General features: G+C 34.4%; 4 protein-coding genes and 3 pseudogenes across 4 annotated transcripts; all 7 read left to right on the top strand.

Annotated features, from left to right (window-relative positions):
• Positions 1 to 3,413: 3,413 nt before the first annotated feature.
• LOC122105111 lies at positions 3,414 to 4,339 on the top strand (annotated as a pseudogene).
• A 7,454-nt stretch (positions 4,340 to 11,793) lies between these two features.
• Positions 11,794 to 12,714, top strand: LOC122105112 (olfactory receptor 4C11-like). The gene has a single exon (XM_042676229.1). It carries the CDS (start codon positions 11,794 to 11,796, stop codon positions 12,712 to 12,714), a length of 921 nt encoding a protein of 306 aa, XP_042532163.1.
• A 6,040-nt stretch (positions 12,715 to 18,754) lies between these two features.
• On the top strand, positions 18,755 to 19,677 carry LOC122105207 (annotated as a pseudogene).
• Positions 19,678 to 29,414: 9,737 nt separating this feature from the next.
• Positions 29,415 to 30,338, top strand: LOC122105206 (olfactory receptor 4C11-like). Its single transcript, XM_042676355.1, has one exon. It carries the CDS (start codon positions 29,415 to 29,417, stop codon positions 30,336 to 30,338), a length of 924 nt encoding a protein of 307 aa, XP_042532289.1.
• Positions 30,339 to 38,726: 8,388 nt separating this feature from the next.
• On the top strand, positions 38,727 to 39,645 carry LOC122105228 (annotated as a pseudogene).
• A 14,620-nt stretch (positions 39,646 to 54,265) lies between these two features.
• Positions 54,266 to 55,204, top strand: LOC122105284 (olfactory receptor 4S2-like). The gene has a single exon (XM_042676466.1). It carries the CDS (start codon positions 54,269 to 54,271, stop codon positions 55,202 to 55,204), a length of 936 nt encoding a protein of 311 aa, XP_042532400.1. The 5' UTR covers positions 54,266 to 54,268.
• A 13,017-nt stretch (positions 55,205 to 68,221) lies between these two features.
• On the top strand, positions 68,222 to 69,160 carry LOC122105333 (olfactory receptor 4S2-like). Its single transcript, XM_042676548.1, has one exon. The coding sequence runs from the start codon at positions 68,225 to 68,227 to the stop codon at positions 69,158 to 69,160; it is 936 nt and encodes a 311-aa protein (XP_042532482.1). The 5' UTR covers positions 68,222 to 68,224.
• Positions 69,161 to 72,089: the final 2,929 nt, after the last annotated feature.

The raw sequence follows: 72,089 nt of genomic DNA, 5'->3' as shown, positions 1-72,089 counted from the left end.
TCAATTGGGAGGAAAGAGACACTTTAGGGAATGAGTTTCTCAGATGCTTATGTTTTACATCATTCTTATTAAATATATCACCAGGGAATAAAGAAGAAAGAATATGCAAGTTAAAATACTGTGCAAGGAGTGGTTTGAGAAAATATTGAATGATTCTGGAACCAAGTGGAAACATAAATTTCTCAGGGAGATTCAAAAGATCCTGATCTAAGAATAATCAGACATTAATCGGAAGCACTTTTAAAATTCTTGCGTTAGTAAGTTGACTCCCAAGTTATTTATGAAGAAAGGAAGGATACAGAACATATTAAACTCCCTCCATTTCTTACCAAAGCTGGTAAGATATATATTAATGTCACCATATCTCATACGTGCAGAATAGTAATAGCACAGCCAGTTCCTACAGTATGTCAGGCATGTATAGAAGAATAGGAACTTTCCAAAAACAGTTTACAACCCAGAAAGAGAAGATGACAATCAAGACATGCATAGTATTTCCTAATTCTAACGACATTGCAAGGTAAGCACTTTTGACATTTTATTTAAGCTACGCTAGCTCCGTTGGATTTTATAGTTAATTCAATAGAAATGTCACCACTCTGAAATTGTCCAGGAATTTCTCTTCAGCAATGGTAATGCTATCATGAATATAACAGGACTCAGACATCCCTCTTCCTTAGTGGCAGCCAGATCCACAATACTATGGCACAAGATTAATCTGAGTCAATCTGCAGTCTCTTAATGCTCTCATGTTGCCTTAAAACAATAAATACTAGAAACAATGACTGTTCTCTACAAACATGTCAGGTTTTTTACCTGCTTATATCTATCTGTTCATAGTAATATACATATATAAATACATGTAAAAACTGGCATAGATTATGTTTCTATTATTTAATCATGAAACCTAAGATGTTTTTTACATTGTGGGCTGAAAGAATCCATTTTGGGAATATTTAATAAAGCCAATGTATCTGTATTTCCTGTTAGTATGGTGAGTAATGTATTCAAGATCATGGAGTTCTACTACTTACTCAACAGTGTCCTCAACATCTTATTCTGAAATAATGGTCTAACAGAGCCAGCATACTGCTGTCTACACAGAAGGGAGTTTGGGATGGCTGAGTGATAGGAAAATGTGAGTCCCAGTCTTCTAAGGTAGGACGTTTTAAATCTTCATTTTTAATTTAGTGTAACACACCCAAATGTTTACAAATTGAGTGATATTAAAGGAAATGTATTTTCCACATAGAACTCCAAGAATACCCTCTCAGATGCTACAAGTACTATGCGTGAATAAAAAGCTTTCAAAGGGAATTCTGTATAAAATTATTATATAGCACTTACTTCATTTTTAGTGAAAGTTTCATCCTAAACATAAAGTATAGAAATTTGAATTTCAAATGTCAAATGTATTTAGAGATAATGGCATAGAACTCATTTGTTACACTATTGCACATGAACATTTTCAAAAACATACCACAGTTTCATACCTTATTTTTATTTTGTTTTTACTGTGATGGAAATTGAACTTCCTGCCTGCCTTTTGCTACCATTGAAAGGGTTGCAGGGATCTATGAGAAGTTCAATCTCTGAACCTACATCTTATGTGCTGTGTCTTTTACAATCACTCCCTTAGAGACGGCAGGCCCCTGAACATCCACCTAAACACTGTGCAACTGACGTTCTCTCATATTCCCCAGTGTCTTTGTTTAAAAACATTTGCTAGAAAAATTGTGCTATGAATATCAAAGGTGAAAACTTTATACAACTCCAATATTAATTTTATGTAACTATAAGTGAAAGGAAGCAAATCTGTAAATGCTGGATCTTTTCAATAAGGAGATGCAGGCCTATGAAACTCAATTGCTTGCCCATCTTTCTGGTGATATTTGGCTTGTTTATGAAATATATTTCAAGAAATAATGTTTTCATCTGAAGTGTGTTTATAAAATGTATTGTGAAAATTTTACTGTGCATTTATATAAGCTCAGTATATGAATACATATAAGTGTATAATATAGCATATAGCATATGACCTATACTTGCATGTGTATTAATGTATTTAAAAATGCAAATACATTTACTAAATATAATATAATTTTCAATAAAATATTAATATTGAACATTACTTAAGATATTTATACCCAATACGTAAAAATATAGTAATTATTTATATTAAAATTAGAGTCATGAATACTTGGTTTAAAATATGTTGCTAGTGTATAATAAATATTTTCATGTAAATACTTTCATAAATGTAATTTTATTTATTTATAGTTATATTTACATAATATGATATTTTATAAATATAATAACTTGGTTTATTGTGTTCTTTGTTAATAAATATGGGTGGATATGTTAATTATATTAATGCATGCATTAATACATCAATGTTTATTTAATCTATTTTTATCTATATTTATAAGCTATAAAATATATGTAAAATATATGTAAACATAAAAAATATGAATATATAAGAAGTTTCTTGTGCAGTAAATAAAACATTTTATTGACTAAATAAATGAAGTTAATATCAGGTCTCTTTTTATATCTCTCTTCAAGTGATATCTGATCACAGTTATTTACAAATAGACACTGAGAATTATGCTAAAAGTGTCACTCATGACTAAAGAAGCAGATATTATTTTTTAAGCCCTTGATGTTTCATTGTAAATCTTTCTTATAAAGATATTTTTTGCTTTATAATAGTTATTCTCCACTTTCCTTTCATGTTGTCATCACTGTATGAAAATTTTTTAAAGAATATAGAACTAAAGAAATGGAAAGGCAAATTCAAAAATAACATAAATTTAGCCATATAACAATTTGCCTTAATTCTGGATTGGACAGACTAGGTTGTTCTTCATTTTTGAAATAAAGAATATTCACTATTTTTGTCACAATCTGCCACTTTTACTTACTTTGTGTCTGTATACCTGAGAGTGCACACCTAGATTTTATTCAGGACAGTTATTTCTGATGTTTAAGCACTTGCAATATAGTGTTCAAAGTATGCATCTCATTTCTTACTTATAGCGTAATAGCCAAATAATATCAAATATGCTTAGGTATATTAACTTTTGCAGAAGATTTCTCAGTGTATTTATCATGAATCCAGTTATTGATAATAGCTCCTTTCTTGAAACTAAAAGACTTATTACCTCCTAGGAAATCATCTAAAATAATAGTTTGCTCTGTTATTAACTTTGCAACAGGGAAATTGCATTTCATGATATTAGATGGATGAATTTGAAAAAATGTCACTGTCATACTAACCTACAAGAAAGTTAATTTCATGATTGAGAACTTGGGTTCAACGGACACAATTCAGTAATGATTTTATATTCTTCCTTTACTCCTTTACAGATTGTTTTTTTGTAGGCTGAGGTTTCCCCACATCAACGGAAACAATGCCTAATAACAGCAGTGTAACTATATTTATACTGTTAGGGTTGACACAGGATCCCCAAAAACAAAGACTGGTGTTTTTCATCTTCTTAATTTTCTATGGAAGCACCGTGGTGGGGAACACGCTCATCATGGTGACCATCAAGTTCAGCAGGACGCTCGGCAGCCCCATGTACTTCTTCCTGTTTTATTTGTCCCTTGTTGATTTCTGCTTCTCCACATCCATAGCTCCCAAGCTCATTGTGGATTCCCTCTCCACAAAGAAAATCATCTCCTACAACGAGTGCATGACCCAGGTCTTTGCCCTGCATCTATTTGGTTGCATGAAGGTCTTGATCCTCATCGTCATGGCCGCTGATCGCTATGTGGCCATATGTAAGCCCTTGCGCTACCCAACCATCATGAGAAGGCAGGTGTGTCTCATCTTGACTGTGTTTGCCTGGATCGGGTCCTTCATACATGCCTCCTCTCAGATTGTCTTGCTGGTAAAATTGCCCTTCTGTGGACCCAATTTAATTGACCATATTATTGCTGTGATTTGCAGCCTTTGTTGAAACTTGCTTGCATGGAGACTTACATGGTCAACCTGTTGATGGTGTTCAACAGTGGGGCAATTTGTTCAACCAGTTTCTTGATTTTGTTGATCTCATATGTTGTCATCTTGTATTCACTGCGAAACCACAGTGCAGAAGGGAGGAAGAAAGCTCTCTCCACTTGCACATCTCACATCATTGTAGTTGTACTAATGTTTGTTCCTTGTATATTCATGTATACACGTCCTCCTACCACATACCCAGCAGACAAGATGGTGACAGTATTTTACACCATCGGAACACCCTTTCTCAACCCACTGATTTACACACTGAGGAATGCAGAAGTGAAAAATGCCATGAGAAAGTTATGGAGTGATAAAATCATGACTAAGTGAGAATATCAAATGTGTTTTTCTGTAAATATTGTGATACAACATAGAAAGTATCTGAGTGCTTAACATTTCATGAGGAAGCAAGATTAATTCAGAAAAGTTTGTACCAATAATAGTTCTCCTCTGAATCTTTTCCCAACTATGCAGTTTCAAAGGTATAATCTTGCCTACATGTTTTCAATCTCATCTAATGTAATTTGATTTTCTTTTCCTTTTTATGTGTTTCTGGCTTTAAAGTAGTAGTTTCCCTGAACTCTTAAGTGTGTCATTTTACCTGAGAGCTTATTTCTGTCACAGTTACCAACATTGTACATCATTTTTATTCTATATACCTCTTTGATAAGGAGAGAGATATATTCACAGTCACATTTATTCAAAACTGTAAGTATACTTTAAATACAATGTAGTTCTCTCTATTTCTTCATATAACATATTTCCAATAAATTATCTAATGTTCATTTCTGCTATAAATATTAAATCTGTGGGTTAAAGCTGCAGGATTCTTTCTGATGGAATCATAAAATTCCTTTGTGTATATATGCCACATTTTCTTGATCTGTTCATCTACAGAGGGTCATCTGGGTTGAATCTATATCTTAGCTATGATAAATAATGTTGCAATCAACAAAGTTGTGTTGGTAGCTTTAGTGTGGCCTTGTTTGTGGTCATTTGGGTAAATGACCAGGAGTGGGATTGCTGGGTCATAGGGGAGCTCTATGGTTAGACTTTTGAAGAACCTCCATACTGCTAGCCAGAGTTGTTGAACAAGTTTTTATTCCCACCAACAGTGTAGTAGTGTTCTCTTATGGCCACATCCCCACATGCATCTGTTATTAGTTCTCTTGGTAATGGCCATTCTAACTAGGGTGAGGTAGAATCACAATGTTGTTTTGAGTTCCCTGCCTAAGACATACTATCATTGTTTTGAAAAAGATGAACAAAATTCCATTGTATGTATTTGTCACATTTCTTGATCCATTCTTTCATTGTAGAGTATTTGGGCAGTTTCTATATCTTGGCTATTGTGAATAGTACAATAATGAACATCGAGGTGAAAGTGTCTTAAGTATATACTGATTTATACTATTTAATATTCGGTATGTAGAAACTGAACTGAGGGGAAAAATGGACTCATCACCTTACTCTGGTAATTGAAAGCCCTCTGTATATTTAATACAATAAATATTTTAAAAATTCACAAACCTAGTTTTATGCATGTGTATGCAGAGAAATATCACAGAATATTGCTAGCCCAATCATAAATTGTGAGGCAAAAGAAAGTATGGATTATTATTTTAGAAATGATGCCAGTTGCTAGAAAGAAAAAATTAGTTGAGAAATGTAACAGATAAGGAGATAGTGTCAAGTTACATCTGAAATGACTGGCGGTATTGAAGACTGAATGACATTTGTGACAATCAATCTGATTGGAATCACTAATTTATCATAGTGCTCTTGTTCAGACCTTCACATGAGGGCGAAGACATGAGAAATAACTCTGATGCAAGCATTTAGCTCTTCTCTCTTTCAAATGGATATATGAATAGATATATTATTGGATCTATGAATGAATATATGATTTTGGATATAATAGCAGATAGATAAAAGAATATATGAAGAGATATATGATTTCAGATATATGAATGGATGTATGATTTTGGCTGCTTACCATTGGAAGCATTTAGCTCAAACTGCAGTGCCAGCAGTACTGTTAGCCTGAGACTCTTTCAAGATATACCATGATACAAATAAAATTGAAGTATTAAATTCACTACTAAAACTCAATATAAAATTTGGTCAGTGGTAACATAAATCCTAGGTACTCAGGAGTCTGAGGTCTGAGCATCACTGTTTGATTCAGCCCAGGCAGGGAAGCCAATAAGTCCTTTATCTTCAATTAAATACCAAAAAGCCAAAAATAGAGCTGTGGCTCAAGTAGTAGAGTGCTAGCCTTGAGAAAAAAAAAAAACAAGCATCCAGGCCCTGAATTCAATCACCAGGCATCCTTCCCCACAAAAAAGCCACATTAAAATTCTAAAATATTATAGTACTATATCAGGTGGTGTTCATTTAAAACCTATCATAGGAGCTAGAAGACAAAAATATTTTTTAAAAAATAATTACTACAAAAGGATCCTAATGACAATGAAATGTATTACATATAATGTATGCTTTTATTCATAAAGGTAGATATACTCATCCACAATTTGAGTTAGGTTTCTATGAAATTAAAACAGGTTGTCTCTAGGTGCAAACGTTTTGTAAATTGTAGATATTACAGCAGGAGTAATGTGACATTTTATTGTGAATCTGCATCACAATTATTATGAATGGCAACCTCTTTTAATCACATAGAAACTTATGCTCATTAGGAGGTATGCAAGCAACTCCAAATGAATTAAAGGAATTATAACCAATGCTATGGAAAGCTCAAATAGTACAAATGTTTAGAAAGACTAAATCAATATTGAATCAAATAATGGGGCTTGGGCAAGGAGAGAGGGATAAACATGGTGGTGGGGAGGGGGTAACAATGCAGTGAAGAATGCATTGCATATACCACAAAATTTAGAACTAACTGTAAAGTAACGTGTGGGTCTAAGGGGTGAAACAGACCAAGATGCACTGTTTATATACTCTTTTATTAAATGACACTTTACTGCTCCAATTACTTAAAGACAATAATAAAATAAATACATAAAAATATTTCAAATCAAAACTAGTGATGATGAAGAAGGCTCATGGTACATATAAATGGTTCAGTTTCTAAAAACAATGGCATCACCTGCTTCAACAATGCAATATGCAATCACCATATAAAAGAGATCATTCCTAACATACACTCAAAATGCATGACAATTTGTATTTGAACAGGCATTTCTACCCTCTTGGCTATTCAAACCAAACATTCATCAACAAATGAATTTATAAACCAAATGTAGAATATGAATTACCTAGAATATTATTCAGTGTCAAAACTCAGGCAATAGGGACATGCTGGTGAACTTTGAGGCCATGAAGTGACACAAAACTGGAGTGCACACATGCTGAGTGGCTCAGCTTATCTGAGATACCTTGACTACTCAACGTCATAGACAATTGCAAAATAACATGGTTATAGGACTAGAGTGAGTTGTTGTATAATGGATGAAGATTTTCTGAATTTGAAAATATAGGATTCCTGCAAATGGGAAAGGTCAATGTTTGTTAAACAGTGTGACGGAGACAGGCAATGTACGACACCCATAAAAACAGGAAGAGTAACAAATTTTGTCCCTACAAATTGGTCCACAACTGAAATTCAACAAAAGTGGCCATAATGGACAGTGGCAATTGCTAGTTAGTTTCCCATCTTGAATGACTCAGGCAGCTTCCTGGACTTCAAGTTACAGACTTCTCTGAAGTCTTCAGTTGTGCTTTTTCTCTTACTATTTTTCTCCAGAGTAGCAGGAAACTCTGTAAATGTTCAAGGGCTGAGATATCCTGATCATCCTTTCATGCCAATGGGCACACGGTAATCTCACATCAACAGGCTGGCTGGAGTCTTTGGTCACTTGATTGAAGTAGTGTTTGTCACATTTCCCTCGTACTATTCACTCCTGCATGTCATACTGTGTCAAACACACTTATCAACAAGAAACACAAATTATAATTCTCTGAGATTACATAAAAAATACATAAAAATAATTACATAAAAAAAATTTTGAAGTTTATCCCGAGCAACTTGTTTTATTTTGTTTTTTTCTTTAGCCATACATTTTTTTTAAATTATTGATGACCATTTATTCTTTGGTATGCATATACACACATTGATATATCAATATGTATATGTGTGTGTTATAAAAATACTGTGCTTTTGGGTATCTTTACTGTTATGTTGTTTACTCAAATGATACATTTTTCATATATTTGGCCATCTTATATTCTTTCAACTGCCCCATGTCTATAGTAAATAAACACATCACTGTCTGCGTGCTGTGTGAATTCTGTCACTCACTTTCTGGTGTATTCTCAGCCTAGATCTACTGGGAAATAAACATTGCTTCTATGTTCATTTTATTAGACAGTAGTATTAAAGACAAAGGTGTGGGTGATAAATTGTTTTTATTTATTCTAGACAAAAATGGCATTTCAATGCCATTTATCCTAAATGACATTTCAATGCAAATACTATTCCACTTTTATGTATAATAGAACACAAATTTCAGATTAAGTCCTTTACCTCATCTGGCTCCTGTTTCTCAACTGGGAGAGAAGAGACACTTTAAGGAATGAGCTTCCCAGACACCTATGTATTACATAATTCTTGTTAAATATATCACCAGGGAATAAAGAATGGAGAAAATGCAAGCTAAAATCCTGTGCAAGCAGTGGTTTGAGAAAATATCAAATGACTTTAGAACCATGTGAAAACATAAATTTCTCAGGGATATCCAAGAAATCCTAATTTCAGAATAATGAGATATTAATAGGAAGCACTTTTAAAATTTTAGAAGCACTTTTAAAATTCTCGTGTCAGTAAGTTGGCTCCTAAGTTATTATGAATAAAGGAAGGAGACAGAACACATTAAACTCCTTCCATTTCTTACCAAAGCTAGTAAGATTTCTACTAGTGTTAACATGTCTTATAGTTGCAGAATAGAAATAGCACAACCAATTCCTGCAGTGATGTAGGAATTGATCAGGCATATGTAGAAGAATAGGGACTTTCCTCAAATGGTTTACAATCCAGAAAGAGAAGATGGCAATCAAGATATGCATGGTCTTTCCTAATGCTCACGACATCACAAGGTAAGCACTGTTAGATATTTTATGTAAGCATCATTAGTTCATTTTAAAGTTAAATCAATAGAAATGTCACCACTCTGAAATTGTCCAGGAATTTCTCTTCAGCAATAGTGATGCAGCCATGAATATTATTGGACTCAGACATCCCTTTCCTCAGTGCTAGCCAGATCCACAATACTATGAAACAGGGTTAATCTGAGCTGATCTGCACTGTGAATGCTGTCATGGTACCTTATGTCAGTAACACGTTCGTAAAGAGTCAGTATTTTTACCTTCCTATATCTTCCTGTCCATAGTAATTTATGCATATAAATACATATAGATACTAGAATAGATTATTTTTCTAATACTTATTTGTGAAACTTATTTTTAAAACATTTGTATGTGGAGAGAATTCATTCTGGAAATATTCAGTTGAGCCAGTGTACCTGTACTTTCTGTTAGTGTAGTGCATTCTGTATTCAAAGATTACTGAGTCCTACCACTTGATCTACAGTGTCTCTCCAAATTACTCAATACTCTGCATCTGAAATAATGGCTCAACTGTGTCAGCATACTACCGTCTACACAGGTGACAGTAGTGATGGTTCAGTGATATGACAATGTGAAGCTTACTCTTCTACGGTAAGATGTTTTAAATCTTTGTAATTTAATGCAACACACACAAATTTTGACAAATGTCATGCTAACCATAAAAATTCAAATTTGTATTTCAATGGCTAATATATTTAGAGATAATTGCATAAAGCACATGCAACAGACCACTGCATAGTTTTTGTTTGTTTCTTTGTTTTTACAGTATTGAAAGTTGAACTTCCTTCATGTCTTTTGATACTACTGAAAGGGCTGCAGCAATGGTCTGATTGAATTTAATTCAATCTCTGAACCGATGTCTTTTTACACTCACTCCCTTAGAGATTGCAGGCACCTGAGCATCCATGTAAACTAAATGTGTAACTGACATTCTGTCACATTCCTAAGTGACTTTGTTAAAGATGTTTACTAGAAAAATTGTGTTACAACTATCAAAGGTAAAAAACTTACACAACTCCAATATTAATTCTATGTAACTATAAGTGAAGTCAAATCTGTGTATTCTTGGTCTTTTCAATAAGGAGAGGCATACCTTTCAAAATTAATTATCATTTGTTCATCTTTCTGGAAATACTTAGCTTGTCTGTGAAACATGCTTGTATTTCAAAAAGGAATACTTTCATCTGCAGTGTAATATTCTGAAAATTTGACTATGTATATACATTAACTTGTATATAAATTGATTGTATAATATAGAAGATAGAATATATATCATATATGTATGAATATATTTAACATATAAAGTTACTTATTAACTATAAATATAATATTAAAATACAAGATTATTATTGAACAATATTTATATGTACATTCAATAAAATAAATATAGTAATAATATTAAAGTTATACTAATAAATGGTTTGAAATATATGTTTGTATTTAATAAATATATTTGTGTGGATATTTTAATAAATTTTTATCTACTTTTATATTTATTAGTATTTTATAAGTATGATTATTATTTTATTTATTAATAAATACAAGTAAATATGTTAATTATACTAGTGTGTATTAATTAATGCATAAATTTTTATTAAATATGTCTATAAATATTTAAGATGAATAATAAATTATATGTAAAATATATGGAAATACATAAAATTGAATATAATATGCATATTGTGTAGTAAAAACATTTCATAGACTTAACAAAGAAAGTTAGTATCAATTGTCATTTTATGTATCTATTTAATTGATATCTATACACATATTTACAAATACACACAGTGACAATTAGACTGAAAGTGTCTGACGTTACTGAATGTAGAGATTATTTTCTAAGGTCTTGGTGTTTCATAGTAAATATTTTTTATGAAAGTTTTTTCTGGTTTATTTTCCTTATTCGCCACTTTCCTTTCATGTTGTCATCACTGCCTGCTTGATTTACACGAAAATTTGTAGAGGATTATAGAACTAATGAAATGGAGAGGCAAATTCAAAAAATATAAATTTGCCAACTTAGAAATTTCCCTTAATTCTGGACTGGACAGACTAGGTTTTACTTCATTTTTGAAATGATGAATATTCTTTATTTTTGTCACAATCTGCCACTTTTACTCACTCTGTGTTTATCTGAGAGTGCACATCTAAATTTTATTAACTATAGTAATCTCTGTTGTGTAAGCAATTGCAATACAGTATTCAAAATATGCATCTCATTTCTTGCTTATAGCATAATTGCCAAACTGTTCAAATGTTGTCAGAGCATATTAAATTAAATTATACACAAGATTTCTCAGTGTATTCATAATGCTATCCTATCACTAATGATAGATCCTTGCTTAAAACTAAGAATCTTTATTACCTCCAAGGAAACCAACTAAAATAATACTTAGTTTAAAGATCTGTTTACTCTGTCATTACTTTTAACCACAGTCATCAAATTGTATTGCTTGATATTAAATGGATGAATTTGGAAAAATAAAACAGTCATGCTAACTTGCAGGAAGCTTAATTTCATGACTGAGAACATAGGTTCAACTGACACAATTCAGTAGTCATTTTATATTTTTCCTTTGCTCCTTTGCAGATTGTTATTTTTTAAAAGCTGTGATTTCTCCACATCAACCGAAACGATGCCTAATAATTGCAGTGTATCTATATTTATACTGCTAGGGCTGACACAGGATCCTCGGAAACAAAAACTTGTGTTTTTCATCTTCTTAATTTTCTTTGGAGGCACCGTCGTGGGGAACACGCTCATCATGGTGACCATCAAGTTCAGCAGGACGCTCTGCAGCCCCATGTACTTCTTCTTGTTTTATTTGTCCCTTGTTGATTTCTGCTTCTCCACATCCATAGCTCCCAGGCTCATTGTGGATTCCCTCTCCACAAAGAAAATCATCTCCTACGAGTGCATGACCCAGGTCTTTGCCCTGCATCTATTTGGTTGCATGGAGATCTTGATCCTCATCATCATGGCTGTTAATCGCTATGTGGCCATCTGTAAGCCCTTGCGCTACCCAACCATCATGAGAAGGCAGGTCTGTGTCATCTTGATTGTGTTTGCCTGGATAGGGTCTTTTATACATGCCACTGCCCAGATTGTCTTGCTGGTAAAATTGCCCTTCTGTGGACCCAATTTAATTGACCATTATTGCTGTGATTTGCAGCCTTTGTTGAAACTTGCTTGCATGGACACTTATATGACCAACCTGTTGTTGGTGTCCAACAGTGGGGTAATTTGTTCAACCAGTTTCTTGATTTTGTTGATCTCATATGTTGTCATCTTGTATTCACTGCGAAACCACAGTGCAGAAGGGAGGAAGAAAGCTCTCTCCACTTGCACATCTCACATCATTGTTGTTGTACTAATGCTTGTTCCTTGTATATTCATGTATACACGTCCTCCTACCACATACCCAGCAGACAAGATGGTGACAGTATTTTATACCATCGGAACACCCTTTCTCAACCCACTGATTTACACACTGAGGAATGCAGAAGTGAAAAATGCCATGAGAAAGTTATGGAGTGATAAAATCATGACTAAGTGAGAATATCAAATGTGTTTTTCTGTGATACAACACAGAAAGTAACTGAGTGCTTAACATTTCATGAGGAAGCAAGATTAATTCAGAAAAGTTTGTACCAATAATAGTTCTCCTCTGAATCTTTTCCCAACTATGCAGTTTCAAAGTTATAATCTTGCCTCCACTTTTTATTCTGATCTAATGTAATTTGATTGTCTTTCCTTTTCTCTTTGCTCTTGACTTTAAAATACTAGTTTCCTGAATTGTTAAATGTGTCCGTTTCCAGAGCTTATTTCCCGCATAGCTACTTGTATTATATAACCACAGCTTATTCCCTATATCTGTTTTATAAGAATAAAGATATGTATGCATTCACATTTGCTCAAAACTCTAAGTATGACTTGGTTCTATTTCTTTATATACTATATTTCCAATAAATTTGTTTCTCTTGATCGTTTCTACTATAAAATCCTAAATATGTGTATTAAAACTGTGGGATTCTTTCTGGTTATAAGCGTAGAGTTCCATTGTATATATACATATACCACATTTTCTTGATTCATACAACTAGTGAAGCTATGATCTGGGTTGAGTCCAGATCATAGCTATGGTAAATCATGCTGAAATAACACTCAGTTTCAAAACTCAGGAAATATTAAAACACTGGTGAACTGGGAGGCCATGAAATGACACAAACCTGGAATGCACATTTGCTGATTGAAAGCAGATTTGAGGATTCTTGACTATTCAGATACATAGACAGTTGCTGTAGAATTATGGCTATCAGTGACTGGAGTGAGGTACAATCGTGGGTTATTTAATGGATAAAGAGTTTCAGCATTTGAAGTTGAAGGATTTTTGTCAATGGACAAGGATGATGACTAACACAATGTAAATTGTTGGCATGCAATGTATAAAAATCATAAGAATGATAAATTGCATTCTTATAAATTGGCCCATCAATTAAATTAACCAGAAATAGTGGTAATAGAGGATTGAATAATACTAAAATACTATGTTTTAATAAGTGGCATACATGCCAACAATTAGATAAAATGTTAGATAAAATTTAGATACAAATTAAAGCTCCTGAGTATCCAATAGACTAAATCAAATTTTATACATAATGTTACATTTTTCTTTATCATTTAAAATTTATTTTCAAATAGATATATATTTTCAGGAATGGTGTGAAAAGATTCCAAAGATTTCCCATATATTCTCAATTAGTTTCCCAACTGATCATCTCAAATTAATATGATACATTTGTCAAAATGATTACTGTGATTTATGATTTACCCACAAATTTTAAATTCATTTCCTAATTCTCTCTACAGCTTTATGCAGGACAACACACTGATTTACTAATACCATTATCTTTGCATACATTGACAGTGACAATTACTTGGTTGTTTCCCATTTTGATTGACTTTGCCAGCTCTCTGGATTTCAGATAGATTTTTCTGAAGTCTTTGGTTGTGCTGTTTTAGGCATTTTTCTCAATATTAGCATAAAACTTTGAAAAAGTTCAAAGAATTGAATAGTCATTAATGTCTTCCATGTCAAGGCATATGTGGTAGCCTCACACCAAAACCCTTGCTAGAATCTTATTTTCCCACCTGCTGTCTCCCGATCTTGCATGTCATACTGTGTCAACCACACCTAAAACTAAAAGTTAAATTATCAGTCTTCAAGAGTACATCCAGAAAAATAGTTTTGAAATATATACCCAAAAAGTTTTTCTTTATTTTTCCCTAGCCATCCATTTTAATTACATTACTGACGACTGTATAGTCTTTGGTACACATACACACACATTGAAATCGATGTATGTGTATGCGTGTTATAAAATTCCAGTACTTTTAGTTACATTTACTGATGTTGATTATTGAGATGCTTACGTTCTTTTTATATTTGGCCAGAATAGGGTCTTTCAATTGATCCATGTCTACAGAAGATAAACTAATCATTGTGTGTGTGTGTGTGTGCTTTGTGAATTCTGTCACTCTCTTCCTTTGTACCACACAGGGCGTTCTTCTTGTACAATTTTAGCCTACACCTACTAAAAAAAATTAAAATTTCCTCCATGATAATTTCATTAGAGAATGGTATTAGAAACAAAGTTGCTAAATTGTTTTTAATTTATTCTAGACAAAATGGCATTTATTACCCTAAATGACAATATTAATTAAAATAATATCCCATTGTGTTTGAATAATAGAGGACAAATTGCAGATTACGTACTTTACCTCATCTGACTGCTGTTTCTCAATTGGAAGGGAAGAGATTCTTTAGGGAGTAAGTTTCCTAGACACCTATGATTTACATTATTCTTGTTAAATATATCATTGGGGAATAAAGAAGTGAGAATATGCAAGTTAAAATCCTGTGCAAGGAGTGGTTTGAGAAAATATTGAATGATTCTGGAGAAAGATTCAATAGATCCTCATTTCAGAATCATTAGAGATAATGAGAAGCACTTTAAAAATTCTCATTAGAGTCAGTGGCTGCCAGGTTATTTATGAAGAAAGGAAGGAGACAGAACACACTTAACTTCTTCCATTTCTTACCAAAGCTGGTAAGATTTCTATTAACGTCACCATGTCTCGAACTTGCAGAACAGTAATAGCAGAGCCAGTTCCTACAGTATGTCAGGCATGTGGAGAAAAATAGGGACTTTCCAAAAACATTTACAACCCAGAAAGAGAAGATGACAATCAAGATATGCATGGTATTTCCTAATGCTAACAACTTTACAAGGTAAGCATGGTTAGAAATTTTATCTAAACACCATTAGATCATAAAGTTAATTCAATAGAAATGTCACCACTCTGAAATTGTCCAGGAATTTCTCTTCAGCAATGGTGATGCTGTCATGAATATAATAGGACTCAGACATCCCTCTTTCTCAGTGCCAGCCATATTCACAATACTATGGAACAGTATCTATCTGTAATCTATCTGTAATCTCTTAAGGCTGTCATATTGCCTTATGTCAATCACACATTCATAAAGAATGTGTCAGTATTTTTGCCTTCATATAGCTATCTGTTCATAGTAGCATATGCATATAAATACATGTGGAAACTGGAATAGATCATTTTTCTATTACTTATTCGTGAAACTTAAAATATTTTTTACATTTGTATCCTGAAAGAACTCATGCTGGAAATATTCAATTAAGCCAGTGTACCTGAACTTCCTGTTAGAGTGGTCCATTCTGTATTCAAAGATGATCAAATTTTACCATTTAATCAACAGTGTACTCTCCATCTTACTCAAGCCTCTGGATCTGAAATAATGGACTAACAATGTGAATTCCAATCTTCTAAGCTAAGACTTTTTAAATCTTCATTTTTAATTTAGTGTAACATTCTTTCTAATGTTGATAAATTGAGTAATTTTAAAAGATATGGATCTTCCAAACAGAAAGTCAAGATTGTAGAATGTCCTCTCGCATAGTACACATACTATGCATTTATAAATAGCTTTCAAAAGAAATTAATATATAAAATTATATGTGTATATAAGTATATAGCACCCACTTCATTTTTAGTGAAAAAGTCATCCTAAGATATTCAACATACCAGTACATATGAACATTTTTTTAAAATACTATAGTTTTTTGTTTGTTTGTTTGTTTTACTCTGATGGAAGTTAAACATTTCCCCTGTCTTTTTCTACCATTCAAAGGACTGCAACAATGGTTTTAGTGCCTGTCTTGGCCACAAGTATGAGAAATTCAATCTCTGCACCAATGTCTTCAAGCAGTTTTGTACTGTCTTTTTCCAATCCCTCCCTTAGAAATCGCAGGCACCTGAACGCCCATCTAAACATATGTCTCTGACATTCACACACATTCCTCAGTGACTTTGTTTAAAGATGTTTACTAGAAAAATGGTGCTACAAATATCAAAGGCTCAAAACTTACACAACTCCAACATGAATTTAAATGTAACTATAACTAAAACCAAACAAATCTGCATATGTTTTATCATCTTGATAAAGGGATGGATACCTTTGAAAAATCAATTATTTGTTCATCTCTTTGGTAATATGTGTCTTGCTGTGACATATGTTTGTATTTCAAGAAATAATGCTTTCCTTGGCAGTGTGCTTTCTAAATAGATTGTGAAAATTTAACTCATGTATACTTATTTTTATAAATTGACCATATAAATATATATTATATTACATACATGATGTGTATTTAAATATGCAATGCTATATTTAACAAACATAAATATATTTCCTAAATTAAATATAATATTTAATAAAAACAATATCAAACATTATTTATGTTTATATTTATAGTCAATAAACTTAAATATAATAGTTATTAATATTAAAATTTTATTGATAGATATTTGGTTTGAAATATATGTTGTTCGTATTTAGTAAGTATATTAATGTAACTGTTTTTTAAAAAATTAATATTATTTATATATAGTTATTAATATTTATCTAAGTATACTTATGTTATTTATTGATACATGATATACTGTTATTTATATTAATTTGTATTTATTAATACATAAATGTTTATTAAATATTTGTATGATGAATAATTAAGCATATTAACTTAAAATATGTAAAATATGAATATACATTAAGTTGTGTGGAAAAGAAAACATTTTATAGATTAAACAAACCAAGTTGGTATCAATTCTCTGTCTATATTTCTCTTCCATTGTTAACTGTTAACAGATATTTACAAATATACAGTGAGAATTAGACTGAAAGTGTCAGTTGTGACTGAAAATGCAGAGATTATTTTGGTTTTATTATTTGAAGTTTTATTGTAAACGTGATACTCAAAGGTTTTACTGTTACATAAGTCAGGTATTGAGTACGCTTCTTTTTGAACGGTGTCGCCTTCTCCCTCATTTTCTCCCAGTTGGTCCCCCGCCCCACCCATCCTGCCCCCAAGTTCTAGAGTTCATTTCAAACATACTATCTAGTGAGTATCACATTTGCATTGATTCACGCTTTATCCCACTGTCAGTGCGTAGCCTTCTTCCCCCTATGCAGAGATTACTTTCTAAGCCCTGGTGTTTCCATGCAAATCTTTCATTTGAAAATCTTTTTCTGATTTATATCACTTATTCTCCACTTTTCTTTCATGATGTCATCGCTGCTTAATTTGCATGAAAATTTGAAGAATACAGAACGAATTCAATGAAGAGCAAATTTAAAGGATATAAATTTTGACAATGTAGCAGCTAACGTTAATTCTGGACTGGAAAGACTACGTTGTTCTTCATTGCTGAAGTGAAGAATATTCACTGTTTTTTGTCACAATCCCTGCCATTTTTGCTCACTCTTTATTTGTGTGTCTGAGACTGAACAGCTCGATTTCATTAAAGACAATAATCGCTGATGTTTTAGTGATTTCATTGCCGTATTCAGAGTATGTATCTCAAATATTATGTAGAGCATAATTATCACCTGTGCAAATAATAACAAAGCATATTACATTAAGCCATGCAGACAACTTCTCCATATATTCATCATACTATCCTATTATTAATAAGATCCTTTCTTAAAACTAAAAAAGTTATTTCCTCCTAAGATGTCTTTTTTTTTTTTTTTGTCAGTCGTGGGGCTTCAACTCTAGGCCTGGGCACTATCCCTCAGCTTTTCAGCTCAAGGCAAGAACTCTCCTTTTGAACCACAGAGCCACTTCTGGTCTTCTGGTGGTTAATTGGAGATACAAACCTCACGGACTTTCTTGCCCAGGCTGGCTTTGAACAGCAATCCTTAGATCTCAGCCTCCTGAATAGCTCGGGTTACAGGCATGAGCTTGTCTTTTATGTGTAATTTTTTTTAAAGAACTGTTTGCTCTTTAATTACCTTTATATACAGCCTACAAATTGCATTGCATGATAATAGAGTATATTGGTTAAAAATAAAACAATCATAATTTGATAACTGCTGGGAAGTTAATTTCATGACTAAGAACATTGATTCAACTGCCATAGTTCAGTAGTGATTTTATATTCTTCCTTTGCATTTCACAGATTTTTTTTTGGTAAGTTGTGAATTCCCCACATCAACAGAAATAATGCCTAATAACAGCAATGTGACTGTATTTATACTGTTAGGGCTGACACAGGACGTCCCAAAACAAAAACTTGTGTTTTTTATCTTCTTAACTTTCTATGGAAGCACCATCGTGGGGAACATGCTCATCATGGTGACCATCAAGTTCAGCCGGACGCTCGGCAGCCCCATGTACTTCTTCCTGTTTTATTTGTCCCTTGTTGATTTCTGCTTCTCCACATCCATAGCTCCCAGGCTCATTGTGGATTCTCTCTCTGCAAAAAAAACCATCTCCTACAACGAGTGCATGACCCAGGTCTTTGCCCTGCATCTGTTTGGTTTCATGGAGATCTTTATCCTTATCCTCATGGCTGCTGATCGCTATGTGGCCATCTGTAAGCCCTTGCGTTACCCAACCATCATGAGAAGGCAGGTCTGTGTCACCTTGACTGTGTTTGCCTGGACTGGGTCTTTCATACATGCCTCTTCTCAGATTGTCTTGTTGGTAAAATTGCCTTTCTGTGGCCCAATTTAATTGACCATTATTGCTGTGATTTGCAGCTTTTGTTAAAACTTGCTTGCACAGATACTTATGTGGTCAACCTGTTGTTGGTATTCAACAGTGGAGTAATTTGTTCATCCAGTTTTTTGATTTTGTTGATCTCATATTTTGTCATCTTGTATTCACTGCGAAACCACAGTGCAGAAGGGAGGAAGAAAGCTCTCTCCACTTGCACATCTCACATCATTATAGTTGTTCTAATGTTTGTTCCTTGTATATTCATGTATACACGTCCTCCTACCACATACCCAGAAGATAAGATGGTGACAGTATTTTATACCATTGGAACATCCTTTCTCAACCCACTGATTTACACATTGAGAAATGCAGAAGTGAAAAATGCCATGAGAAAGTTATGGAATGACAAAATCATGACTAAGTGAGAATATCAAATGTGACTGATACAACACAGAAAGTATCTAAGTGCTTAAAATGTCATTTCAAGGCAAGAGTAACTCAGAAAAAAATGTACCAATAGAATTTCCTCCTCCAAATCTTTTCCCAACTATGCAATTTCAAAGGTCTAAACTTGCCTATGTTTTTTCATTCTTATCTAATGCAATCTGACACTGACTTTCTATGTGTTTCTGGCTTTAAAATAGTAGTTTCCCTGAACTGTTAAGTGTATCATCTTTCTTAAGAGCTCCTTTCCCACATAAGTGCCTATATTATATTATCAAAGCTTATTCCACACACCTGGTAAGAAGATGTGTTTGCAATCACATTTGTTCAAAACTGTATCCTTAAATATTATGTAGTTCTATATATAACATTTCCAATAAATTAGCTTCTCCTGAAAATTTATATTGGAAAATACTAAATCTGTGTATGAAAACTGCATGATTTATTTTTATCAGTTTAACTTTAAATAGATCTGTATTTCTGAAATACAGGAATTTTTGTGCTAGTATATTCAAATTTAGTGATACCTGATAATCACTGTAAATGTCATAAATTTGTGATAAGTTTTATTACACTGTTATTCTATTCAAATATTTAGCTGTTTATATGATTAGCATAATCAAGCTAAAATGAATTCTGACTCTGGGAAGTAGCTCAAAAATTAACAGATGTTACAAATCTAAATTTCAAAAAAGTAAAAGTAGTGGTATTTTGCTTATTTTCTGATACCATAAAAAAATAGAAATTTGTTTTAAGTCAAGTATTGTAAGATCTATTATCTGTAAATCGGATGGTAAGAAAACAATAAATGAATCTTTGTCACTCAAAATTCTAATTGTCTCTTGTTATTGAATTTAGAGAAAAGCAAACACTGCTGTAGCAAACCTTTGCTCTATTGGTGTTGTTTCATAAAAATTTCATGTTGATTCATAGAATTACTACAAAATTTTCATGCTGTGATTTACAGAGCAGTTTTATACTTTTATTTCCCATGGCTTATATTTTCAGCTTTTCATCTTCATTGATTGCAGTGTATGAAATATATATTATCTGTAGTAAAGGTTACCAGGTTCCATTTCATTTTTTACATTATTTTTCACTGATGAATGGAAAACATAACACATATTCAGTTGTGTTTCCATTTTTTGATAGGCTGAAAATGTTTTTAACCAAAGTCAAGTATTTCACTGAAAATACATAAAATATATTAGATTAACAAACCTGCAGGTAGAGAAATCATTTATTTTCATAATGTTGATTTGCTATAAATTACTGGATTAAGGTTTAAACAAGCCAGAATTTAGTTTACCTAATAATGTGAAAAAATCTTCAAGCTCCTAATATTCATGAAACCTTAGAAAATTGATATAGTGACTATAACTTACATTTATTTTAGCTGAAACACAGGGTGGAATATACATATACAATTGAGTGTTTAGAATCTACCAATTTATACTGTAATAATATTATGAAAGTATATGACTCTTGCTTTTAGTAGAGATTAATCAGAAGTGTCAAAGCCTCCTAATTTGGGAGTTATGATGAAAAATCATTAAGATAATATTTATTCCAGCTTATTTCATGTTTTTGGTTTTGTTTTGTCTTGTTTTTTGGATCGTGGCACTTGGACTCAAGGCCTAAGCACTGTTCCTGGGCACTTTTGCTCAAGCCTAATGCTCTACCACTTTGAGCCACAGCATTGGAGATAAGAGTCTCATAGGCTTTCCTGCCAAGCTGGCTTTGGACTGTGATCCTCAGATCTCAGCATCCTGAGTTGCTAGGATTACAAGGATGAGCCACCAGGCCCTAGCTTATGACAAATTTTCTCAATGGAAATGTAACATTATATTTTTACCAATACATAGATTGTTCAGTTTATAAATAAATTGCATATCTCACATTAGTAGTCAATATACATTTTTGATAATGCCTATTTCCATTCAAGAGTATACATAATGACAGGGAAATGAAATTTAAAATCTTTCTTTCAAATTACTTTTTCTTTTTTTTTTCTTTCTATCTTGAAAGAGGAAAGAATGTTTATTGTGAGCATAATGAACTTCAGTGGCAATCAAAGAGTGTTAGTCAATGATCTTTTCCTTTTTGTACTGGTAAGAAAGGAACTAGAGGAATAAGGTCCAATAGTAAGATTTGGTTGTCAGACAGTCTTAAAAGACCATCACACCACAGTGGGTTCCAAGATATTGTGTTTCACACCTGTCACCCTAGAAATGGGGAAGGCAGAGATGGAGAATCATGTTTTCCTGCCAGACCTCAAATACTTCAGAAGATAGTGATACCCGTGCCAAGCAACACAAGCTGGACAAGGTGTCCATAGAACAATTAGAGAGTAAAGTGGGGAGAATTGAAATGAGAAAGCATTGGTGGGGAATATAGAGTGAGATACTAGGTAGGTGAAATTATGCTGAACACCATTTGGGAATTACAAATTAACATCTCAATGAGATGCTACTAGGCCTCTATTTGACTCAATTCATGGGACAGGGAGCCACCATGCCAACCACAACAAGTTGGGCTGGATGACATGTTCTGGTCATCTCAGACCCATGGGAAATGTAAATAGGATGATCCATATTCAATTGGCTGGGTGGTAAATGTAAGACCCCATTCTACAAAGAATTAAAATCAAAATGCTGAGGAGATGGGAAAATCTTCAGTTCAAACACTAATATTACACGGGGAGGGCAAAGATAAGTGAGATAGAGGGGAAAAAGAGAGAGAATAAGAAGGAGAGAGAAAAGAGTTGGGAGGAGGATTGAACAGGGAGCTGAGGACCATTTAGCTAATATAAACACGAGAAAGACTAATCACAAATTGGAACTCCTGGACAAGTTGGAATGATCAAATTGACATTTCTCTTTAAAAATGAGGTTGACAGATCCATCCACTCACAATGACATTTACATTTCTATTCCCTATTTTTATTGAATGGCTGAAAGATGTATAACAGTGAAGTTTTATAAAAGCCCATTTGGAAAAATGAATTGGTTGATTGAACAATTAAACCTGTTTTTCTTCCTCTCTTAACCATTCTTATTTTTCTCTTTCTCTCCTGTTTTCCACCATGGTTTCCATGGGCATTTAGAAAATGAAATGAGGGAACAACATAACATTGGTGGAGAATATCCAGTGAGTAAATAGCACCTGAAAATATGCTAAGTACTATATATCATTATGGAATTACAAATTACCCTTTCAATGACCTATCACTATGCATGTATTAGAATGATCACATTTCAAAACACAGACTACACATATGAGTTACGTAGAGAGGGAATGAATCCAAAGATCTTTTTTATATAGCTGCTAACAATACATACATGCACAGTGGAACACAGGCTTGTGTTCAACACATTGAACAATCTTCATAAAGGCCAGACGTATAGCCTGATTATTTAATAAACTAAGCATACATTATGTCTGCACAGAAACAGACGTAACGATGTTTATACTCACTTTATTCCTTACTCCAAATCCTGGGGAAAAATGTATAGATGGCTGCAGTAGCATACTGTGTACCATGTGGATGATTCTGAGCTTACAGTGCATTGTATTATGATTTTTGATACAACAGGTTTCTTAGGACTTAATTCTATCATAAATAGAGGAATATTTAGAATATGGTTCCATTATTTCTTTTTTACTTTATGATTGGTTTAGAGAGACAGTGTTTTAATGTAAGAGAAAGAATATCTGTACAGCACTATAAAGAAATGAGTCATTGCTGGTTGCTCTTGGCTCATACCTGTAATCCAAGGTATTTGGGAGGCTTAGAGCATAAGATTTACAGTTGGAGGTTAGCCTGACCAGAAATGTTTCCTAGACTGGATCTCAAAAATGACCAGCAAAGACTAGCACTGGAAGTGCGTTTCAAGTCATAGACACCCGAGCAAGAATGAGGCTCTGAGTTCGAGCCCTAGTACTCCAAAGAGAACAAAGGCGGATAGACGGAAGAGCGAGACAGATATAGGCCAACATGTCCCATACTCATATACTGCTCTGTTAAATGATGCTTCGTGTGTGCAGCTACTTAAAGATATACTAAAAATGAATGAAGAAATACATAAAATATTTGCAAATCAAAACTGGTGGTGATAAAGAAGGCTCTCACATTGCTTGGCTTTATAAAACTGTTCTGCTATGAAAGATACTCTCTCCTCCTTCAAACATGCTTCTTAAACATCACAGATTAAAAGCAATCATCTATTTCCAAACATACAATCAAAATACATGAAGAATTAATATTTTGTCAGGCATTTCTACCCTTGTGGCTAGAATGCTATCATTCAGAATAGACAACACATGAATTCAAACGAAACATTTATGAACAGATGGATTTATAAACCGAATGTATGGCAAGAATGACCTCAACTATTTTTCAATTTCAAAACTCAGGAAATGGTGACATGCTGGTGAACCTCAAGGTCATGAAGTGACACAAAACTGGAGTGCACACATGCTGAGTGACTCAGTTGATCTGAGGTACCTTGAGTGTTCAAAGTCATACTCAATAGCTGTAGAATTATGGTTATCAGACTGGAATGAGGTACAATAGTGGGTTATTGAATGGACAGAGAGTTTCAGAATTTGAAGATGGATTTCTGTAGATGGACAAGAGTGTCGACTGTATAAGACTGTGATTGAATGGCATGCAATGTACTATACACATAAAAATGGTATGAATAATAAATTATTATAAATTGGCCCATCATTTCAATTGAACAAAAATAGTAATAATGGATGATAGAATAATATTTTCTAAAATGCTATGTTTTAGTAAATGCTAGTTAGATCTGCCAACATTTAGATAAAAATTGTTTATACAAATTAAAGCTCTTTGGGTATCCAATAGACTGTCAAATTTTATAATAATCTTATATTTATATTAATTGCACAATTTATTTTCAAATAGATGTATATTTTCAGAAACTTTGTGAAAAGATTCCAAAGAGTTCCCATACACTCACACTTAGTTTCTCAACTTATCATCTCAAATTAGTATGACACATTTGTCAAAATGATTACTAATTGTGATTTATGACTTACTCACGTACTTCAAATTCATTTCCTAATCGCTTCACATCCCTATTTAGGGCAGCAAATTCATTTACTTATCCCATTTCCTTTTGCATACTTTGACAGTGACCACTGCTTGATATTTTCCCATTTTGAATGACCTTGCCAGCTCTTGGGAGATTAAGTTATAGACTTCTTTGAAGTTTTCAGTTGTGCTGAATATTTTTTTCTCAAGATTAGCATAAAACTTTGTGACAGTTCAAAGCACGGAAGTGTCCTTTTCATCTTGTCAAGTCAATGGGCACATGTAAGTACTACATAAACATGAGTGATGGAATCATTCATCTCTTGATGATACTTCCTTTGTTCAGTGCACATAGGACCATCCTGTCAGATTGTGCCAATCACACTTAAAATTTGAGAGAGAGAGATACTATAAGACTTTGAGCATACATTCATAAAAATAATTTTGAATTTTATCCCCAGAAGTTTTTCATTTTTCTCCTCCAGTCATTCATTTTTACTAAATTATTGATGACTGTAGAGTCTTTGGTACACATACACACACACTGACCAATTGATATATGTACATTAAAAATTCCAATCCCCTGTTTTCACTGTATTTGATGTTGATATAATTTGTGGAGACGAAGGGAAAAAACAAATTGTTTAAATAGTGCTACAGGTGGACCCCATTGCAACAATGAGACGTACAAGACGTTATGTTGAAAAATGAACTTTACAACTTTGGCTGGGGGAGGCAGGGGAGGTAGGGAGGAAGAGGGAGATTGGAAGGGATGGGAAGGGGAAACAAAGGAGGAGGAGGAGGCAATAATGCTTGATAAGAAATGTACTCATTATCTTGCCCATGTAATTGTAACCCCTCTGTATGGTATTTTCACAATAAAAAAATTACAATACTTTTGGTTAAATTTACTGTGAGGTTGTTAATGTGAGGTTTCTTTCCTTATATATTTGGCCATCAAATAGTCTTTCAAATGATCCATGTCTACAGTGAATAAATTCAACATTGCGTGGGTGCTGTGTGAATTCTGTCACTCACATCCTTTATACCACACAGGACATTCTCACACATATTCACAGATTGTCCATTTCTTCCATGATCATTTTATTTAAGATTGCTATTAGAACAAAAGTGTGAGTGCTACATTGTTTTTATTTATTCTAGATAAACATTGCATTTGCTATTCTGAATGTCATTTTAGTTGAAGTAATAGCCTACCTTTTGCATAATAGAAGACAAAATACAGATTAAGTTCTTTACCTCACCTGGCTCCTGTTTCTCAATTGGGAGGGAAGAGACACTTTAGGGAAATGCGTTTCCCAGACACCTATATTTTCTGTCATTCTTGTTAAGTATATCACCAGGGAATAGAGGGGAAAAATGAAAGTTAAAATCCCGTGCAAGGAGTGGTTAGAGAAAATATCAAATGATTCTGGAACCAAGTGAAAACATAAATTCCTCTTGGAGATCCAAGAGATCCTGATTTCAGAATTATCAGATATTAATGAGAAGCACTTTAAAAATTCTCATTAAAGTAAATAGTTCCCAAGTTATTTACGAAGAAAGAAAGGAGACACTAAACTCCCTCCATTGTTACCAAAGCTTGTAAGATGTCTTTTAATGTCACCAAAGCTGGTAAGCTATCTTTTAATGTCACCATGTCTCATACTTGCAGAATAATAATAGCACAACCAGTTCCTACAGTATGTCAGGCATGTGTAGAAACAGGACTTGTCTAAAATGGTTTACAACCCAGAAAAAGAAGGCGACAATCAAGACATGCATGGTATTTCTTAGTGCTAACAACATTTACAAGGTAAGCACTGTTAGATATTTTACTTAAGCACCATTAGATCATTTTAAAGTTAATTCTATTGAAATGTCACCACTCTGAAATTGTCCCTGAATTTCTCTTCAGCAATGGTAATGCTACTATGAATATAACAAGACTCAGACATCCCTGTTTCTCAATGCCAGCCAGATACACAATATTATGAAACAGGCTTAATCTGAATCTATCTGCAATCTCTAAATACTGTCAGGTTGCCGTATGTCAATAATTAGCAAAACTGATGACTGTTCTCTACAAATGTCATTTTTTTAGCTGCATATATCGTTGTAATGTATGTAAATAATTATATGTAGATACTTGAACAGATTATATTTCTGTTACTTATTTTAGAAACCTAAAATATATTTTACATTTGTATGTTGAAATAAAGCCAGTCTATCTGTTAGTGTGGTGAATTCTGTATTCAAAGATCATCAAGTTCTATCACTCAATCAACAGTGTACTCACCATTGTATTCAAGCCTCAGGATCTGAAATAATGGCCCAACAGTGCCAGCACACTGCCTGTCTACACAGAGTTGGGATGGCTGAGTGATAGGACAATGTGAGCCCCAATCTTCTAAGGTAGGACGTTTTGCAACTTCATTTTTAATTTAGTGTAACACACTTTCAATGTGGACAAGTTGAATCATTTTAAGGGAAATGAAATTTCCATACTGAAATCAGATACTATAAGTACTACGCATTTATAAATAGCTTACAAAAGGATTTAATGTATAGAATCCTGTGGGTATATAAGTATATAGCACATAATTCATTTTAGTAAAATGTCATCCTACAAACATCGCATCAAAATGCGAATTTCAGTTTCTAATGTATTTAGAGATGATTGCATTTAACATGTGCAACTCGCCACTGCATATGAGCATTTTCAAAAATATAGCATAGTATGTATTTATTTATTTAGTACTGTGGTGGAAGTTGGACTTCCTTCATGTCTTTTGCTACCACTGAAAGGGCTGCAGCAATGGTCTTAGTGTCTTTCGTGGCTCCATCTATGAGAAATTCAACCTCTGAACCAATGTCTTCAGCAGTTTTTTGCTGTGTCTTTTTACAATCACTCCCTTAGAGTCTGCAGACTCCTGAGCATCTATCAAAACATGTGTAACTGACATTCTCTCGCATTCCTTAGTGACGTTGTTTAAAGACATTTACTAGAAAAATTGTGCTACAAATATCAAAGGTTCAAAACTTGTACAACTCCAATTCTAATTTAAATGTAACTGAAAGTAAAACCAAGCAAATCTGTACTCTCTTTATATTTTTAATTAGGAGGATACCTTTGAAAATCATTTATTTGCGCATCTTTCTGGTAACATTTGACTTGTCCGTGAAATATGTTTATATTTTTAAAATTTATATTTTTAGAAATAATAATTTTTTCTGCCTGTCTTTTAAACATATTGTGAAATTTTGAATGTAATATTTACCTATATGTAATATATTATGTAAATATATACCATTATATAAAATGTAATGTGTATTTGCATATGTATTAATAGATTTAACATACATAAATGCATTTCTAAATATAAATATAATATTTAATAAAAATGATACTGAACATTATAGATATATTTAGATTAAATTAGCATGAGTAGTAACAATAGAATTATGTTAAAAATACTTTAAAACATATTATTTGTGTTTAATACAACTACTCATATGAATATTGTGATAAATGTAATTGAATTTTTTACAATTATATGTATTAACAGTTATATGACTGTATTTACTATTATTAATAAATTCTAGTAAATATGTTAATTATGTATTTATTAATAGTACATAAATGTTTATTAAATATATTTACAAATATATTTAAGATAAACAAAACATGAACTTAAAGTATATAAAATATGAATTTATAATAAGTATGTTATGCAATAAATAAAATATTTTAGAGATTAAACTACAAGTTAATGTCAATTCTCTTTATATTTCCCTTTCTTCACCTGACATCTAAAAGAAGATATTTACAAATATAAATGGTGAGAATTAGACTGAAATTGTCAGTTCTGACTGAAGATACAGACATTATTTCTAAGCACCTGGTGTTTCATTATAAATCTTCATAGAAGATCTTTTCTGGTTTATGTCACTTGTTCTGTACTTTATTTCATGTTGTGATCACTGTCTGCTTACTTTGCATGAAAATTTGTTGAAGAATATAGAACTAATGCAATGGAGAGGCAAACTTAAATAATATGAATTTAACCAATGTAAGAATTTACCATAATTCTGAACTAACTGGACAAAGCTGATGGTTCTTCATTTCTGAAATGAAGAATATTCACTATTTTTGTCACAACTTCTGCCACTTTTGTTCACTCTGCATCTGTAGGACTGAGAGTGTGCACCTAGATTTTATTGAGGATAATAGTCTCTGATGTTTAAATAATTACATTGCAGTATTCAAAATATGTATCTCAAATGTTGCTTATAACAATTGTCAAGTCTGCAAATAATGTCAAAGCATAGTAAATTAAATTGTGTGACATATTTCCCAGTGTATTCATCATGTTTTCCAATTATTTATAATAGATCCTTGTCAAAATTAACAAGATTGTTGCCTCCTAAGAAATTACATAAAATAATACATGCTTCATTTAAAAAACTGTTTTCCCTTTCATTACTTCTATGTGCAATAGGCAAATTGCATTTCATAATGTTAAATTGATAACTTCAGTAAAAATCAACTTCATAACTAAAAACATAACTGCTCCTTTGCAGATTTCCTTTTTTCTTCTTTTTCTTTTTCGTTTTTAATTCTGTAAACTGTGTTACTCAGCACCAACTGAAACAATGCCTAATAACAGCAGTGTAACTATATTTATACTGTTAGGGCTAACACAGGATCCCCAAAAGCAAAACCTCGTGTTTTTCATCTTCTTAACTTTCTATGGAAGCACCGTCGTGGGAAATACGCTCATCATGGTGACCATCAAGTTCAGCAGGACGCTCGGCAGCCCCATGTACTTCTTCCTGTTTTATTTGTCCCTTGTTGATTTCTGCTTCTCCACATCCATAGCTCCAAGGCTCATTGTGGATTCCCTCTCCACAAAGAAAATCATTTCCTACAACGAGTGCATAACCCAAGTCTTTTCACTCCATCTATTTGGTTGCATGGAGATCTTTATCCTCATCTTTATGGCTGCTGATCGCTATATAGCCATCTGTAAGCCTTTGCACTACTCAGCCATCATGAGAAGACAGGTCTGTGTCATCTTGACTGTGTTTGCCTGGACTGGGTCTTTCATACATGCCTCTTCTCAGATTGTCTTGCTGGTAAAATTGCCTTTCTGTGGACCCAATTTAATTGACCATTATTGCTGTGATGTGCAGCCCTTGTTGAAACTTGCTTGCACGGACACTTACATGGTCAACCTCATGATAGTGTCCAACAGTGGAGCACTTTGTTCATGCAGTTTCTTGATTTTGATGATCTCGTATTTTGTCATCTTGCATTCACTGAGAAATCACAGTGCAGAAGGAAGGAAGAAAGCTCTCTCCACTTGCTCTTCTCACATCCTTGTAGTTATAATATCCTTTGTTCCTTGTATATTCATGTATACACGTCCTCCAACCACGTACTCTGTGGACAAGATGGTGACAGTGTTTTATACCATTGGCACACCCTTTCTCAACCCACTGATTTACACACTGAGGAATGCAGAGGTGAAAAATGCCATGAGAAAGTTATGGAATGTTAAAACCATGACCAATTGAATGCAGATATCAAATATGACTGACTTATTCCTCACATCCAATTGACAAGAAGAAAGATATATTTGTGATCACACTTGTTCAGAATTGAGTAACCTTAAATATAATGTCGTTCTCTCCCCTTAATTCTTTATATAACATATTTCCAATAAATTGGTGAGACTTCTCCTGATCATTTATACTAGAGAAAGCTAAATCAATTTATCAAGACTACATGATTTGTTTACTGTTATTCTAAAGGTGGTGTACAGTGGGGTTACAGTTACACAAGTCAGATAATGAGTACATTTTTGAGCAGTGTCACTGCTTCCCTCATTTTCTCCCAATTGTTCTTCCCCAAACACACCCCCACCCCCGTATAGTTCATTTTCAACAGTGTCTAGTGAGTATCACTGCTGCATTTGTTCACCCTAACTGTCCCCCAAACAGATTAACTTACATACAAGACAAAAGTTACATAAATCTAAAACAGCAACAAAAGAGAATACAAAAGTAAAATAACGTGATTTATTTTATCATAAATTTAATTTTTAATAGAGCCTGTGATTCTGAAATACAAAATTTTCTTGTATCAAAGTATTGAACCTTTGTGAAATCTTTTTTGGGCATTTTTATTGTAAAAATACTGTACAGAGGGGTTACAGTTTTATTAGCATGGTAATGAGTACATTTCTTATCGAGCATTGTTGCCTCCTCCTTTTAACACTTACTATGCGTGTCATAAATTTGTGAGATGCTTTGATACACTGTTCTGCTTCTTTCAGATATTTAGCGGTTTATGTGATTCATACATACAAGCTACAATGAGGGCAGAACTCTGTGACTCTGGGAAGAAATTTAGGAAATTAACAGATGTTACAAAACTAGATTTGAAAACTGAAATATATTGCTCTTTTGTCTATTTTCTGAGATCAGAGAGAACAAAGTAGAAATTTGTTTCAAACCAAATGCTATACTGTCTATTGTCTATAAATTTGATAAGAAAGAAAGAAATGAATAATTGTCACTCGAAAAAATTATCTCTACTTATTGGATTTAGAGACATAAACACTGCTGCAGAAAACCCTTTCTCTATTGGTGCTGTTTTATAAAAGATTCAAATGAGTTCATTGAATTATCCATGCTCACTTCACAGAGCAAAGTATTAATTGCTTCATACTTTTATTTCCCATTGCTTATATTTTGAGCTTTCCATATTCATTGATGACAGTATATGAAAAATGTTATCTGTAAAATATTACCAGATTCCCTTTCATTTTGAACTTTATTTTCACTGATGAATAGAAAATATTAAGCATGATAAATTGTTCTTCCATGTTAAGATATGCTGAAAATGTCATTTTAAAATCATATACGCATTTGATCTAAATAGCACAATGTTAAGTATTCAATTGAAAAAAATGTATAAAAATTTAAATAGAAAACCTTTAGTTAGGGTATTCTTTTATTCCCATAACATTGATTACAGGTTTAAACTATGCATGAGCTTACTATTAACTGTTAAAATATAAAAGAAATCTTTCAAGTAGCCTAAAACTTATGATACTTTAGATCCTCAATTCCATGACCATGACCTGTACTTATTTTATCTGAAAAGAACAGCTCAAGCTCATAATAATATGAGCTCGAGTGCTGACAGTGTGGCTCAGTGGTAGAGCACTTACAGAGCATGCACCAGACACATTACTTGATCTTCAGTCTCACACACACACACATACACACACACACACACACACACACACACACACTCACAAATTAAACATTCATAATCATATTATATAAAGCTACTTTTGGTTTTAATGGAGCAATAACATTATAAAAAGTACATGAAATTGTAGTCCTAGTAGCATTTAACATTAATCAGAGGCGACAATTCCTCATTTTTACTGTATGATGAAGAATAAACAAGATACTGCTTACTACAAGTCTTTTCCAATGGAAATTTAATGTGATATTTTATCATTAAATAGATTATTCAGTTTAATAACTGCAGTGTATATTTTACCTTAGTAGTAACCATATATTTCTGAGAATTCATATTGCAATTTCTAAGGAAATAAAGTTTAACTTCATTTTTTTTCTTTCAAGTTGTTTTTTGGGATTTCTTTTTGGTCAGTCATGGGACTTGAACTCTGTGCCTGGGCACTGTCCCTGAGCTCTCAGCTCAAGGTTAGCACTCTACCACTTCCACAGCACAGCTTCAGGCTTTTTCTGCTTATATGGTGCTGAGGAATCAAACCCAGAGCCTCATGCATGTAAGGCAAGCACTCTACCCACTGAGCCACCTTCCCAGCCTCAATTTTTTTTTGCTTTCTTATAAGAAGAAAAAAAATATTTATCGTCATCATAATGAACTTCAGTAACAACCAAAAGTTGTTACCCAGTAATCTCTCAAAGTTTACACTGGTGAGAAACAGACTGGAAGAATAAAGTCCAAGAATATGACTCACTTGTACCAAACTTCTCAAAATACTCTACCATCACGGTGGTTCTTATATCAGTGCAACAAGTATAGGGGTGAAAATTTTCCCCATGCAAGTTTCCTGAAATGTTATATTTTTATTAGTATGTGTTAATTGCACTTAGTAATAGAATTCAGTGTAATAGTTCAACACAAGTACAGTGTGGATTGATGAAACCAGTAAAATTAGCAGTTTCTTCTCCTTATCATTTTTTTAATGGTTGGAGCCTCCAATTTACTTTTCTCTGGATCTATATAAATAAATGTATAGTTGTTTATTGTGAATTACAGCCAATTTAATTGTGTATGTATTATCAGAACTTTCCATGTGTTTTGGTATCCATTAACCTGAGATTGTCATGTGTTGTCCACTATCTTTCCTAAATAAGAAACTTAGAATAGCAAGGCGCCAGTGACTCAAGCCTCTAATCCTAGTTACTCAGAAGGCTGAGATCTGAGGATCCTAGTTCAAAGCCAACCTTGGCAGGGAAATCCATGTGATGATTATCTCCCATAAACAAGCAGAAAAACAGAATTGGAGCTGTAGCTCAAAGTGATAGAGCTGTAACCCTTTGGCATAAAAGTTCAGAGAGAGCCTCCAGACCCTGAGTTCAAGCTACACAACTGACAAAAGTTCAGAGAGAGCCTCCAGGCCCTGAGTTCAAGCTACACAACTGACAAAAAAGTTGAGGAAGTTGATAGAAGACAATGTGATTACTTACAAGTGAAAAGAGTACATGCCCCAGGCTCTTCCCAACATTTAAATGGCTGTGTGAAAGGGAAAACAGGCGATGGACCTCCTGGCTCACAACAGTCATTTTAGAAACTTGTAAGGCAGAGACTGGGAGAATCATGATTTCAGGTCATCCTTGGCAAAGAGTTCATAAGATAGTGAACACCCATGCCAACCAGCCTCGTCATCTCAGAAATATAAACAGGATGATCAGTACTCAGTCAGCCAGGGTATAAGACCCCATTCTACAAAGAATTAAAATCAAAATGATTAGGGGATGCTTCCATGGTAGAGTACCTGCTTGGAAATCTTTGAGTTCAAATACTAATATTACTGACAGGAAAAAAAAGGAAGACAAAGAAACAAAGAAAGAATGAGAGAGAGGAAAGAGAAGGGAGGAAGAGAGAGAGGGGGGGAGGGAGGGATGGAGGGAGGGAAGGGGAGGGGGGAATTAAACAGGGAAGTAAGGACCATTTGTCTGGTATAAATATGAGAGAGAGTGATCTAGTGATCAGAAATTGGAGCACCGGACAAATCGGATTGGTCGATAAGCAAAAGAGAAATTCCAGAATGTCATTTATACATACTTAAGAGAATCTCACCTTGAACATCTATAAACCTATCGTTCACAATCATACTTGCTTCTCCATTCCTTATTTCTATTGAATGGTAGAAAGAGAGCAGAGAGATAGGAATGAGACTGTACCAATACTGAAGTTTTATAAAAGACCATTTTGATGAATAAATTGGCAGATTGAAATTTTAAACTTAGTTTTCTTCCTCTCTTAACCAACTTTGTTTTCTATTTCCCTACAACCTATTATTTCCCACCATGGATTTCACAAAATAATTAGTAAAATGGGGATAATTGAAAGGAGCTGTCATTGATGGGGAATATAGAGGGAGCTAATAGGTATAAAAATATGCTAAATACTATATCTTAGGGAATTACAAATTCCCATCTCAATGAGATGCCACTATGCCTCCATTAGAATGATAAAATGTCAAAAACAAAGACAATTCACATGTTAGGGAGGGAATCAGAAGAGACTTCACGCATTGTTGCTGAAAATACAAAACTATGCACAGTGAAACACAGGCTTGCAGGTTTTTAAAATAATACTGAACACTTTTCATAATAGCCAAAAATGCACATTATTTAATAAAATAAGTATAAACTATGTCTACACAAAAACATAATAGATAGATGTTTATAGTAACTTCATACTTTACTCCCAATCTTGGCAAACATGTAGGTGGTAGCATACTGTGTAACATGTAGATGGATCTTAGCTTACTATGCATTAAATTAGAATTTTGGGTGATACAACAGGTTTATTGAGACTTTAATCCATCACAGAAAAGCATTTGAAATTGTATTAACTTACTTTTTTTTTTTACTTTGTGAGTGGATTAAAGAGAGACAGTTTCATTGCAAGAGAAAGAACATCTGTAGAGTACTATAAAGAAATGGGTTATTGCTGATTGCTCTTGGCTCATACCTGTAAACTGGGTTATTTGGGAGGCTGGGGTCAGGAGGATTGAAGTTTGAGGCTTACCTGACCAGAACCATTTCCTAGACAGTAGGGAGGGAAGAGACACTATGGGGAATAAGTTTCCCAGGTCCCTATATTTTATATCATTCTTCTTAAATATATCACCAGGGAATAATGAAGGGAGAAAATGTAAGTTAAAATCCTGTGCAAGGAGTGGTATTAGAAAACATCAAATGATTTTGGAACCAAGTGAAAACATAAATTTCTCAGAGACCCAAGAGATCCTAATCTCAGAATCATCCGACATTAATTGGAAACACTTAAAATTCTCATGTGAGTAAGTGTGTGTCCAAGTTATTTATGAAGAAAGGAAGGAGTCACGTCTTAAAAAAGCCGGTAAGATTTCTATTAATGTGGTTATGGCTCATACGTTCAGAATAGTAATAGCACAGCCAGTTCCTACAGTATATCAGCCATGTGTGGAAGAGAAGGGACTTTCCTAAAATGGTTTACAACCCAGAAAGAGAAAATGACCACCAAGACATGCCTGGTATTTGCTAATGCCACTGACATTACCAGGTAAGCAACTGTTAAATAGTTTACTTAAGCACCGTTGCATCATTTTTAAAGTTAATTAAATAGAAATATCATCACTCTGAAATTGTTCAGGAATTTCTCTTCAACAATGGTGATGGTGCCATGAATGTAACAGGACTCATGAAACAGGGTTCATCAGAATTTATCTGCAATTTCTTAATGCTCTCATGTTGCCTTAAGTCAATAATTAGTAAAAAGAATGACTTGCTCTTTACACACCTGTCAGTATTTTTAACCTGCATATATCTACCTGTTCACAGTTAATATGTGTATGTAAATACATGTAGATATTGGAACATCTTATTTTTCTCTTATTCATGAAACCTACACTATGTTTTACATTTGAATGCTGAAAAAAAATCATTTCAAAAAGATCTCATAAAGCCAGTGTACCTGTAGTTCCCTTAGTCTGGTGAATTCTGTATTCAAAGAGTATCACATTCTACAGCTTAGTCTACGTGAACTCTCCATCTTACTCAAGCCTCTGGATCTAAAATGATGGCCCAACAGTGGCAGCATACTGCCTGTGTACACAGGAGACTGTTGGAATGGCTCAGTCAGTGATACGACAATGTGAGACCCAGTCTTCTAAGATAAGACATCTAAATCTTTATTTTTTAATTTAGTGTAACACACTTTCGAATGTTGACAAATTGAATACTTTAAGGGAAATAGATCTTCCATATAGAAATCTAAGATTGCAAAATGCCCTCTCAGACACTACAAGTACTATGCATGTATAAATAGCTTTCAAAGGGAATATTAAAAATTATGTGCGTGTAAGTATAAAGCATCGACTTCATTTTTAGTCAAAATGTCATCCTAAATATATAGTATCAAAATTAAGATTTTAATTTCTAATATATTTAGGGATAATTGCATGTAACATATGCAAGTCACCACACTGCATATGAACATTTTCAACAATATACCATAGTTTTATGTTTTATTTATGTATTTATTTATTTTTTACTGGGATGCACGTTGAACTTCTGCCCTGTCTTTTGCTACCGCTGAAAGGGCTGCAGCAGTGGTTTTAGTGCCTGTTGTGGCCACATCTATGAGAAATGCAACCTCTGAACTGATGTCTTCAGTGAGTTTTGTATTGTGTCTTTTATAATCACTCTCTTAGCCACTTTAGGCACCTGAGCAGCCATCTAAACATGTGTAATTGACTTTCTCTCACAAATCCCAGCAACTTTGTTTAAAGACATTCACCATAAAAATTGTACTACAAATATCAAAGGTGCAGAAGTCATACAACTCCCTATTAATTCACAGGAATTCTAAATGAAACCACCTTTTATATGAAGGTAGTTATCTTGAAAATCAATTATTTGGTCATCTTTCTAGTAATATGTGCCTTGACTGAGAAACACATTTATATTTCAAGAAATAATGCTTTCATATGCAGTATGTTTTCTAAATATGTTGAGAAAATTTGAAAATTCACATATTCATATATAATCTTATTACATATTATAATACATATTATATATTTTATATAATATATTTATTATAAATATGTACAGATATATACTATAATACATATATTGCATATAATATATGATATGTATTTACATATGTATTAACATAGTTAACAAATGCAAATGCATTTACTAATAATATATAAAATATTTGATAAAAATATACTATTGAACATAATTCATAACATTATATTCAATAAAATTATATTTTAAAATATTAAATATTAAAATTATTAAAATTATATTAATAAAAACTTGGTTTGAAATATATTGTTTGTATTTAATAAATACACTTAAGTAAACATGTTTGACAAATTTTATTTATTTACATTTATATTTATTAATATTTACATATATTTATTATGTTATTTATAATAAAGACAGTAAATATTTAAATTAAATTAATATGTACATTAATTAATACATAAATGTTTACTAAATATATATTAGAATAAATAATAAATAATGAAGTATATTAACTTTAAATATGTAAAAATATAAATGTATTCTGTTGTTTATAAAATATTTCATATGTTAAACAAACCAAGTTTACATCATTTCTCTTTTCATACCACTCTTCAGTTGATATCTGCTAGCAGATAGACATTACAAATATACACAGCAAGAAGTAGACTGAAAGTGACTGAAGATGCAGAGATTATTTTCTAAACCCCTGGTTTTCTTTGTAAATCTTGAATATAAAGATTGTTTCTGGTTTATGTTGCTTGTTCTCCTCTTTTCTTTCACATTGTCATCAGTGTCTAATTAGATTTCATGAAAATTTGTTGAAGAATGTAGAATTAATGAAACAGAAAGGCAAGTTTAAAGGATACACGTTGGATCAATGTAGCACTTAACCTTTATTCTGGACTGGACAAATGAGGTTGTTCTTCATTTCTGAAATGAAGAATATTCACTACTTTTTGTCACAATCCATGACAATTTTACTCATTCTTTAACTGTGTATCTGAGAGTGCACACCTAGATTTCATTGCAGTTACATTGCAGTACTCAAAGTATGTATCTCAAAGGTTGCATAATTATAACATAATTGCCAAATGTGAAAATAATGTAAAAACATATTACATTAAATTATGCAGTCAACTTCTCCGTGTATTCATCATGCTATCCTATTATTAATAATAAAGCCTTGCTTAAAACTAATAAGATTTATTATATCATAAAAAATCACCTACAATAATATTTACTTTTTTTATTATTGTGAAAGTATCATACAGAGAGGTTACAATTACATGAGCAAGGTAATGAGTACATTTCTTATCAAGCATTGCTGCCTCCTCCTTTGTTTCCCCTTCCCATCCCTTCCCATCTCTCCCTTCGCCCTCTCCTCCAGCAGAGGAGAAGCTGGAGGCTAATATTTACTTTTTAAAAAACCATTTCCTCTTTCATTAATTTTATGTGCAACCTGAAAATTGTACTGCATGATATTAAATTGATGACATTGGTAAAAATATAACAATCATAAGTAATAACCTGCTGGAAAGTTAATTTCATTATTAAGAACATAAATTCAGCTGCCAAAATTCAGCAATCATTTTATATTTTTTCTTTGCAGATGTTTCTGTAAGCTACAGTTTCCCAACATCAACTGAAACAATGCCTAATAACAGCACTATAACTATATTTGTATTGTTAGGGCTGACACAGGACCCCCAAAAACAAAGACTGGTGTTTTTCATCTTCTTAATTTTCTATGGAGGCACCGTCGTGGGGAATACGCTCATCATGGTGACCATCAAGTTCAGCAGGACGCTCGGCAGCCCCATGTACGTCTTCCTGTTTTATTTGTCCCTTGTTGATTTCAGCTTTTCCACATCCATAGCTCCCAGGCTCATTGTGGATTCCCTCTCCGCAAAGAAAATCATTTCCTACAATGAGTGCATGACCCAACTCTTTGCCCTGCATCTGTTTGGTTGCATGGAGATCTTCGTCCTCATCCTCATGGCTGCTGATCGCTATATAGCCATCTGTAAGCCCTTGCGCTACCCAACCATCATGAGAAGACAGGTCTGTGTCATCTTGATTGTGTTTGCCTGGATAGGATCTTTCACACATGCCACTTCTCAGATTGTCTTGCTCTTAAATTTGCCTTTCTGTGGACCCAATTTAATTGACCATTATTGCTGTGATGTGCAGCCCTTGTTGCACATCACTTGCTTGGGCTGACACTTACCTGGTCAACTTGATGACCGTGTCTAACAGTGGGGCAATTTGTTCAACCAGTTTCTTGATTTTGATGATCTCATACATTGTCATCTTACATTCACTGAGAAATCACAGTGCAGAAGGGAGGAAGAAAGCTCTCTCCACTTGCACTTCTCACATTATTGCAGTGATAATATCCTTTATTCCTTGTATATTCATGTATACACGTCCTCCTACCACATACCCTGCAGACAAAATGGTGACAGTGTTTTATACCATTGGCACACCCTTTCTCAACCCACTGATTTACACACTGAGGAATGCAGAGGTGAAAAATGCCATGAGAAAGTTATGGGGTATTAAATATTGAATGAATAAGTGTACAATATGACTGCCTTGTTCCTCACTTGAAAAGAAGAAAGATATATTTTTGATCACACTTCTTCAAAACTTAGGATGAAGAACTATTGTTTTACTCTATTTAATTCTTTTTTTTTCTTTTTTGCCCGTCGTGGGGCCTGAACTCAGGCCTGGGCACTGTCCCTCAGCTCTTCAGCTCAAGGCTAGTTCTTTACCACCTAAGCCACAGCACCCACTTCTGACTTTTTCTGCTTATGTGGTGCTGAGGAATCAAACCCAGGGCCTCATGCATCCAAGACAAGCACTCTACCACTGAGCCATCTTCCCAGCCCCTTATTTAATTCTTGATATAACATATTCCCAACAAGCTGGTGAGATTTCCCCTGATCATTTGTACTAGAAAAAAAACTAAATCATTTTATCAAGAATTCATGATTATTTTCAATTGTTATTGTAAATGTGATGTACATAGGGATCACAGTTACATAAGACAGATAATGAGTACATTTCTTTTTAAACAGTGTCACCTCATCCATTGATTTCTCCCAGTTTTTCTTTCCCATCCCCCCAGAAGTTGTTTGGTTCATTTTCAACAAGTTATCTATAAAGAATCACTGCAGCATTTGGTCACTCTTACCCTCCTCCAAATAGATAAGCTTACATACTAGACAAAAAGGTAAAGAAATCAAAAACAGTGACAAAGAAGAAAAGAAAAAAGTAAAATAACATGATTTATGTTCATCATTAGTTTGATTTTTAATGCCTCTGTGGTTCTGGAGATATCTTTGGCAATTGTTATGGCTGTCATAACTTTGTGAGATGTTTTGATAGACTGTTTGATATTTAGCTGTTTATATGATCAGTACATTCAAGCAACAAGGAGGTCAAAGCTCTGTGCCTCTGAAGAAACTTAGGAAACTAACAGATGTTACAGAACTAAATTTGAAAAATTAAATATGCTGCTATTTTGCCTATTTTCTGAGACCAGAAAGAAATGTAGAAATTTGTTTCAAGCCAAATACTGTATTATCTATTATCTGTAAACTTGAAGATAAGAAATGAACAAATCTTTGTCACACACACACAAAAATTGTCTCTAGTTATCCGTTTTAATGAGAAGCAAACACTGCTGTAGCAAACCCTTTCTCTGTTGGTGTTGTTTTATAAAAGATTCATATGTGTTCATGAAGTTTCCATGCCCTAATTTCTTTTTTGTGTAAGTTTTTTTTATTGTAAAAATACTGTACAGAGAGGTTACAGTTACCTGAGCAAGGTAATGAGTACATTTCCTATCAAGCATTGTTGCCTCTTCCTTTGTTTATCCCCTACTATCCCTTCCCTCCCTCCTCCTCCACAACTACCCCTCCTTCCTCCCCCTGCACCTCCTGCACCCCCTCCCCCGCTAAAGTTGTAAAGTTCATTTCCAACATAGTGTTTTTTACATCTCATTGTTAAAATGGGTCAATCTCTATCCCTATTTAAGCATTTTGTTTTTTCCCTTCTCCCCAAATTAGAGAAGTGTATCTAATTTCTATTGTATGGTAGAATGAGGTAAAAGAGAGATAGGAATGAATTGGCAGGTTGAAAATTTAAACTTAGTTTTCTTCCTCTCCTAAACAGTTTTGTTTTTATCTATTTCCCTTCCACCTATTTCCACCATGGATTTCACAAAGCAATTAGAGAATAAAATGGGGATAATTGAAAGGAGCTAGCGTTGATGGGGAATACAGAGTGAGCTAATAGGTACGTGACAATATGCTAAACACTATATATCATTAGGGAATTACAAATTACCACTTCAATGAGATGTCACTATTCCTCTATTAGAACGATCAAATTTCAAAAACACAGACAACTCATATGCTAGGAAGGGAAAACAAATCAGAAAAGCCTTTATGCATTGCTGCTGAAAGTTTATCCCAAACTCTAGAAACATATAAAAATGAAAAGAAGTAAAAATAAAAATCAGTGGAGGTTAGTTGTTGAATTACAGTGGATAAGTTTGCATAGCACAGATAAGTTTTAGAACACTGAAACCTCCTCACTTTACTGGATCATTTATGCATTTTAGAAAACTCGTTAGCACAAAAAAAAAAACCTAATATACAACATGGATTTGGAGTGTTAATATTGTGTCAATAAAATTTTCTTCATTTTATCAATTTGAGAACCTCGGTATAATAGTTAAGAAGACTGTGTGTGTTTGGGAACCAAATGTATGTGGAAACTTTCTATGTGTTCAGCTAAATATTGATGTGAAACTAAATTACTCTAAACATTGAGTTTAAAGGTAAATAGATAGTACATACATGAAAAGACAAAAATTAAGGGAATGCAGAAAGAGTAAGGATAGAGGAGCGACTTTGGTCAAGATTCTTCTATATATACATGGGCATGGGAAAATTAAACCTTCTTGTTCAACTGATTAATTCTAGGCCTACTATCTGTCCTAGTTGGTTTTTCATTGCTATAATTAAATCTCTATTAATAGACACACAGGAAAAAATTGAGTTAGGAAATCTTTATAAAGAAAACAAAATCACAGTTCTGGAAGTTCAAAACTGAAGCCTGGGTGGCCACACTGATTTGACACCAGGGAAGTTCTAATGGTGGGTGGCATAACCTCAGCAATATTGTGTATGGGAGAAAGAAATCAGACTACCACCTGGAGACACATCCCAGGGACCCTTGTGGTCTCTGTTGGTGTTGAGCTTGGTGAAGAGGCTGGATCAAGTAAATTACAGAGCTTTTATCCATTTTTTAAAAAAATTTGATTTTTATGTTGTTATGGATCCTTGAAACTTTTTACCTGGATTCTGGAATTCTAATGAAGGTATTTTGTGACTTAATTCTTAGCTGAATTTGTTTTCCTCTTACAGTATTTGCCGTGTATATTGTCTTTAATGAAATTCCTTTATTTATTTTAGTGTATTGTGAAGATGTTGTACAGAGGAGTTACAGTTACATGAATAAGGTAATGAGTACATTTCTTGTCAGCATTGCTACCCTCTCCTTTGTTTTTTTCTCCTACTATCCCTTCCTTCTCCCACCACCCACACTCTTCCCCCCACCAGAAGTTGTAGAGTTCATTTCCAACATAGTGTCTCATTGTTGAGATGGGTCATCCTGTGTCCTTGTTTCAGCATTTTGTTATCCCCCTTCTCCTACCCAAATTAGATAAATATATATACAAGATGTTAGGTACCAAAATCAAATACAGTGACTACAGGGGATATACCAAAGGAGGAAGAACATACAAAAGAAACCAAAAAAATTTTTCACATAGTACATTTAAAACAACAATAATAAAGGGAAAACTCTTGTGTCCCTATCTTGGGGTTCATTTTGCTTAGTATCATATTATATGGTCGTATGCACATAGCTTTTGAGCTTTTCTGCTCATCTGATAAGATTGTCCTAGATGTATGCTAATTATTACAAATAAGGGAAAGCATGGGACTTATATTTCTTTTCAGAATTTTCGCCATACTTAATTCAGGTTTTTATTCGTTATTTTTGGTATTTCAGTGATTGTTAAGTGTGTTTTCTGCAAGTATATTCTCTGAGCCTATGGCTTCACTTCTGATTCTTTGAGTAAAAACTCCTTTTCATTGAGCAGAAACTATTTGTGCTTCAAATTTGTCTTTTTATTTCAAAGAGCAAAATCAATCCATTGGTCTTTCTGAGCCTGACATACTTCACTTTATATAATGTTTTCTAGCTCCATCTATTTATCTATCTATGACATGCTATTATTGTTTATAATGAAGGAGCAAAATTCCATTGTGTGTATATATCACATTTTCTTGATCCACTCATTTATTGTAGGGCATCTGGACTTGTCTTATGGTTAGTTATGGGATGGGAAAAAATGTATTGAACTCAGAACCTGACTTCTGGAATTGAAACCTCTTTGTACAATTATTTAATAAAAACTTCAAATGTTTTACGTAGTTACTTATATGTGGGTACATACACAGAAATATCACAGAACTCTTCTAGTCAAATCAGATAGTGTGAAAAGCAAAGGAAAATTATGCAAGATGCTAGAAAGGAAGAAATTAGTTTTATTTTTGCTTTGTCATATTCTTTGTGTTTTTACCTTTTGTTTAGTATCAGTAGTAGCACTACTCTGAAGTCTGTGTTTATTATTGAAAGATTAGTATTATTGATATTAGCAATAATACCAAAATTTCAATATATTTGATATTTATTATGCACATTACAACCATCCAAAGTTGACAAATAAAGAAATAGTCCAAAATTGCATCTGAAATGTTTAGCAGTATTGAAGAGGGAATGACTTTTTTGGATAATAAATCTGATCAATATCACTGATTTATAATAGTATACTTATGCAGACTGCACTTATGCAGACGGGACAAGTATGTGATCATATTCCCAGAGGTTAAAGACATGAGAAGTAACAATGATATTGTTTATCTTTTTTACTTCTTTCAAATGGTAAGGTATGGATGAATGTATTATTTAGGCTGCATGCCAAGACCAAAGTTGAACTGAAGAATATTATTGTGTAAGTCTTCTAGAAACAAGTTGCATTGGAGAATCGATGGTTTGCACATTGTAAATGTACACTCAGATGTATAAACACTAGAAAATACCAAGGGACACACAAGATTCGAGTGACAGTAGACTTAAGTACAAACTATGTTTGCAAGTATGGTGCTGAAGACAACAAGCTCAGGAAGATGTTCTTACAAATGCAGAGAGTTGGTGTGGACTCATGGATAGCTAGGTAGTTCAATAGAGAATTGAACTCTGTTAGATACTGACAGCTTGTGGTTAGGCAGGCATCAGGTGAAACATCATTAAAGGTCACTGATGCAGTAAGTCACAGAATCATATCTTTAGGCAGAGTATATTGGCACCTGCAAGTAGACACCATTTCAAGTAACTTACTGGCTGAATTTGGCTCTGAAGCTTTTTGCCGAGTAACTTTTGGCTCTTGGATGTCATCACTGGGGAGTTAATAAAGAACAGTGCTTATTAGTGTGGAAATGTTTTGCTACAAAATATTCTGAGTAATTAAAGCATTGCATCAGCCTTAGAAAACAGAAGACCATACATAAAAGAGATACTGACCACAGTTTTCACAGCCCATTTGAAAATGCATGTTCCCTACTTTGCTTCATAAGAAGCAGGAGCTGAAGTTTCAAGGGATCTGTGTACTAGGGTTGAATTTAAAAAAGATATATCAGCCAGGCACCAGTGGCTCATGCTTCTAATCCTAGATACTCAGAAGGCTGAGATCTGAGGATTATGGTTCAAAGCCAGCCTAAGCAAGAAACTACAGGAGACTTTAATTTCCAATAAACTGAAAAGAGCCTTCCCATCCAGCCTAAGGAACCACGTGGAAGCAGGCACAGGAGAAAGATTATTATAAGGTTTATTAGAGCAGCCATTATTTCCCCCAAGAGGGAGCACATGGCACCCTTCACTATTCAGGTAGCAGGAGGGTCTGGGGGGCAGGAAGTGAGGTAGGTGGGTGCCCAGGTGGGTCTGGGTGGAGAGAGGGAGTGGCCAGCTGTAGGGCAGGAACACCAGGGCTGGGAGGAGCTCAGGTCTGGGTGGAGCTGAGGACCAAGGTAGGCATAATGCTTTCATAAACTAGTCAGAAAAAAGCCAGAAGTGGCACTGTGGCTCAAGTAATAGAGAGCTAGCCTTGAGCAAAAGAAGCTCAAGGTCAGCATCCAGGCCCAAGTTCAAGCTAAGGACTTTAAATATAGATAGATAGATAGATAGATAGATAGATAGATAGATAGATAGACAGACAGACAGACAGACAGATAGATAGATCATAATTATTAGTGTATTTCATGATTCCATAAAAAAATTGACATATAAAATCTCTAAAAACTCTGTTTTAAATTGGGAAATAGGATTAAAATGAAGTCAATTCATTATACTGGTAGCCACTGAATGGAAGGTAGAAAATCATCACTTACTCAGGTAACAGAAAAAATAATCCAAACATTTTAGCCAACTGCATCTCAACTGAAATATCTACAATTCCCTGAATCTGGAAAAACAGAATATTCATAAGTAAGTCTAAACAACTTTGTTATTCACAGATAACCAGCAAAGGATGATATAGCATGAAGATCATAAAATTTGGGTTGTTCAATGCTCATAAAAATATACCCAGGACAGCTACAGAAATTTATAAATCATTATAGATTTATGTTAGATTTATTATTATCTATAGATTATAAATTATATAAACCTGTAGCTATATTCATCAACCAATATAAGTTGCAGTAATTTAAATTTGAATACAAATTACAAGCAATTATTACATGTCTGCTTATAGTATACTAAATTATTTTAAATCAAATGCCATGTTAGACTTAAAAAAAACCACACATGTTCCAAGATGTTTTATTTTTAAGCAGAAATATGATATACATATATCATATGTATATACATATATCATATGTATATACATATATTTTAAAAATCAAAATATTTAACTCCTTTAAGGTGAGGAGGAGGCAGTCTTAGGACATAACTTAAAATAGATTTAATTATTGGTAATATTTTTACTCTTATCATGGTGAGTATGTTTATATGTGCTCACTGTACTATGGAAATGTATTTTAAATTGGAATTTTTAACCATGACCAAATTATTTGGAAACGTGTGAATACTACAATTGAAATTTTATTAGGACTGCTATATTATCATATCTATTGGCTCTCCTTCTTCCACATTTTTTCCATTCATGAAAAGGTTTTAATCAGGACTTCTGAGCCTTTACTACCAGATAATTTTTTTCTAAAATAATGCCAGTTTTTTTTTCAATAGACTATTAGGTCCTTTGATAACGGCCAAAAGTTTATGCTGTATCTAGGGTTTTGATTACTATATAGGATTACGCAAGATGAGATATCCTATAATCTATGTATGTAAGAAGATTTGAGTTTGAGGCTAGACTGAGATATGTAGCAAATTCCATGTCAGCCTGGGCGAAAGATTGAGACTTTGTCTCAAGAAACAGAAAGAGGAGAGAAAAGAAAGAGAAGGGAAGAGAAAAGCAGAGAAATAAAGACACCCTGCAAAGGTGTCTATATATATTTACTGTTTTTAAGAAATTGTTTACTGATAATATTTGCTGATTTTTCCCACTAATTTTAATCACTGCAATAAAATAGTGGCCAGGTGCCAGTGGCTTACACCTGTAATCCTAGCTGCTCAGGAGATCAAGGATCGAGGATCAGAGACAACCCAAGCAGGAAAGTCTGTGAGACTCTTAACTCCATCTAATCACCAGAACAGTGGCTCAGTAGCTCAAAGTGGTAGAGCATTAGCCTTGAGCAAAACTGTTCAGGGCCTAGGCTCTGAGTTCAAGCCCTATAACTAACAGCGGGAAAAAAGTGGTACTGATAGTGTATTAGAGATAGACAACATGCAGATTATTTTTGACCACAAATTAATAAAAAGAATTTACTTAGGTGATAAAGAGAACAAATGATTTATTAGGTTTAATAGAAAGAAAAGGATTTAATAGCTGTATTAGTTTTACTAGAATAAGAGCGGCATAATAGACAGCCAGGCAAAGGAGCATAACATGATGGTTTATTGGAAAGAAGGAAGCTCTGAGACACTTGCTGGTTGGCTAAAGAATTATACAATTAAGGAAAAATATGGTGGAAAGTCTAGCAATGAGGGAGGGCTCACTTCTGCTGCCCAGTATGTGGCTTTTATGCAGTTTACAGGTTGTATTAATGATAAGCTCTTCCCCATCATCCTTCCTGATTTTTTATTCCTTTCTTGGTTGGTTCCTTGTTTTGAATTTCACACACAGAAGAATATCAAGCTTGCTTTTTTCTTATCTTCCATCTGTCCCATTTCATCCTCTCAGCTCATCCAACCAGTCCCTGGGTATTTTTCCACCCTCTATTTCTTCTTAAAATGAATGCTTCATCCACACAACACTTGAAAAAAAAGTCACTAAATTCATGGCTTAGGCCGAGTTGAACGGTGAGGAAAGGTGCCAGGAAAGGCAACAGAAAACAGGACAGAAAGCAACTGGAAACCAGAAGCATAGAACATCACTATACAAAAGAAGTAACAAATCCTAGCACACAGTCATTTTGTTGAGCAAAATAATGGGGAAAGAGCAATGCTTCAAGCAAAAGAGGAAAGAAACTATAGAAAGATCCACTGGCATGAATCAGGTAAAACTAATTTTTTTAATGTGCTATCTACATATTGCACAGTAAACAGCACTGATGAAGGGGGCCCTAGACTCCCCAACTTTCTTATTGGAAAAGAAAAACGGAGTCATTAAAAGAGACATATTACCCAAGTTGCTTAGCAGGAAAGAACAGAAAATCTGAAAGGTTTTTTTTTCCCCCAAAACTCAACTTATCCTCAATATAATGGCTGAGTGAACAATTACTCCAAGACTCAGTGAAGATACAGAAGTAAACCCAAGGAACAAAACCCTTGGCTGACATCTCTGAATGCTGATAAAAGGAGAGAAACCACTGAATGACAGTTCAGAATTCTTGTAAGAGAAAGTAAACTCTGAACTCTATAAAAAAGGATCAGATTCAGATATTTGTGAATATGAACTGTGTGCTGAGCAAGAGAAGAGTGAGATTCTGGTACTCAGTACCCTGAGAGTCCGTCATACCTTCTGTATAGCCAGTAAAAAGTAATGTGATTTGTATACTTGCAGAGGACTGGCAGGCTTCTTTTTTTATTATTTTATTTTATTTTGCTTAGTGGTGATGTACAGAGGGGTTACAGTCACATAAGTCAGGAAACGAGTGCATTTCTCATTGAACAATGTTGTGTCCTCCCTTGTTTTCTGCCACTTTCCAGACTCCCCACGTCCCCTCCCCCAGCTGTGCTTTCCCCAAGTTGTAAAGTTCATTTCCAACATAGTGTTTTGTGAGTATCGCTCTTTCATTAATTTGTCCTTTGTCTTTTGTCTCTCCATTTCTGTGATTCCCCTTTCCCATACCCAGATCAGATAAACTTACATATAAGACAAAGGGTACTGAAATCAAAAAGAATTACAACAGGAGATAACCTAAGGGGAGAAAAATGAAAGAAAAAAGAAAAAACTGCAAACAGCCCTCTAAAAAAATAAAAAACCAAAACAAACCAATTATGCCAGCACCGTTTACTGAAGAGGCTGTCTTCCATTCTATGTGTATAGCTCCCTTATCTTAGATTAGATGGCTATAGGTCTGTGGGTTCATTTCTGGATCTTCAGATCTATTCCATTGGTCCTCAAGTCTATTCTTGGTTTCTTCACAGATTTTATTATAAAAGGCTGGGAAGGTGTGTTAATGACATTTTCTTCATTCATTGAAATAATCCTCCACTTTCTGTCCTTAATTCGATTTTTTGGATTGCATTATTCTTTCTAGTTTTTATATATTGAAATATCTTTGCATTCTAGGAGTGAAGCCAAATGAATCCTCGTATATGATCTTTTAGATATGTTGTTGAATTTGGCTCATAAACATTTATTGTGAACTTTTGCACCTATCTTTGATACAACATGGATGACCTTTGTTTGGTTAGACAGCATAGAAATAATCCCAGGCTCCATCTCATCATATCTCTGAGCTTAAGGTCTGCAGGTAGTGTGCATTTATCTTACAGATGTAATAACCAGTCTGCTGCCACCAGAACCGTTTGGCTTATATATCATTATTTCATTTCACATTACCTTTCTGGGGGAAAAAGAGGGGTAAAAATTTACATTATATATTAGAAGTATATAAAACATGAAAGGCTAGAGATACTGATAACCAAATAATAAAATTGAAGAATAAAGAAAGACAAAAAAAGTGACAAAATAGAAAAGAGAGGAAACAGGTAGGGAATGGAAGTATAAGACATCATACAACAGGAGGAGAAACAATAACTTAAATAAGCACAATGAAAGGCAAATTGGTCAAAATAATAAAAGAGAGTGAATCCCCCCTTCTAATAATCAAAGACCTCAGTGTAAGATCAGATACCCTGAAAATATTACAGGAAAGAATAGGGGAAACACCAGGGCTCCTTGGCCCAGTTCTAAAGTTTCTTATTGAAGACCCAGAAACACAGTAAGTCAAAGAAAGGTTGGACAATCAGGATTGCATTGAACTGCAGAGCTTCTGCATGGCAAAGGACATAGCTGGCAAGATCAATAAAAAGCCCACAGATTGGAAGAAGATTTTCACTTGCTGTAAAAACACAAGTGCTTAAATTTAAAATATACTTAGAGCTCAAAAACTTAAACCCCTCAAAAACAGCTCCTCAAAGAAAGAACCACCCCATCAACAAGTGGGCTAAAGACTTAAAAAGATACTTCTCTGAAGAAGAAATAAGAATGGCCAATAGACACATGAAGAAATGTTTAACATCTTTGGCCATAAAAGAAATGCAAATCAAAACAACATTGAGATTCTACCTCACCCCACATAGAATGGCCATTATCAAGAAAACAAAAGCTGGCAAGGATGTAGCCAAAAGGGAATGCTACTATACTGTTGGTGGGAAGGTAAACTTGTAAAACTCCTCTAGAAAGCAGTATGGACATTCTTCAAAGGGCTAAACATAGAGCTCCCCTATGATCCAACAATCCTACTTCTGATCATTTACCTAAATTTCCACAAACAAGGCTACACTAAAGCTACCAGGACAACTTTGTTCTTTGTAGCATTATTTTCCATAGATAAGACAAGGAATCAGCCCAGGTACCCCTCAGTAGATGAATGGATCAAGACAATATGGTTTATATACACAATGGAATTATTTTTATTATTATTTTGTCAGTTGTGGGGCTTGAACTCTGGACCTAGGCATTGTCTCTAAGCTATTCAGCTCAAGACTAGCGCTCTACCACTTGAGCTACAGTACCACTTCCGATTTTCTGGTGGTTTATTGGAGATAAGAGTGTCATGGACTTTCTTGCATGGGCGGGTTTTGAACAGTGATCCTCTCAGATCTCAGCCTACTGAGTAGCTAGGATTACAAGTGTGAACCACTGATGCCTGGGCTACAAAATGGAATTCTATGCTCCCATCAGAAAGACTGTCACCACCCCATTCATAAGGAAATGAAAAGATTTGAAAAAAATCATATTAAGTGAAATAAGCTGGACTCAAAGAAGTATAGGCTCTATCGGTTCCCCCATTTGTAATACTTAGTATATGTCTAGGATAGTTCTAGCAGAGGATCACAATAGCTCAGTACCTAGATGATGCTAATTGTAATGAACTCCAAGATATGGAAACAAGAGGTGTTTGTTTTGTTTTTTAATGTATATTTGTTATTGTAAAAATACTGTACAGAGGGGTTACAGTTACATGAGCAAGGTAATGAGTACATTTCCTATGGAGCATTCTTACCCCCTCCTTCGTTATTCCCTCTCCACCTCTCCAACTCCTCCTTTCCCCACAAAGTTGTAAATTTCTTTTTCAACATAGTGTCTTGTACATCTCATAGTTACAATGGGTCAACCTGTATCCTTATTTCAACATTTTGTTATTTCCCTTTTTCTCCCCAAATTAGAATCCAACTTCAATTTTCAGCACGTGACCAATTCTTCCAGCACCATCTGTTGAAGATGTGAAGGACCTCTATAATTAGAACTTTAAAATTAAAGCAGATTTAAGGAATCTGTGGCCACCTAATCTTTGATCAGGGAGCCAAAGAATTAGGATGGAAGAATGACTGGCAAGTTTAGTAGAACACAGCCTCAGCTTAGAAAAAACACATAGCAAAACAACACAGAAACACAGTGTGCTTCTGATGCTCAGAAGCATCCAACCAGAGAAACCCTCAGCTACTGTGGGAGGAGAAGTTTGGGGGTGACATGAAAACTGCATGAACACTGAGGAATTCAGATAGGACTGAAAAAGAATAATGCAATCCAAAAAATCGAATGAATGACAGGAAGTGGCAGATTATGTCAATAAATGAAGAAAATGTCATAACACACCTTCCCAACCTTATATAATAAAATCTGTTAGAAACCAAGAATAGAAGGAAAATAAGTCAAATACCAGCTGTATTTAATAAACTTATGGTCAAAATCACATGAAATGGAAAACACTGAAATAATTTCTTCCAAATCAGGAATGAGACAAGAGTGTGCATTTTCTCGACCATTTTTCAATATACCATTTGAATATGACAAAGCAATAAAACACAAGAAGGAAATGTAAAGAATATAAACAGGATAGAAAGAAAGCAAACTATCCCTATATACAGATAACATGATCCTCTATATAAAAGTCCTTAAGATTCAACCAAAAATTTCTTAGATCTGATAAAAAAAAACCCTTCAGGAAAGTAGTAGGATACAAACATGGCATACAAGAAGCAGGAGCAATTTTATGCGACAATAAATAGGCTTAGAAAAAAATCAGGAAAATAATTCTATAGATCACATTCTGAACCATTTAATATAAAACAACTAAACACAGCATGGGCATTGGTGGCATTCACCAGTAATATTTGTTAATTAGGAAGCTGAGATTTAGAGGATTGCAATTTGAGGCCAGCATGAGTACAAAAGTCTCAAAGACATCACTTTCAAATAAACCAACCAGCAAACAAACAAACCAAAAAACAATAACCAAGACTATAGGAATGGCTCAAATGGTAGAATGACAACCAAGAGGAGGAAGTATAAGACATTCAGACCAAAACATAGTACTAGCAATAAAACAAAAATATTAACAAATAGAACTAGACAGATTAGAGTATTAATAATTCTGTAATTACATCTGATTAATGCTTCAGTTTCTTAAGTTCATGGAAACAGAATACATGGTGTGCATGGAGCATGGAATGCATATGGTATATTTTCATTTTTGCATATAAATGTATTTACATTAGTTTATATTGTTCCAGGGTAAGAAGTACAACCATTTCTAGAAAGATCAGGGAAAACTTGCCAGTATTAAAATATTTTGTTCAACTTTAAAGGGAAAATGGTTGCCATTTTCATCAATAATGATTGTAACCAAAGTTATTCCTGCAGTCTTATCACAAAAATATACAACATGGCAAGCCTGGAAGACAAGATTAAATACATGGAATAAAATATTTTCACAGATCAGACATATCCTCACTAGGACAGAGAGAGTTTACTGCTATGATTCCATTAAACAAATAAGTGGAAGGACATTAATTAAAGAACTAAAGTATAGAGTCATAGAAATTGTTCACTGGATTGCTGTGAGTTAGGGCTATGGTCCTAAATTGAAGAGTCACTTGAGTTTCAGAGGAATCATATCATTTTTACTTACAAATAACTGAAATGTAAATTAAACCTTATTGATATCTATGCCATTTGGCTATTATTAATCCAGAAGACTGAGGCTTTCCCTAAGGTCACTATGGTATTGCATCATACCTCTGAAATACTCCTTATAAGTAAAGCTAAGAACATTTATTGCCAAAACCACTGAGAAATGGCAGATTTCAGCAGTTCAGAGAACCGGAGAAAGAGAACACAGTGTTTGCTAGTCTTTGAGTTTAGGAATCAGGCATTTCCTGGAGCTCATCTTCCACAAAGTCATCCATCATCACATTCCTTTGGCTGTGGATGGATGCAGTCAACATCTCTTAAAAATACAGGAACACTGGTGAGGTTACTCTCTTCTATAATGAATATAGGATGCTTGGTGAAATAGAGAAATTATTGAATGTTATATTTTAAACGTCTGTAAGACGCTAATCTAAGAAACTATAGAACAATAAAATTAAGACAATAATTTTTAAAGTATAGCTATTTGTAATAATAAACTAGGGTAGAACAAATGTGAGTTTCAAAAATGCCAGTCATTTGAAAAGGAAGTGAGAAACTATAATGTGCAAATGGTCAGAAAAGTCAAAAGGGATTTCTTGGACACAAGAGTTAGGACCATTCTCACTAACATTTGTTGTCTGGATACTTAAGCAATAGATCCTGGGCTCATGTGTAGGTGCCAACTTAAAAGTGGAATTGGCAACAAAATTCATACTTGTCCAATATGGTATGAGGGGAGTTCTCTTACAATGAAGGACTGTCAGTAGTAAACAGTATTTTCTGTTGTCAGAAGGAGTAGAAGGGGAAAGGACATATAAAATGAGGAGAGTATGACAGATTCTGAATGTTTATGTTATTGCTGTTAAAACAATGTCCATTATTACCACTGTCATTATTTCTTTTAAAGCATGAGCAATGGCTAGTCTAAGAGCTGTAACATGGAGATTAGATGAAAACTGTCGCTTTTCTAAGATGGAAAAAAATCAAAACAATGTTGCTGAAAAAGACTAGGTAAGAGTAGAGTTCCATAGTAGGATGTATCAGTGTAGATGGAACTGTAGGAAATGGGCTTTCAACTATTTGATGTCTACAACTAGAGGGTTGATATTCATCAGTGGAAAAGTTTAGGAAATTTCTAGAAACATGCTTCAATCAGAATTCCTCCAGATCTATCCATTCCCCTATATGCGGCAATTTCATTCTTCCTAATACATATGTTTATGTCTGAACATATACATACTTTATAGGATATGTTCAGTGATTCTGAAAAAAAAAGGATAATTGTCTTTGTGGTGTCTGTCTTTCATGTAATTTAATTGTTTTTAAGGACTTCTAAACTCATTCCATGGAAAAGATAAACAATGTGACCGAGTTCATTTTCTGGGGCCTTACTCAAGATCCTGTGGCTGAGGAATTGTGTCTAGTGGTGTTCTCCTTCTTCTACACAGTCATTCTTCTAGGAAACCTGCTCATCATGCTGACAATTTACATGGGCAATCTTTGGAAGTCACCCATGTATTTCTTCCTCAATTCCTTGTCTTTCGTGGACATTTGTTTTTCATCATCCACAGCCCCCAAGCTGATTTTTGATCTCTTTGCAAAGAAGAAACGAATTTCCTATGCAGGGTGCATATTACAACTCTCTGGGGTACATTTCTTTGGATGCACAGAGATCTTCATCCTTATTGTCATGGCTTATGACCGATATGTAGCCATCTGTAAACCGCTACACTATATGACTATCATGGACCAGGAAAGATGTAATAAAATCTTGCTTGGCACCTGGGTGGGAGGGTTCGTGCATACCATAATTCCAGTGTCTCTACTTGTCCAATTGCCCTTTTGTGGACCCAATGAGATCAATCACTACTTTTGTGATATCCATCCTGTGCTGAAACTTGCCTGCACAGACACACACATCATTAGTAGTCTTGTGACAGCCAACAGTGGTACCATCAGCCTGGGAAGTTTTGTCATCTTGCTGATCTCCTACACTGTTATTCTGGTGTCTCTGAGGAAGAGGTCAGCAGAAGGTAGGCGCAAAGCTCTCTCTACCTGTGGTGCCCATATTGCTGTGGTCATCATCTTCTTTGTTCCCTGTACTTTTACCTACATGCGCCCCGATGTTACTTTCTCAGAAGATAAAATGGTGGCTGTGTTTTACACTATTATAACCCCCATGCTAAATCCTATGATTTATACTCTCCGGAATGCAGAAGTCAAGAATGCCATGAAGAAACTGTGGTGCAGGAAGCTTTTCTGGGACAGGAACAAGAAATAGCTGGGAGTGACCACTGAAGTTAGTGGCTTGCGAATTTTCTTGTCCCTGGTAAAGAGCGTTATAATGAACAAAGTGATAGCATGCCTGTGTTTTCTGAGGGACAATTGTGTGAACAGCATATCCTACATAAAGAAGGGATATTTTATTGTGATTATCCTATTATAATATTCCACACATCAGGTAATACTTATATTATCAGAGTCACATATGCCATTTAGTTAAAATGATGCAGGCATTTTTATGTAATGCATGAGTTTTTATTGCTGCTTGGTATACAGATGAAATGAATATTTGTGTGATTTATGAGTGATTATTTTGGAAAGGACATATCTGTGCTAGTGTATTCTGGTATTAACTCCTTAGAGAAAACAGAACACTGAGTTCTGAATTTTGAATTGGGAGTTTAGCCACATGTAGCATAGCTTTCATCCATATGTTCTCCTCAGTCTTAACGTCTAACTTCTTTGCCTGCACCTGGAGAATATCTATAGTTGTAACATATTGTGAATCTCCTCTTCTAAATGAATCTAAACTTTGCTTTTGTTCTGTAACCAGTTTTCCCTTTTCATAAAAAGTTCCAATTCAAGTGAAAAAAAAATAGATAAAAAAAAACCACCTAGGGAATCAAAATAAACATGATTCAATCAGCACGATAAATACAACTTGTTGAAATGCATGACAGTAAAATTATGATTCCTTCAATATTTGATCTAAATATCTTTCCTCTATTCAGTGAGTTATTATTGATCACTGTACTTAAATAATTCTGTTTCCAATTATGCATTCCAAAGTGACTCCTGTGGACTCAGACTCTTTTCTTTTGTTATATTTGTCCTTCACCTTGAGCTTCAAACTCATGTTTACTTTTACGTGTAAGGCAGCATATCTTTGTGATCTCTCACCTTCTCACATCCACAAATCTTAGAGCACCAGTGCCGCCTCTATCCATGCTTGTGTTTTGCATTTGGAGCATGTGAGAATTATTTAGAAATAGGAATGTTTTAAAATGGTATCTCATATTAGTACATTCACATAAATTAAACACGGATTATTTTTTCCACAGATGAGGATTGAACACTGGGTCTTGTACTTGTTGGGCAAGTGTTCTACTACTGAGCTAAATCCCCTGCCACATCAGGTTTATTTTTTAAGCTACAATTGAACTGGATTAGAAGTTAGAATAAAGTTATTGACATTACCAAGTATTCCATGGTTATTGTCCAGGATTAGCCATGAATACAATTCTTTTATATGCTAGTATTGGTTCCACTTTTAACATAAATATTGGATCAATTCTTCCAAAAGTGGATTCATCATTTGTGTCTCTTTGAGAGTTTTTTTTCTGAAAATATAGCAGAAAGTATTCTGAGATTCTGTTCCACTGAGAAGATGCTGGGTTAATGAAAGAGCTGTACATTTTGACAGTTTATTTTATTTTCTATTGATTTTTATTTTAATGTTGATAGTGCATTTGAACACTTAGGTGTAAAAAGCTAGGAATCAATGAGTAGACCTTCTGAGAGCATACGAGTTCAATTGGCAAATGGAATCTAATCAATATCATGTGTACTGTAAAAATTGAAACAAATTTAGAAATCTGTATAATATATAGTATGTTCAATTGATAGTTTTCCTTGAAGACTGTGAACTACAGGATTAATTCTTGAGAAATATACACAGTACTGTATGTCTATGCCCTTGGCAAAGTAGCAGCTGCCTAATTCAAATTTCTCTTGGACAATAAAGCATATTATATCAAAGAGTGCCTGTGTTTCTCTCAGTGGCTGCATAAACTTACACATCCTCACAAAATTCCCTCTGAGTTAATCCACACTAGAAGAGCTCAGAGATTCTCCTTTGGATTCCTCAGAAGGACATGACCCAAAATCAGGAAAGCAAACTCTCCACAGTACTGGTGAGAGACTAAGTCTATACAATATTGCATTGCATTCCATGGCTGCCGATCACATTACTGACTGCCAGCCCTGCAGGGTACAAGACTTGCTATTGCAAGATGACTCAAATGATTTTACTTGGATTGTTCCTGGTGGCAAATGTAGAATCCTTCATCCTTTCATGCTGAAACAATTAATTTATGTAATGGTGGACCAACCAAAAGATTTCTTCTTTTATCCTCTATAAAGGGATTAGAATACTGTCTTCTAAAGTAACTATTGTAAACACCTTTCTAAGCAATGGTCAACTGTTTATGTAAACATAGCCTTTTATTCTTCAACATGGCATATTCTCTGTCTTTAACAGACACTCAAGAAACTAAAATATTTCTCACGTGTATGGGGCTCCAGAATTAAAGTCCTTTTTAGTTTAGGAGTAAGGACACCTCATCAGTACTCATGTAAGATGACCATCATTGAATGTGATCTCATAAATAGAGTAAATTAGTACTGCCATTATATGTACTTGAAAATCTAAACACTATCTAGACCATACCTGGACCATCATAAATGGAATGAAGTCCAGCCTAAAACCACTGAAGTAAACGTTCATGAAAGGAGAATTAATTATTGTATAATCATGAATTTGAGAAGGGATATTTGTACAACATCAATGTTTGATGACTCAAAATCACTGTAGTAAAATTACCTGCTAATAAAGCCTTTATGAATCTACAGATGTTATTTGTACGTTCACAGAGTCAAAAATATCTTCTGTATAAATCAGGAAAGCATGTGGATGGAGAAATGAATACATGGGGTACCACTTACTTTCACTTCATGTGTAGTATGCAAAAAATCATAAAGTATTTATTTCAGCTTCCCAAATGTATCAATATGATTCGTCACCACACAAGGATGTCTTCATCCTGAGGTGGAATAAAACGTATCTAATTAAGAAGGCAAATATCTACACATAGACACACACACACACACACATACACACACACATGGGCCAAAGAAATGTGATGCTGAATGCCCTGGTAAGTCTGGTCATGGCAATCATTTTATATTGTTTATCTATAGCAAATGATCATTTGTACATGGTGAATGTAGTCTTGCATTGTTTTGTTTCTGTGTGGATGGTTTTGTTTACTGACACAGCAGTCACATATGGAACCCAGACTTGCCATTAATACGTGATGTAGCACAGATGGGCCTCAAACTCATGATCCGACTGCCTCAGCCTCACAAGTCCTTAAAGCACAATAGTCTGCTTTTGACTTGTATGCCAAATACATCCTTCATTCCTAAATTAAACCTCCCTCTTTTGAGAATTTGGCTATCTTATTTTTCAAAGACAGGACCTTCCATGTCATATTTGTCTTTTAACTGTTACCTAACAATTAATCAATAAAGGAGATGGTAGAAGGATATCTACCCAGGCATCTAATGTCAATTTCTTCCTATGTGTGGTCAATGAGAAGGCAGTTGGCTGCTTCATTTTGTATTGAGATTTTGTCCACCCTGAGGTAACCCAGATTGTATACATCACCTGATGTATATTCCCCGTAGCTTTTCAAAGAACTTTGCCCTGAAATTTTTGGTAGCATTATTAATTTAATTGATTCATTTTGATACTTTAATCTATAAATTTTCATTTGCATATATTGATCCTATATCTCTAGAAAGTTCAGTTAAACCATACTAAAATCTCATGGTTTATGTAATAAGCATCTGACACTATTATGTTTCTTTGGAGAAACTTGAGCTCAATTAATGAGGCTAGATTTGGATGGACTTAATTCCATACTCTGGGAATGGCTCAGAAGAATTCTATTTAGCATTTCATCTTTTTTTGTGCATAAAACAGATGCATTACTTCATTCTTTTCTTATTAGATTATACTAGTCACTTGTCACCAGCTAAGACAAGAAGTAAAAATATTAGAACAATGACAAAAATGAAACATTCCCACTCACATAACTGAAATCTTGTTAAGTGCAGAACTCCTAAGGTGGGGGAATAATGTTAAGTTTCTTGTATCCGTTGAAATGAGAAAAAGAATGATATGTTGAGGAACATAAAAATCAATGTGTATACACTCAACTGAGTGATGAATATAAATTTGTTTTCAGTAAATTTTACTGCTCTGGAGAATAGTAAAACAATAGTCACAGCAATTCAGCAAACAACACACGTTTTTCTATTAATTAAGCCATATTTTATTCAACTTGGAAATGAAAAGGATTACTATACTTTTCAGGTAAAATGTCTAACCCATATCACATTTGTCAAAACTACAATGTCACAATTGTCAACCTGGAAGATAACATTGTAATCCTAATCCATGGAATAAATCCATGGAATAAAAAATGCACTTACAGGTCAAACTTTGACAGGAGTGATTCTTGGTCATTACCTTAAAGGCATCATGAGATGCCTTCTTAAATGAAAATTCATTCAGAGAAATATTAGGACAAGTTGTAAAGTCTAAAAACCCACTGTTGGAAAACTGAATCTTCTTTCATATATTCTACTTACTAATTCTTGAGATTATGAGTCTGTCTGCTTCTTATTTCTTAGTGATATCAGAACTTCAATAATATAATTATCCATCCCCCTTAGTACAAAGCATAAGTCATTGGATAGTAGATATTAAATAAATAATATTTATTATGCTATTCCCTGAATTTTATTAATCTTAGCTGAATAGATGAAGGAATATTCAGAAGCTGAATAGATGAAGATAAATAAATGTTTATATTTGGAGTCCATTTCCCATAGAGTATCTTCTTTGATAGCATTGAGGATGATCTATTCCTGCTTTGCAAATTTGAGTTCTTAGATATGCCATTGACTATAGACAAATGACCATAAGAGCTTATTAAACATACCTTTACCTGTTAACCAACTTTGGAACAGTTGTTTAACTCTCTTTGAATATGTCCCATTAGCAGTGGGGGAGGAAGGGAAGGGCAAGAATCCCTCAAGTCTTGTTTGAAAATTAGTCAAATGTTTCAACCCATGCTTTGGAGCCCTAGTGTTTCCACTATCCCTTCCTGTAATATTTTCATGGTATATGGCCCTATATTGAAATCTTTGATCCATTTAGAATTGATTCTGGTATAAGGTCTATATAAGGATCTAGCTTCACTTTTCTGCATGTGTATAGCCAATTCTGCAAGCAACATTTGCTGAACAGGTTATATTTTCTTCCAACCTATATGTTTAGCTCCTTAACAAATATTAAGAGGTTATAAGTCTGGCTATAAGGTTCATTTCTGGGTCTTATATTCTGTTCTATCAGTAGTCAGGCCTAATCTTGTGCCAGTACAAAGCTGTTTTTATTACTATGGCTTTGGAAACTGGATACATAGGATTACATCAACTGAAGAGTTTCTTCATGGCAAAGGACATAGCTAGCAAGATAAATGAAAAGCCCACAGATTGGGGAAAGATTTTTAATGGCTATGTATCACACAAGGGCTCATATCTAAAATATACTTAGAGATCCAAAAATTAACTAACCCCCCCCAAAATGAGCCCTCAAAGAAACAACAACAATTAATAAATGAGCTGAAGACTTAAAAAGAGACTTCTCTGAAGAAGAATGGCCAGTAACCTGGGAAGAAACTTCAACATCCCTGGCCATAAAAGAAATGCAAATCACCTGGCACCAGTAGCCTGTAATCCTAGCTACTCAGGAGACTGAGATCTGAGGTTTGTGGCCAGCCTGACAGGAAAATCCATGAAAATCTTATATCTAATTAACCACCAGAAAACAGGAAGTGGCACTATGGCTAAAGTGGTAGAACATTAACCTTGAGATTCAGAGCACGGAGACAGCGCCCAAGGCCAGAGTTCAAGCCCCAGGACTGACAACAGAAAATGAAAAAAGAAATGCAAATCAAAACAACATTGAGACTTCACCTCACTCCAGTTAGAATGGCCATTATGAAGAAAACTAACAATAACAGATGCTGGCAGGGATGTGGCCAAAGGGAATGCTACTACTCTGTTAGTGGGAATGTAAACTTGTTCAACTGCTCTGGAAAGCAGTATGGAGGTTCCTCAAAAGACTAAACATAGGGCTTCCCTATGACCCAGGAATTCCGCTTCTGGGCATTTATCCAAATGACCACATACCAGTAAAGCCAGTAGGACAACCGTGTTCACTGCAACATTATTTACCATAGCTAAGAAGAGGAACCCATTCAAATGTCCCTCAGTAGATGAATGGATCAAGAAGATGTAGTATATATACACAATAGAGTTCCATGATTCTATCAGAAAAAAATGTCATGGCCCCTTTCATAATGAAATGGAAAGACTTGGAAAAAATTTTAAGTGAAGCAAGCCAAGTTCAAAGAAATGTAAGTTACATGGTTTCCCTCATTTATAATAACTAGAATATGTCTATAATATTCTTAGCAGCGGATCACAATAGCCCATTGCTAAGTGCATAAGATCATATATAATGAAGTTATCAAAATGAACACTAAGAATTAGAAACAAGAGATTCTTACTATGTCCTATCTGCAGTTACTTATATTTTTTTGTTTTAGTTTTCTATAATCTTGGCTTGTGTATAAGTTTATCTGATCTGTGGAAGGGAAAGGGAATCCCAGGAACAGAAGGACAAAAGATGAACTAATGCAACAATGATACTCACTAGACACTATGTTGGAAATGAACTTTACAACTTGGGGGTGAGGGGGGTGGGGAGGGGGAAGTGGGAGAAAATGAGAGAGGATGTAACTGTTTAAAAGAAATGTACTCGGGGCTGGGAAGGTGGCTTGGTGGTAGAGCGCTTGCCTTGCATGCATGAGGCCCTGGGTTCGATTCCTCAGCACCACATAAGCAGAAAAAAAAAGAAAAAAGAAATGTACTCATTACTTATGTAACAGTAACCCATCTGTTTTATCACCTTTACTATATATATATATCTATATATATATAGATATATATATGTATGTATGTATATATATGGTATATGTGTGTTTGACAAATAGGATAGAAAGAAAGTAAATGATCACTATTTGTTGATAACATGATCCTCTATTTAAAAATTCTAAAGGCTTCAAACAAAAATTGCTTAGATCTGATGAAAAAAAAAACACTTTAGGAAAGCAGCAGGATGCAAAATCATATACACAAAACAGTAGTAGGTTTATGCAACAATAAATAGGCTTGGAAAAAATTCAGGAAAATAATTCTAATGAAAATAGTCTCAAAAATACCCAACCAATAACAATCAAAGAAAAGGAATTTGACTAAGATACCAAAATGTCTCTACACTGAAACATAAAAATTTTTAGCCAGACACTGGTGGCTCACACCTGTTATCCTAGCTACTCAGAAGGCTGAAATCTGAGGATCATGGTTCAAAGCCAGCCAGGGCAGGAAAGTCTATGAAACGCCAATAAACCACCAGAAAACTGGAAGTGGCGCTGTGGCTCAAATGGTAGAGTACTAGCCTTAAGCTGAAGAGCTGAGGGACAGCACCCAGGCCCAGAATTCAAGAACCACAACTGACAAAAGAATAATAAGAAGAAAGAAAGAAATTGAAGAACACACAAGAAAATGGAGAAGACCGCCCATGTATACGGACAGGCATAATCAAATATCTTGAAAATGTTACTGTTGTGAAAATTTCTCTGGAAAGAAGCAAGAGGCACTTGGAGACTAGAAGAACTCGTGTTCATTCCACACAGAGGAATTAATACTCCATAGTCTGAGTTAATACTCCATAGTCTGAGTTCTGATCCATAGCACAATTCTTTTATAGCACTTGGGTTCCAATTCAGTTTCAGGTTGAGCACAGATGGTTTGAGTTTCCCCAACAGCTACAGTTTCTTGAAAATTACTTAAAGCTTAAAATTTACATTTGCTCAGAAATTCCATATGCTTGGGCTAATGCTAAGATGAGCAAGTGGGTGACAGACACTAAAAGTCAAGGTAGCTCCTCGAGCTGTAACTAGTTCTGCTAATGGCAAGGCTGGGCTAGTTCTGAGAATGGCGAGAATGGCAGGTTTTCCTTATCACTACAACACCAAAACCTAGATACATATTGAGCACAATCCATTCAGAGGCATTTTTCTGCAAAAAAAACTGTACTGCACTGATAAGTGAATCTCAAAATGTATATGGAAGAAATAAAGAGCCAACAGAGTCAAAACAACCTTGAGGAAAAAGAGCATGTAAGAGTATGGCAATATATGATTTACACATATACTACCAAGCCAGAGTAACAAAGAAAACTGTGATGCTGTCACAAATACTGAAAAAATAAAATAGGCAAATAAATTATAATATTCAACATCCATATGTGAAAATGGAACCTGGTACCTAAGGGTATGGTGTGGTTGGGTATGGGGAGAACAATAAAAGGGGTGTCATTGATCAAGATTCTTTGGACACATAAACTGACAAGTTTAATTGAAGCCCTGTGTTCAACTACTTAAAAATAATGAAAAGAATTTGGGCTTGGAAGGTGACTCAGTGGTCGAGTGCTTGCCTTGCATGCATGAGGTCCTGGGTTGGATTCCTCAGCACCAGCTAAGCAGAAAAAGCCAGAGGGGCACTGTGGCTCAAGTGGTAGAGCACTAGCCTTGAGCTGAAGAGCTGAGGGACAGCGCCCAGGCCCAGAATTCAAGCCCCACGACCAACAGAAAAAAAAATAAAAAATAAAGACTATGAACAATATATCTAGATAATTATTATTTGGCAAAGAAAGAAAGAAGGAAGAAGGAAAGGAAGGGGAGGAAGCAGGAGAGGAAGAAAGGAAAAGAAAATTAAGGAGAATGGGAAAATCAGAACATTTGCATGTTCTTGTTGGGGAATCTAAACTAATACATATAAATTAGGAAATAACTTCAGTAAATAAAATCAGTACCTTATAGAATACAGGAAGTTTTTCAAAAACCTGAAGCAAAAATCATGATGTGGTTCATCAGGTTCTGTTAGAAGAGATAAGCTCAGGAAATCTATTCAGACCACCACATGGCATTATAGTTAGTAGCAGCAGCATACCCTATTCTTGAAATTGCTTATGAAGGGATGTTTCTGTTCTTATCACAACACATTGAGTGTAAGAAGAAATGCTAGCCCAATTTTCTATTTTTCAATAGTACTGTTGTAGGGAAGACCAGCAGGGAAGACCACACAGACACAGAGTATACAGCCAAAAGAAAGTCTTTATTGGCTGCCAGGACTACATTGGACAATCAAATGCCCAAAAAAGTACAGTGCCCAGGTTGCTCTCATGTCCCCTTTTAAGGCAGAAAATCCACCATCCTTTATTCGCTCATGGGAGGAAAGTAAATAGCAGTTCTTTTCTGCAGCTGCAAGCCAAGCATGAAGTTACAGAAGCTAAAACAATATTGCAAGCAAGCATGAGTAACTAGAACAATGTTGCAAGAAATCCTAAATGGGGCAACCAGACAGATACCATGGCATTTCCGTAACTACTACCATGACCATTTTTATAATTTGTTAGTGTGGTTGCTATCTAGAAACAGAAAGGAACAAAAGCTACATATATCTTTAAATGTTAGGTTATGAGAAACTAGTCCTACAAATGGGCCTCTAAGATGGAGTTACAAAAACAAAATGAAGTTATAGAAGCTAAGGGTAAACTCTAAGATGGTGAAGTTTTATGAGCCCTATTACAGTACTGATTTCAAATATTGTATACAATAATATAAAATATATGAGTTTTGTCACTTACAATACTTCTTGTGATAGTGTGTTATAGTGTTATACTGTTAGACAACGATATATAGATCAACATATAGATTTAGATTTAGAATACAGGGATATGCCCTTGACTGAGCTCAATGTTACTTTCAAATGCTCATATTTGATACAATAAAGCATAATTTTCTTTTATGTGTCTTAAGTTATACTGGGGATTTAGTGATCTAGGCTATGTTTTAGGTGAACTTACTTTCAGACTTCATGGTGAAGACAGGTATGTTTAAGATAACATTGTCCCACAACACTTCAGTATAAAACAACTAGACACATCATGGGCACTGGTGGCACTCACCTGTAATCTTAGCTATTTAGGAAGCTGCCATTTTGAGAACTGCCGTTTGAGGCCAGCCTGGGTACAAAAGTCTGAAAGACATTATCTTCAAACAAACCAAACAACAACAAGCAAACAACAAAATAAGCAAGTGGACCAAGAATAAGGCATTCAAACAAAAACACAGTACTGGCAATAAAAGAAAATTATAAAGAAAAGAACTAGAAAATTTTCACTTCTAAACCACAAAATCCTGTAATTATAGTGAGACATGTGATTAATGCTTCAGTGTTTTGAGTTCATGAAAATAGAATTCATGGTGTACATGGAACACAGAATACATATGGCATGTGATGATACTTTCATATAGATTCATTTATGTTAGTTTATATTGTCCCAGAGTAAGAAGAGTAACCATTTCTAAGAAGATCGGGGAAAACTTGCTAGTATTAAACTATTTTGTTCAACTTTAAAGGGAAAATGGTTACCATTTTTTTCATCAGTGATGATTCTAACCAAAGTTATTCCTGCCACCTTGCCACAAAAGTGTACAATATGGCTGGAAGACAAGAATAAATCCATAGAATAAGATACCACAGATCAGACATATTCTCACTAGAATAGAGAGAATTTGAACTGTTACAAATTCTATACAATATATAAGTAGAAGGACATTAATTAAAGAAATTGTTCACTGAATTGCTGTGAGTTAGGGTCATGGTCCTAAACTGTAGAGTCACTTGAGTTTCAAAGAAATCACATCATTTTTACTTAAAAATAACTGAAATGTAGATTAAATCTCATTGATAGCTATGTGATTTGGTTATTATTAATCTAGAAGACTGAGTAGTCTTTCCCTAAGGTCATTATGGTATTGCATCATACCTCTGAAATAAGTCCTTATAAGTAGAGCTAAGAACATTTATTGCCAAAACTACTGATGGGAAATGGCAGATTTCACCCATCAGTGAGCCAGAGAAAAAAGAACACTATGTTTATTAGTCTTTGAATTTAGGAATCAGGCATTTCCTGGAGCTCATATTACACTTTGCTGTGGATGGATGCAGTCAGCTTATCTTAAGAAGTCAGGAGACTAAAACAAGACTCAAGCCTTGAAAACACTAGTGAGATTATTCTCTTCTATAATGAATATAGGATGTTTGGTGGAACAGGAAAATCACTTGACTGCTATATCTTAAACATCTATAAGACACTAAAAAGGTACAGAACAATGAAATTAAGATTATAATAAAATAATGAAGTGTAGCTATTTGTAACCATGAGCTAGGTTAGAACAACTGTGAATTTCCAAAGCAAGTGAGACATCATAATGTGCAAATGACCAGAAAAGCCAAGAAGTATGTCTTTGATAGGAGAGTTAAGAGCATTCTGCTTCATATTTGTTGTCTGGATACTTGAGCAACAGATCCTGGGCTCATGAGTAGGTATCAACTTATTCTAAAATGGAGTTGGCAACAAAATTCACACTTATTCAATACTGTTATGAAAGGAGTGCTCTTAAACTGAAGGGCATTTTCAGTATTTTCTGTTGTCAGAAGTAAAAGGGGAAGGGGCATATAAAAGAAAGAGCATAAGTCAGATTCTGGTTTGTTTGTATTTTTTGTTTGTTTGTTTTGTCGGTCTTGGGGCTCAATCTCTGGGCCTGGGTGCTGTCCCCAAGCTCTTCAACTCAAAGCTAGCACTCTTTACTTGAGCCACAACTCCACTTCCAGTATGTCAGCTTCTGAATGTTTATATTACTGTTGTTGAAACAATGACCATTATTATTGCTGTCATTATTTCTTTTAAGACATGAGAAAAGTACACATAATGGCTATTCTGAGCATTGTAACTTAGAGATAAGATGAAAGCTGTAGCTTTTTTTTTAAGATTTAGATCACATTTTATTTGTGTTGGGTAATTAACAAAAACAACTCTTTGAAGTAGTTTATATGAGAAAAACCTTTTAAAAAATAGGGTAAAGTAGTACATAGAATTCTGAATTATAGGGACTTTTTAGTGCCCCCAAATGTTTTACAGTTATTTTTAGGTCCCATGGTTTCCCTTATTTGCAATAACTACTGTATGTCTAGGACAAGCAGAAAAGGTCAAAAGCTATGCACATGTAATCATATACGATGATGCTAAGCGAAATAAACCCCAAGATAGGGACACAAGTGGTTTTATCTTTCTTGCTGTTGTTTTTAATGTATTTATAATGTACCATGTGATTTTTTTGTTTCTTTTGTATGTTTTTCCCCCTCTCCCCCTTGTATATATTCTTCCCCTCTGTTTTCCCTGTATTTGATTCCAGTGTCCTGCATCTTGTATATACATTTTTCTAATTTGGGGAGGGGAAAGGAAATAACAAAATGCTGAAATAAGGATACAGTTTGACCCATTGTAACAGTGAGATGTACAAGACACTATGTTGAAAATGAACTTTACAATTCAGGGCCCAGGGAGGGTGGAGAGCGGGGATGGGAGAAGAGAGAAGAGTTGGGGAAGTGGGGATGGTAGGGATGGTAGGGGAAAAACAAAGCAGGAGGTAACAATGCTGGAGAGGAAATGTACTCATTACCTCACTCATGTAACTATAACTTCTCTGTACAGTATTTTTATAACAAAAAATATATACAGAAAACTGTAGCTTTTCTAACCTGGAAAAAATCAACACAATGTTGGTGAAAAGACTAGGTTAGAGTACAAGAGTTACATAGCATAGGATGTGTAAATTTTATAGATAGAACTCTAGGGGATTGGTTTTTATCTACATGATAACTACAACTATAGGGCTATATATATATACACACACACACATATATATATATATATATATATATATATATATATATATATATATATCAGTGAAAAGTTTAGGAAATGTCTAGATATGTGTCTTAATCAGAATTCCTCCAGATCCATCCTTTCCCTTACAAGTGACATAATTGCATTCTCCCTAATTCATATATGTGTATACATATTTTATAGGATTCCATTCATATACTCAAAAACTAAAATAAAGGACAATTGTTTTTGCGGTGTTTATCTTGCAGGTAATTTAATTGTTATCAAGGCTTCTACACTCATTCCATGGACAAGGTAAACAATGTGACAGAAATCATTTTCTGGGGCCTTACTCAAGACCCTGTGGCTGCAGAAGTGTGTCTAGTGGTATTCTCCTTCTTTTATACAATCATTCTTCTAGGAAACCTGCTTATCATGCTGACAATTTACATGGGAAATCTTTGGAAGTCACCCATGTATTTCTTCCTCAATTGCCTGTCATTTGTGGACATTTGTTATTCATCAGTTACAGCACCAAAGCTGGTTTTTGATCTCTTAGCAAAGATAAAAAGAATCTCCTATGCAGGATGCATATTACAACTCTTTGGGGTACATTTCTTTGGATGCACAGAGATCTTCATCCTTGTTGTCATGGCTTATGACCGATACGTGGCAATCTGTAAACCGCTACACTATATGACCATCATGGACCAGGAGAGATGTAATAAAATCTTGCTTGGCACCTGGGTGGGTGCGTTCTTGCATGCCATGATCCCAGTGTCTCTGATTGTCCAACTGCCCTTTTGTGGACCCAATGAGATCAATCACTACTTTTGTGATATCCATCCTGTGCTGAAACTTGCCTGCACAGACACACACATCATTAGTGGTGTTGTGACAGCCAACAGTGGTACCATCAGTCTGGGGAGTTTCGTCATCTTGCTGATCTCCTACACTGTTATTCTGGTGTCTCTGAGGAAGAGGTCAGCAGAAGGTAGGCGCAAAGCTCTCTCTACCTGTGGCGCCCATATTGCTGTGGTCATCATCTTCTTTGTTCCCTGTACTTTTACCTACATGCGCCCCGATGTTACCTTTTCAGATGATAAGATGGTGGCTGTGTTTTACACTATTGTCACTCCTATGTTAAATCCTATGATTTATACTCTCCGGAATGCAGAAGTCAAGAATGCCATGAAGAAATTGTGGTTCAGGAAGCTTTTCTGGGACAGGAACAAGAAATAGCTGGGAGTGACCACTGAAGTTAGTGGCTTTTGAGTTTCTTTGGCCATGGTAAATAAAACTGTAATGAACAAGGTGATAGCATGCCTGGGTTTCTCAGATGGACAAATGTGTGAGCAGCATATCCTTCATAAGGAACTACTCTTTATCATGATTATCCTATTGCTCAAATCTGGTCATTCTCATATCATCACAGCCACATTTTCTATTTAGTTAAAATAGTACACAGACATATGTATGTAATGCATGAGATTGTGCCATGAGTTTATTGCTGTTTGATATACAAATGAAATGAATATGTAGATGATGTATGAATGATTATTTGGGAAAGGACATGTCTGTGCTAGTGCATTCTGATATTAACTCCTTACAGAAAACAGAACTAGGAGTCTTGAATTTCAGACTGGGAGTTTAGCCATATGTAGAATAGCAAAAAGACAAAAGGAAGTTTTAAAGAAAGTGATAGCTTGCATCCGTATGTTCCCCTCAGTCTTAACATTCCACTTCTTTACCTATATACCAAGGGTACCTTTAGTTAGTCCCAGCCCCTACCTTCAACTGTAACTTATTGATTCCCTTCTAAAAGAATCTAAACTTGGCTTTGGACCTGTAACCAGTTTTCCCTTTTCATATAAGGTTCCAAAACAAGTTAAAAAATGGATGAAAACAAATCCATCTAGAGGATAAAGGAAAACATGACTCAATCAGCAGGATAAACACAATTTGTTGAAATGCATGACTGGAAAATCATGATTCCTTCAATGTTTGAACCAAATATCTTTCCTATATTCAGTGACCTACTACTGATCACTGGACTTAAATAATTCTGTTACCAATTATGCATTCCAAGGATACTCCTGTGGACAAAGGCTCTTTCCTTCTGTTGTATATGTCCTTCACCATGAGCCTCAAATTTGGGTCTTATTTTTATGTAAGCAAGTATATTACTGGAGTTCTCACATCTACAAATCTCAAAGTACCAGTGCCGCCTCTTTCCATTCTTGTATTTTGCATTAGGGGCATGCAAGTATTAATTAGAGAAATGAATGTTTAAAAATGCAATGTCGTATTAGTGCATTCACAAAACTAAACTTAGAAAGATTTTTTTTAAGCCATGGGTGATCTGGATTAGAAGTTGTAATTTAGTGATGAGCATTGCCTGAGAACCCAGGACTTTTGTCCATGATTTGCTATCTGTGCAGTATTTCGTTATATACTGGAATTTGTTCCATTTTAATGTGAATCTTATGTCAATTCTTCCCAAATGGATCCATTATTATGTCTCTTTGAGACTTTTTTTTCTAGAAATATAAGGGGAAATATTCTAAGATTCTGTTCCATTGAGAAAGGTTCTGGGTTAATGAAATAGTTGTACATTTTGACAATTTCTTCTGGTTAGGTTTTAGTGTGCGCAGCATATCCGCACACATAAGTGTACAATGAGTCGATCTTCTGAGAGCATACTAGTTCAATGGCAAATGGCATATAAACAATACAATGTGTACTGCAAAAACTGAAACAAATTTAGAAAACTTTCCAATATATAATATGTTCCATTGTTAATTTTTCTCCAGAGTAATTCTACTTTGAAGACTGTAAGCTACAGGACTCTTGAGAAATATACACAGCACTGTGTACCTTTGTCCCTAACAAAGTAGTAAAACTGCTATTTCTCTCAGGACAATAAAGTATATGGTATCAAAGAGTGCCTGCATTTCTCACAGTGACTGCATAAATTTATAAGTCCTCAGAATTTCTTCTGAGTTTATCTGCATTGGAAGGACATGTCCAAAAATCAGGAAAACAGACTCTCCACAGCACTGTTAAGAGAGTCTAAACAGTAAGAACATTGCATCCATGGCTGCAGCTCACAACACTGAATGCCAGCCCTTCAGGGTTGAAGACTTGCTTTTGCTTGATGACTGAAAGGACTTTACTTGTATTCTTCATGGTTTTGAATGTTGAAACAAATAATTTATGTAATAGTGAACCAAACAAAAATATTTCTACCTTTATTCTCTAGATAGTTGTTAGAATACTATCTCATAGAGTCACTATGTTAAACGTATTTCTTAGCAATGGACAACTGCTTATTCACATCCCTCTCCATGGCATACTCCTTGTCATTGATGGGCACTCAAGAAACTCAAACATGTCTGGGTGGTATAGAATTAAAGTACTTTGTAGTTTAGTATTAGTAATGCCTCGCTTTATCAGTACTCTTGCAAAATGATCATCCATGAATGTGATATCATCGGTAGAGTAAATTAGCACTGCGATTTTCTGCACTTGGAAAATAAATGTGTAGAACATACCTGGGCCACGAGAAGTAGAATGAAGTTCAGCCTCAATCAACTGAACAAACCTTAATGAAAGACAGATAAAGGAACATTAATTTTTGTATAATCATGAATTTAATAAGGGATATTTGTACATTATTAAGCTTTATGATCCAAAACTAACTCTGGTCAAGCTATCTGCCAAGGAAGTCTTCATGAATCCACAGATGTTGTTTGTAAGTTCACAGTGTGGAAGATCTCTCCTGTATAAGACTTTAATTAGGAAAGCATGGAGAAATGATCATATATGTTGTATAATATATTATTATTAATGTTCACCATGTATGGAGCATGTAAAGATCCATGGAAATTTTATTTCAGCTTCCCACAGATTTCCTTTCTAAACAAGGATGTCTTCATCCTGAGGTGAAATAAAAAGTATCTGGTTAAGAAGCTATGTATCTATCCATGTACTTACATACACATGCACACAACCTATGCCCATGTACTAACTAAATGTGATTATGGGCATCCTGATTAATCTGGTCACGGCAATCATTTTATACTGCATATCTATATCAAATATCATTTGTACATGCTAAATGCAGTCTTGTTTTGTTTTGATTTTGGTTGGTTGGTTTTGGTTGCTGACA

This window comes from Dipodomys spectabilis, unplaced genomic scaffold (assembly GCF_019054845.1).
Source record: "Dipodomys spectabilis isolate Male_0828 unplaced genomic scaffold, ASM1905484v1 ptg000030l, whole genome shotgun sequence".
NCBI lineage: Eukaryota > Metazoa > Chordata > Mammalia > Rodentia > Heteromyidae > Dipodomys > Dipodomys spectabilis.
Note: the sequence above shows the minus strand (reverse complement) of the source record. Positions and strands in the feature narration are given on the sequence as shown.

Excerpts from the sequence above, each read along its gene's own strand:
- LOC122105112 (XM_042676229.1), top strand. The coding sequence starts at position 11,794 with ATGCCTAATAATTGCAGTGTATCTATATTTATACTGCTAGGGCTGACA.
- LOC122105206 (XM_042676355.1), top strand. The coding sequence starts at position 29,415 with ATGCCTAATAACAGCAGTGTAACTATATTTATACTGTTAGGGCTAACA.
- LOC122105284 (XM_042676466.1), top strand. The coding sequence starts at position 54,269 with ATGGAAAAGATAAACAATGTGACCGAGTTCATTTTCTGGGGCCTTACT.
- LOC122105333 (XM_042676548.1), top strand. The coding sequence starts at position 68,225 with ATGGACAAGGTAAACAATGTGACAGAAATCATTTTCTGGGGCCTTACT.